Source organism: Oncorhynchus gorbuscha, linkage group LG02 (assembly GCF_021184085.1).
Source record: "Oncorhynchus gorbuscha isolate QuinsamMale2020 ecotype Even-year linkage group LG02, OgorEven_v1.0, whole genome shotgun sequence".
NCBI classification, from domain to species: Eukaryota; Metazoa; Chordata; class Actinopteri; order Salmoniformes; family Salmonidae; genus Oncorhynchus; species Oncorhynchus gorbuscha.
The window spans coordinates 18,436,008-18,504,967 of NC_060174.1; the positions used below are offsets into that span (position 1 = coordinate 18,436,008).

General features: G+C 43.0%; 3 protein-coding genes across 9 annotated transcripts; 2 read left to right on the forward strand and 1 right to left on the reverse strand.

The window, feature by feature from the left end:
- The first annotated feature begins 3,569 nt into the window (after window positions 1-3,569).
- On the forward strand, window positions 3,570-12,470 carry ndufs7 (NADH:ubiquinone oxidoreductase core subunit S7). Of its 4 annotated transcripts, none has more exons than XM_046303400.1 (8): window positions 3,570-3,689; window positions 4,423-4,462; window positions 4,826-4,894; window positions 4,980-5,100; window positions 7,505-7,684; window positions 7,792-7,838; window positions 8,102-8,190; window positions 12,230-12,470. In XM_046303400.1, the coding sequence occupies exons 1-8, from the start codon at window positions 3,674-3,676 to the stop codon at window positions 12,325-12,327; spliced, it is 660 nt and encodes a 219-aa protein (XP_046159356.1). In that variant the 5' UTR covers window positions 3,570-3,673; the 3' UTR covers window positions 12,328-12,470. The 4 variants fall into 4 exon arrangements, with proteins under 4 accessions (XP_046159356.1, XP_046159371.1, XP_046159363.1 ...); XM_046303407.1 differs by having other exon boundaries at window positions 3,584-3,689; window positions 4,426-4,462; XM_046303415.1 differs by lacking the exon at window positions 4,826-4,894.
- A 5,091-nt stretch (window positions 12,471-17,561) lies between these two features.
- Window positions 17,562-21,824, reverse strand: LOC123991489 (guanidinoacetate N-methyltransferase-like). The gene is made up of 6 exons (XM_046293109.1): window positions 21,546-21,824; window positions 20,007-20,152; window positions 19,853-19,916; window positions 19,670-19,737; window positions 19,034-19,144; window positions 17,562-17,839 (listed from the first exon to the last, which is right to left on the reverse strand). The coding sequence occupies exons 1-6, from the start codon at window positions 21,718-21,720 to the stop codon at window positions 17,699-17,701; spliced, it is 705 nt and encodes a 234-aa protein (XP_046149065.1). The 5' UTR covers window positions 21,721-21,824; the 3' UTR covers window positions 17,562-17,698.
- Window positions 21,825-39,094: 17,270 nt separating this feature from the next.
- On the forward strand, window positions 39,095-58,283 carry dazap1 (DAZ associated protein 1). 4 transcript variants are annotated; one of them, XM_046303447.1, is made up of 14 exons: window positions 39,095-39,250; window positions 40,541-40,581; window positions 41,164-41,330; window positions 41,831-41,896; window positions 42,371-42,475; window positions 42,779-42,827; window positions 47,640-47,722; window positions 51,660-51,807; window positions 52,076-52,105; window positions 52,680-52,832; window positions 53,432-53,599; window positions 55,898-55,990; window positions 57,039-57,104; window positions 57,446-58,283. In XM_046303447.1, the coding sequence occupies exons 1-14, from the start codon at window positions 39,219-39,221 to the stop codon at window positions 57,616-57,618; spliced, it is 1,374 nt and encodes a 457-aa protein (XP_046159403.1). In that variant the 5' UTR covers window positions 39,095-39,218; the 3' UTR covers window positions 57,619-58,283. The 4 variants fall into 4 exon arrangements, with proteins under 4 accessions (XP_046159403.1, XP_046159394.1, XP_046159409.1 ...); XM_046303438.1 differs by having other exon boundaries at window positions 39,096-39,250; window positions 42,368-42,475; XM_046303453.1 differs by lacking the exon at window positions 57,039-57,104 and having other exon boundaries at window positions 39,096-39,250; window positions 42,368-42,475.
- Window positions 58,284-68,960: the final 10,677 nt, after the last annotated feature.

Genomic DNA, 68,960 nt, shown 5'->3' on the forward strand with positions numbered 1-68,960 from the left:
GGTTGAGGTGCACCAATGACCAGCTCGGAAACCAGATTGCATAGCGGAGAAAGTACGGTGGGATTCGAAATGGTCGGTGATCTGTTTGCTAACTTGGCTTTCAAAGACCTTTGAAAGGCAGGGTAGGATAGATATAGGTCTGTAAACAGTTTGGGTCTAGAGTGTCTCCCCCTTTGAAGAGGAGGATGACCTCAGCAGCTTTCCAATCTTTGAGGATCTCAGACAATACGAAAGAGAGGTTGAACAGGCTAGTAATAGGGGTTGCAACAATTGAGGCGATCTTTTTAGAAAGAGAGGGCCCAGATTGTCTAGCCCAGCTGATTTGTAGGGGCTCAGATTTTGCAGCTCTTTCAGAACATCAGCTATCACGATTTGGGTGAAGGAGAAATGGGGAGGCTTGGGCAAGTTGCTGTGGGGGGTGCAGAGCTGTTGACCGGGGTAGGGGAAGCCAGGTAGATAGCAAGGCCAGCCGTAGAAAAATGCTTCTCGATAATCATAGATTTATCGGTAGTGACAGTGTTTCCTAGCAGTTGGCAGCTGGGAGGAGGTGCTCTTAATCTCAATGGACTTTACAGTGTCCCAGAACTTTTTGGAGTTTGTGCTACAGGATGCAAATGTTTGAAAAAGCTAGCCTTTGCTTTCCTAACTGCCTGTGTATATTGGTTCCTTACTTCCCTGAAAAGTTGCATATCATGGGGGCTATTCGATGCTAATGCAGTGCGCCACAGGATGTTTTGTGCTGGTCAAGGGGAGTCAGGTCTGGAGTGAATCAAGGGCTATATCTGTTCTTGGTTCTACATTTTTTGAATGGGGCATGCTTATTTAAGATGGTGAGGAAAGCATTTTTAAAGGATAACCAGGCATCCTCTACTGACGGAACAAGGTCAATATCTTTCCAGGTCGATTACAAAGGCCTGCTCGCTGAAGTGTTTTAGGGAGCGCTTGACTTTGATGAGGGGTGGTCGTTTGACCGCAGACCCATTACAGACGCAGGCAATGAGGCAGTGATCGCTGAGTTCCTGGTTGAAGACAGCAGAGGTGTATTTAGAAGACAGGTTGGTCAGGATGATATCTATGGGGGTGCCCATTTTACGGATTTGGGGTTGTACCTGGTAGGTTCCATGATAATTTGGGTAAGATTGAGGGCATCTAAATTGTAGGACGGCCGGGGTGTTAAGCATATCCCAGTTTAGGTCACCTAACAGTACAAACTCTGAAGATAAATGGGGGGCAATTAATTCACATATGGTGTTCAGGGCACAGCTGGGGAATGAGTGAGAGACTTATTTCTGGAAAGGTGGATTTTTAAAAGTAGAAGCTCAAACTGTTTGGGCACAACCTGGATAGCATGACAGATCTCTGCAGGCTGTCTCTGCAGTAGATTGCAACTCCACCCCCTTTGGCAGTTCTGTCTTGGTGGAAGTGTATACACATACATAGAGGCATTTTTCAGCTATGATTTTACCACTCAGAATCCAGAATGGATATGACAATGGAGCCAGTACAGGATGTAAATACACCCTTACAACAATCTACTTTTTGATCTTGACTTCTTATCTGGTAAACTGCTACTCTGTGTCAAGAAAAGAGCCCCAATTAGGGGTTAGTGTACTCCAGTAAAAAAAGGTCTGGTTTCGATTAAAAACTATTGCCCTGTGTCTCCGTTCATAGGGGCAAGAGAGACTAGTCAGTGGTAGAATTGAGTTGGCACTTTATTGGCCCAAACACCCATAGACCCACAAGGTTGAGGTTATATTTGTTGCCATAAATACAAAGGAGGATGTCTCTCCTCATACCTCTTGCACTTTAGTCATCTGCCAGACTGTGCACCACAGAGCCAATCAGGAGAGAATACATACAGGTCAACGGTGCCAATTGAAAGTCATGGGGTGTGTCTGTGCCTTTTGGATTACTCTCTCTTTGCAGAGATCCCCTGTGGTTCAAGTCTGCTCTGCGCATGTCTGAAAGTGGCAGAGCCAGCAGCCAAGAGTTTTTCACAGTATGTCATAAAAAACGATTACACTTATGAATGTATGTAAAATGCTAATGTGTATTAGGTCCAGTACAATGGAATAACTAAGACCTGAATTTGAATGCAGTGTGTTCCGATTCCTCCTTCTCTTTCTGTCCAGCAGGGTCAACCAAAAACACTTGGCCTGATGGTTCATGCAGATACTGGGGAAGCAATATAGAAATCTATTGATTCCTTAAATGATTTTAGTATTAAATGACCCATCTCACAAACCTCATACCGCTCCACAAAAATGAACCTAAATCATTTTTGAAAAAAGGATTTTACTCACAAAAGACATAGGAATTTATTTTCCCAGTTAGAAATAGTAGGTCATGCATCGAATAACTATTTTCATCAGAAAAACGAACCCTCAAATGCAATATTGCATTTTGTAAGTTGTCTGCAGGTGGCTTGTTGTGAATGCACTCAAATATCAAGTCATTATCAGATTATGTAAACTGCGTTCTAATACTCAACGTAGAAGGATTTGTCTTAATGTACAGTATATGAAAGTGATGCTATGAAAATAATAATTTCACGTTATCAAGCTCACTGTGACTGACAAATCATTGCCTATTACTGTGATTAAAAAGAGCACATGAAACATTGTTTTTCATGAGGCCTACCTGTGCACCTTCCCTTAAGCACCTCTGTTTGAACACCTCTCCTGTCCTTGATCCAAACCACATACAGCCATGTGAAAGATAGTTATTGCGAGGATGGAACATTTGTTTGACTTAAACATAAAAAAAATGTCACACCCATGTAAAATGAAGGCCTGCAAAGATTGCAGATTTACATCTAATAGCATGAGATTAAAGTAGACAAACATCAGTGATATGAAAGTATAGTTAGTGGACATTCTGAACCTTGTTTGAGGTCAGTAGGTCACATGACCAAGGAGCTATTGAAATGGTAAATTTTGAAAAATTCATGTAAAACCATGTGAGATGAAAATGGCCAAACTAAGGGGTGTGCAATGTGTAGGGCCACTGAGTGGACATTCTGAACCTTGTTTGAAGTCACTAGGTCACATGACCAAGGAGCTATTGAAATTTGAATGTAAAAAAGGTTTGTATTTTGTTTACACTCCCTAACTAATTCAACTTGGAATACAAAATGCTGCTCACATTTGCACATGTTTATTAGCTCTGGAAGGCCAATTAATGTCCAAATCGTGAAAATAAGACCTGTGCAATGTTGTGCGCAATTTTTTACAACATCATGACACTTATTTGGAGTCTGTGGCTCAAGTGGTTTGAAAGCGCGAATATCCAACTTGAAACTGTTTTTACCTCGGTTGATTAGGTTGTCTAAAGTGATCCCGGATCTGCTCTGAGCCACGTCATAACCCATGAACCACTTGCAAATGTGAAATTATTTCCCACATATTTGATATTTAAGTTCAGACCATCAATACGTTTAACTCTTACTTTAGACATTTTTCTCTCTGTGTCAACAAAAAAAATATATACTGGTAGGCCCCTATAATTAACTGCAAAATTTATTTGAATTAATCCTTGGGACGTCCCAAACCTGAACCTAACCATTTTAAATGTCAACTTCAAAGAAGTAGGGACGTCCCAAGGATCACAGATAGGACGGACCGTTCTATCACGTATCCACAGTCAGTGGAAGTCTTCTCATTTTTTGCGAAAGATGGCGGCGTTGGTGGGTGAGTGATGTTATGGCTAATATGTTCCCAAGTTACTGCGACATATCATTCTGCTAAATATCCGACTTATTTATCCCACGAACATTACTGTATTTCCTATGCCACCTGATTAATGTATTATCTAGGTTTTGCTGTCATATTATGCTTCCACCATCGGTTATAATCACTGACCTTGCTATCTAGCTAAAACTAGCTAGTTGCTATATCTGGCGTAAATCTGAACAGAAACGGCTCTGGCTAGGCTAACTAGCTAATGTTAGCTAGCTAGGGAGAACATGTTTGTTTGTAAATAGCTAACTAGCATGCGTGGAACGTTAAGTTCCTCAGTCAGACATGCAGTGTGATCAACCTCTTAGCTAATGGTCATCTAATGGCAAATACATGTTAATATTTATATAAGGAAATTCTTGATACAAGTCAGTTTGGCTAAGTGTACAACTAGCCATATCACAAACGTCTGTTTGTTATGCCACTCAAGAAATGCGCATTGACTGCCAGTCAGTGGGTTTCCACTAGTTACTACAGCCACACATGTCAATATAGCCTATTGTAATAATTCATTAAAACAAAAATTAGCTTTTTGGTCGTGATTTTGGGTTAGGCTGTGGTAACCAGTGACAACCTGTGCAGTAATGTTATCCCCCCAGTAAATTGTGTTAGCTAGAGAGTTTGGTGTGGCGTAATGATTTAATTGAATTTTAAATCTAGCTATGCTTTTTTTGTATTTTCTTAGCAGTCCCCCGCCTCGCCGCGTTTGGTAACTTTTCATCAAGGTAAGGTTGCTTTTTAAAGTTTAATCTGATATTATTTAGGAACGCTTATCTGCTGTCTCTGGCAGTCTGGTTTTAATTAATCACCTTATCAACTGTGTAATTTGTCCAAGACAGGTCTGGCATTTATTATAGTTAGCAACATGGAGGTTCTTTCTGTTATGGAATCACCAGTAGTCTACATTAAATATGTTTTCCCCATTTTGTTATAGTTTAGAGTATTGTATTTCTGTGCAGTGCCATTGTGCTTGTGTTGATGGCCAGTCAGTCAGTCAATCAATCAACTTTATTTTATAAACCTCTTTTACATCAGCAGTTATCACAGTTGTCAGTGCCAATCCAATCTTGGTATTTTTTACCACACAGACCCATTTCAGTATTTGTGATACAACAGAGGTTGCTACACCACATAGCTAAAAGCGACAATGCTACAAGGTAATGGAAATCCAGTGAACATCTGAATTTGTCAAGAACTATAAAGAAGATTTGCTCGAGTACTTAATATTCCCTTTTCCTCCAGTGTGGTTCCAGTCAGAGAGAAAAGCACAGCGGTGGCTGCTGCCAAGCCCGCTGCAGTAGCAAGCAGCAAGGGAGAATATGTCATCACTAAACTGGATGATCTGGTGAACTGGGCACGCAGAGTAAGTTACGCAGAGTAAGTTAGGGCTCCGATTGAATACCACACAATATCTCTGTTTTGCAGTGGCATATGGTACATTTTTGTATGTTTTGAGTGGCAATTTGGCTTTTATAAAACTCCAAAAGAGCACTCTCTCCATCCTTTATATTTTTGTAAATGTTTTTCTCCCCAATTTCGTGGTATCAAATTGGTAGTTATTCTTGTCTCATCGCTGCAACTCCTGTATGGACCGTTTGTCCTCCGAAAACCAGCCATGCCGCACTGCTTCTTGACACTGCCCACTTAACCCGGAAGCCAGTCGCAGAAATGTATTGGAGGAAATGCAGTATACCTGGCGACCATATCAGCGTGCACTGCCTGGCTCGCCACAGGAATCGCTAGTGCGTGATGGGACAAGGACATCCCTGCTGGCAAACCCTTCCCTGGATAACGCTGGGCTAATTGTGAGCTGCCCCATGGGTCTCCCGGTTGTGGCCGGCTGCGACGGAGCCTGGACAAACCCAGAATATTTAGTGGCACAGCTAGCACTGCTATGTAGTGCCTTAGACTACTGCGCCACTCGTGAGGCCCATCCCATCCTTCTTTACTTCTCTTTGTAATCTACTAAACATACAGTATGTGGCCAGCTGGTTGTCAGTCAAGGAACTGTCAAAATGATTAAACTAACTACAGAGGGAAGCGTAGTCTGGTCTCATTTTTCTATATTGAGTCTCCTTTGCTGGGGGAAAATTAAGAAGTTGTCTCTGACTCTCATAATTCGAGGGTAATACGTCAAATTCCAGCCAAAGCCTTCACAAATAATACTTTTTTTGGGGGGTGGTCATTCCTCTAAACCAGGTATTCCCAAACTGGGGCAATAATAAATAAAAAATCATAGTAATAATTCTTCACATTTTCCAAACAGTACATTTTATATTTTCTAACGGGGCTATATTTGGATTTTTTTCTCTTTTCTTGCCAGAGTAGATTTGTTTCATTGCCAAAAAATAAAATAAAACCAGTGAACTAGTGTTGTGAAATAACAACACAATGTCAAATACAGGTAGCCTAGTCAAATAATTAACATCCAATCACATTAACTGTTTCTCTCTCGCGGGAAACCTTCACTTGCGTAGACATTTAAACAAAACATGACAATTTGAAAAATAAGCCACAGGAGTTTTTTGAGCGAGAATAAAGACGAACTCGTGTATTTTCTTCATTATGCAATGATATGGGCAGTGGCCATGTAACGCTTTTACAACATGCGTGTAGGAGTATACTGGTTATGCATAATGATGAGTTTCTCACATGACTGGCCTAGCTGGGTGATGTTTATTCTCAGCTGAATGATCTGAATCTAGGATTACACTGACTCTCCGCAACTATATTCAATCAGCCGGACAAAATTGAGGCTATGATTAAGAAGTTGGAGCTCTTTTCTGTCTGCATTCACAAGGACAACACGCAGGTCTTTCCATCATTGTATGAATCTTTTTTTTTTGTGTGCAAATGAATTCAAGCTTATGGACAATGTCAAATGTGATATAGCGAAGCACCTGACTGAGTGAGCTGGGTGCGCAATTACACAGGTGCTTTCCCGAAACGGACGACACAAACGACTGGATTCGTTATCCCTTTTATGCCCTACCTCCAATCCACGTACCAATATCTGAACAAGAGAGCCTCACTGAAATTGCAACATGCGATTCTGTGAAAATGTAATCAGAAACCACTGCCAGATTTCTGGATTGGGCTGCGCTCAGTTTCTTGACTTGGAAAGTCGCGCTAAGACACTGATGCTCTTTGCAACCACGTACCTATGTGAGAGTGGATTCTCGTCCCTCACTGGCATGACAACTAAATACAGGCACAGACTGTGTGGAAAATGATTTAAGACTGAGAATCTCTCTCAATATAACCCAACATTGCAGAATTTTGAGCATCCCTTCAAGCACAACCTTCTCATTTACCTGTGGTGAGTTATTCTCAATTTTTGATGAACTAATAAGGTTTTATACATAAGATGGCTAAATAAAGCAACATTATTGATTTTATTATTATTTGTGCCCTGGTCCTATAAGAGCTCTTCGTCACTCCCCACGAGCCGGGTTGTGACTACAACTCTCACTCATTCTTATGTTTAACTGTATCATATAATGTGTGGCAGGCTTACAATGATGGCAAAAAAACAACATTTGAGTGTGCTGGAGATACGCAGCTAGAGGTTGAATGTTTGAAGGGGTACGGGACTATAACAAGTTTACTTTCTCTAAATATTATTCCTTGACCTTTTCACCTTTCTCAAGATGAGTTGAGGATTGTTAGGAAGAGTTAGGGAAAAACATTGACTGACTGAATGATCTTTGTTCAGTTAGGTCAACAAAACAATCGATCTAATCTGTTTTTGTGGATTTCTACATTAGAGCTCCCTGTGGCCCATGACCTTTGGCCTAGCATGCTGTGCGGTTGAGATGATGCACATGGCGGCTCCTCGATACGACATGGACCGGTTCGGAGTGGTGTTTAGAGCCAGCCCCAGACAGGCCGACGTCATGATTGTGGCAGGCACCTTGACCAACAAGATGGCCCCAGCTCTGCGCAAGGTATTTGACTGAAGAACATGTTTCTTTGGAGAAAAGAGTTCTGCATTTGCTTGAAATCAGCTTAGTCTTTTATTGACTATGAATTCAACATGCTTATTTTCCCATAGGTTTATGACCAGATGCCTGAGCCAAGATATGTCATTTCCATGGGCAGGTAAAGTTTTGTCCTAATATTAGGTTCAAGCAGAAAGATGTTAGTGGTTGTCTAGTTTGAAATGAATCACATAATGTCCTTGTAACTTTTTCATTTAAGAATGCCTGATTGTTTAATGTAAAGATTACTGCCAACTGATTGGGATTTAATTCTCCAAACTGTTTTAGCATTACACACAGTGCTTTTACAGTGTCTGTTGATGTTTTTCATATTACACTGTAACTCAACTAACAGCTGCATCTTATTACTCTGTCCTTATTAAGCTGTGCCAATGGGGGTGGCTACTACCACTACTCTTACGCCGTGGTCCGAGGGTGTGACCGCATCGTACCAGTGGACATATACGTTCCAGGTATGTATCATTCTGTTATTTGTATTTTATTTTTTTACTCTTATAAAACAATTTGTTTTGGCCCTAATATACAGTGCCTTCAGAAAGTATTCACACCGCTTGACTTAATTCCACTTTTTGTTGTTACAGCCTGAATTTAAAATGGATTACATTTAGATTTTGTCACTGATCTACACATAATACTCCGTCAGTGGAATTAGAAATGTTTACAAATGAATTCAAATGTGAAGTATTCAACCATTTTGTTATGGCAAGCTTAAATAATTTAAGGAGTAAAAATGTACTTAAGTCTCATAAGATGCATGAACTCACTTTGTGCAATAAGTGTTTAACAGGATTTTAAATTGGGTAGTCAATCTCTGTACCCCACACATACAATTATCTGCAAGGTCCCTCAGTCTAGCAGTGAATTTGAAACACAGATTCAACCACAAAGACCAGGGAGGTTTTCCAATGGTTTGGATAAAAGGGCCACCAATTGGTAGACGGGTTTAAAAAAGGGGGGGAGGGGCAGACATTGAATATCTCTTTGATCATGGTGCAGTTATTAATTGCAATTTGGATGGTGTCACACAAAGATACTGGCGCCCTTCCTAAATCAGTTGCCGGAGAGGAAGGAAACATCTCAGGCATTTCATCCTGAAAAAAATTGATTTTAGAACAGCTAGTTTAATGGCTGTGATGGGAGATGACTGAGGATGGATCAACATTGTAGTTTCTCCACAATACTAACATAAATGGCAGGGTGAAAGGAAGGATGCCTGTACAAAATACAAATATGCCAAAACATGTATCGTGTTTGCATTAAGGTACTAAAGTAATACTGCAAAATGTGACAAATAAATGAACTGTTTGTCCTGAATACAAAAGTGTTTTCGTTGGGCAAATCTAGCACAACACATCACTGAGTACCACTCTTCATATATTCAAGAATGGTGTTGGCTGCTTCATGTTATGGATATGCTTGTCATCTGCAAGGATTAGGGAGTTTTAGGAGAAAAATGAACAGAATAGAGCTAAGCACAGGCAAAATCCTGAACTTGGTTCAGTCTGCTTTCCAACAGACACTGGGAGATAAATGCAGGCAAACGTAAATCTGTTTTACCTCATTTCTACCAGCATGTCACATGCAACCAGAGGAAATATTACTCTAGACCAACTTTACTCCACACTCATACAAAGCTCTCCCTCGCCCTCCGTTTGGAAAATCTGACCATTATTCTATCCTCCTGATTCCTGCTTACAAGCAAAAACTAAAGCAGGCAGTACCAGTGACTCGCTCAATATGGAAGTGGTCAGATGAAGCGGATGCAACGCTACATGACTGTTTTGCTAGCACAGACCGGAATATTTTCTGGGATTCATGCAATTACATTGAAGAGTATACCATCTCAGTCACCGGCTTCATCAATAAATGCATCGACGATGTCGTCCCCACAGTGATCACACGTACATATCCCAACTAGGAGCCACAGATTACAGGCAACATCCTCACTGAGCTAAAGGCTGGAGCTGCCTATTTCAAGGAACTGGACACTAATCCAAACGCTTATAAAAAATCCCACTATGCCCTCATATCGAACCATCAAACAGACAAAGCATCAATACAGGACTGAGATTGAATCCTACTACCCCCGGCTCTGACGCTCGTCGGATGTGGCAGGGCTTGCACTACTATTATAAACTACAAAGGGAAGCACAGCCGCGAGCTGCCCAGTGACGCTAGCTTACCAGACGGGCTAAATGCCTCTTATGCTCGCTTCGAGGAAAGCAACATGGAAGCATGCATGAAAGGACCAGCTGTTCCGGACAACTGTGATCATGCTGTCCGTAGCCAATGTGAGCAAGACCTTTTAAACAGGTCAACATTCACAAGGTCGCGGGGCCTGACGGATTACCAGGATGTGTACCAAGAGCATGAGCGGTCCAACTGGCAAGTGTCTTCACTGATGTTTTCAACCTCTCCCTGACTGAGTCTGTAATACATTGGTGGTCTGCTTAAAATCTATGTCCCTGTGCCCAAGGAAGCGAAGGTAACCTGCCTAAATTACTACCGCCCCGTAGCACTCATGTCGGTAGCCATGAAGTGCTTTGGAAGGCTGGTCATGGCTCACATCAACACCGTTATTCCAGAAACCCTAGACCCACTCCAATTTGCATACCACACCAACAGATCCACCGATGATGCAATCGCACTCCACACTGCCCTTTCCCACCGGTACAAAAGGAACACCTATGTGAGAATTCTATTCATTGACTACAGCTCATCGTTCAACACCATAGTGCCAACAAACCTCATCACTAGGCTAAGGACCCTGGGACTAAACACCTCCCTCTGCAACTGGATCAGGACTTCTTGACAGGCTGCCCCCAGGTGGTAAGGATAGGCAACAACACATCTGCCACACTGATCCTCAACACCGGGGCTCCTCAGGGGTGTGTGCTTAATCCCATCCTGTACTTCCTGTTCACCCACGACTGTGTGGCCAAGCATGAATCCAACACCATTTTTAAGTTTGCCTGATCAACGATGAGGCGGCCTATAGGGAGGAGGTCCGATGCCTGGCAGTGTGATCCCAGGACAACAACTTCTCCCTCAACGTGAGCAAGACAAAGGAGCTGATTGTGGACTACAGGAAAAGATGGGCCGAACATGCCCCAATTCACATCTATATGGCTGTAGTGGAGCCGGTCGAGAGTTTCATGTTCCTTGGTGTCCCCATCACCAACAAACTATCATGGTCCAAACACACCAAGACAGTCGTGAAGAGGGCACGACAAAGCCTATTCCCCCTCAGGAGACAAAAGATTTGGCTTGGGTCCCCGGGTTCTCAAAGTTATACAGCTGCACCATCGGGAGCATCCTGACCGGTTGCTTCACCGCCTGGTATGGCAACTGTTCTACAGAAGGTAGTGCGTACAGTCCAGTACATAACTGGGGCCAAGCTTCCTGCCATCCAGGCCCTATATACTGGGCAGTGTCAGAGGATGGCCCAAAAAATTATCAGACTCCAGTCACCCAAGTCATAGACTGTTCTCTCTGCTACCGCACGGCAAGCGGTACCGGAGCGCCAAGTCAAGGTCCAAAAGGCTTCTTAACAGCTTCTACCCCTCCCAAGCCATAAGATTGAACAATTAATCAAATAGCCATCTGGATCATTTACATTGACCCCACCCCCCCTTTGTTTTTACACTCCTGCTACTCTCTGTTTATCTATTTATAGTCACTTTTCCCCTACCTACATGTACAAATGACCTTGACGAACCTGTACCCCCACATATTGACTCTGTACTGGTACCACCTGTATCTAGCCTTGTTATTTTATTGTTTTAGTTTTTATTCTTAAAAAAAACTTTTTCGTTTGTTTAAACTCTTTCTTGAACTGCATTGTTAAGGGCTTGTAAGTAAGCATTTAATGGTAAGGTCTAATTACACCTGTTGTAAATCAAATGTTAATTTGATTTGAAATTCAACTTTCAGCAGGGCAATTACCTAAAACACAAGGCCAAATATACACTGGAGTTTCTTAACAAGATGACATTGAATTTTCCTGCGTGGCCTAGTTACATTTTTTTTAACCTAAATCTGTCAGGACATGAAAATGGCTGTCTAGCATTGATCAGCAACCAACATGAGCGCTTGAAGAGTTTAAAAAAGAATAATGGGAAAAAAAATTACAATCCAGGTGTGCAAAGTTCTTAGACTTACCCAGAAAGACTCAAAGCTGTAATTGCTGCCGCAAGTGATTCTGACATACTTATCCAATCAAGATATGTTTTATTTTCCATAAAAATAAAAACATTGTTTTACTTCCACTTTGACATTGGTGTAGATCGTTGACAAAAAATTACAAATCAATCCAATTTTGTAACACAACAAAATGTGGAAAAAGTCCAGGGGTGTGAATAGTTTCTGAAGGGACTGCAATGTGGAAAAGAAACAAATTACAATAATACCTCTGAAGATCATCTTATTTACCATTTTATTTTTATAGAAAACATTTGACTCTAAGTGACTGTTTTACTTGTCCTCCCATAGGCTGCCCACCCACAGCAGAGGCCCTTCTCTACGGGACGCTACAGTTGCAAAAGAAAATAAAGAGAGAGAAGAAAATGAGGATTTGGTATCGGAAGTGAAATTACGTACGTCTGGATTTTTGTAGATGTTGTATTTATTGGTGGTCTGATCAGCCAGTAAACCGGTTGGCAATATCCTCAGGAATCACTCTGGGTTGAGCTCTGGCTCCTCTCTGTAGAAACAATAAAGGAATTTCTTGTCATTTGTATCACTGTTCTTAGCCTTGCACAGATTATGATACTTGCAGGGATATAAATACATTTAGCAATAATCATTTTAACTGAGCATTTTAAACATTTATGGTCATTACTATGTAGATGGAAGGTCACCTTAGGTTTCTTTAGTAGTCCATTAGTTTTTGTAATGTATGTTGGTGTACTTCTTTGTTTGAAGACTTTCTGTGTGTATATACTGAACCAGTAGATGGTGCATTTGGCACCCCAAACAATTCTGAGTTTAGACATTTACTTCTATTCGCTCTTGGTCTACCAAAGAGAGAGTAGTACCTTTTTGAAATATTCCTAAATGTTTCCTTTCTTCCTTGAAGTAATCACTGACCTGACATTGAATTGGTGTAAGCATGCTTTCCTTTTGCAGTGCTTTGACCAATTATGTCATCAGTGTTTACTTAGAGTAAATGAGGATGGATAGAATTTACAAGTATTGTCTCAGGGACAGTCTTTGGTTCTACTCACCAACACTCAATCCCAAATGGACCCCGGCCCTGTATTTCAATTGTGTACATTTTAGACAATTGGAAGGTAGCAATAGGGGTGCTATCCTATCAGGAAGCAGGGTGTAGCTGTTCATATTTTATAGGAAAGTTAAACGGTTTACACCTATAACATTTTATTTGCACAAAGATGCTCCCTTTGGATGTAATTTATAGTGACAAATCACACGATCTACATTTAAAAATATATATAAATCACCCTCTAATTCTGCAAGAAATGTAGCATGCATCATAAATACAATTTGTATTTTCTCAGTGTTTTCAGTAACTCCTCTCACCAGGCTTAAGGATTTGTGACCCAATAGTAAATGTGTATAGATTTGAGTTAAATTCTTGTGAGAGATATGCTATGATGGTTGGCCAATATTCAAAGGTCCTACTGTTCTCAATTTTCTGTTTAAAAAAAACTTCATAGTTTGGGGTAAGATATGACTAACACTTATCTACCAGCTGCAATGAGATCAGCACTGTGCCATGATGACAACTTCTCAATTAATGATTAACAAGTTCTAACTATTTTTTATTTAACCTTTTATTTAACCAGGCAGGCTAGTTGAGAACAAGTTCTCATTTGCAACTGCGACCTGGCCAAGATAAAGCATAGCAGTATGAACAGACAACACAGTTACACATGGAGTAAACGGTTAACAAGTCAATAACACAGTAGGGGAAAGAGTCTATATACATTGTGTGCAAAAGGCATGAGAAGGTAGGTGAATAATTACAATTTTGCAGATTAACACTGGAGTGATAAATGATCAGATGGTCATGTACAGGTAGAGATATTGGTGTGCAAAAGAGCAGAAAAGTAAATAAATAAAAACAGTATGGGGATGAGGTAGGTAAAAATGGGTGGGCTATTTACCAATAGATTATGTACAGCTGCAGCGATCGGTTAGCTGCTCAGATAGCAGATGTTTGAAGTTGGTGAGGGAGATAAAAGTCTCCAACTTCAGCGATTTTTGCAATTCGTTCCAGTCACAGGCAGCAGAGAGGTGGCCAAATGAGGTGTTGGCTTTAGGGATGATCAGTGAGATACACCTGCTTGAGCGCGTGCTACGGATGGGTGTTGCCATCGTGACCAGTGAACTGAGATAAGGCGGAGCTTTACCTAGCATGGACTTGTAGATGACCTGGAGCCAGTGGGTCTGGCGACGAATATGTAGCGAGGGCCAGCCGACTAGAGCATACAAGTCGCAGTGGTGGGTGGTATAAGGTGCTTTAGTGACAAAACGGATGGCACTGTGATAAACTGCATCCAGTTTGCTGAGTAGAGTGTTGGAAGCAATTTTGTAGATGACATCGCCGAAGTCGAGGATCGGTAGGATAGTCAGTTTTACTAGGGTAAGTTTGGCGGCATGAGTGAAGGAGGCTTTGTTGCGGAATAGAAAGCCGACTCTTGATTTGATTTTCGATTGGAGATGTTTGATATGAGTCTGGAAGGAGAGTTTACAGTCTAGCCAGACACCTAGGTACTTATAGATGTCCACATATTCAAGGTCGGAACCATCCAGGGTGGTGATGCTGGTCAGGCGTGCGGGTGCAGGCAGCGAACGGTTGAAAAGCATGCATTTGGTTTTACTAGCGTTTAAGAGCAGTTGGAGGCCACGGAAGGAGTGTTATATGGCATTGAAGCTCGCTTGGAGGTTAGATAGCAGTGTCCAAGGACGGGCCGGAAGTATATAGAATGGTGTCGTCTGCGTAGAGGTGGATCAGGGAATCGCCCGCAGCAAGAGCAACATCATTGATATATACAGAGAAAAGAGTCGGCCCGAGGATTGAACCCTGTGGCACCCCCATAGAGACTGCCAGAGGACCGGACAGCATGCCCTCCGATTTGACACACTGAACTCTGTCTGCAAAGTAATTGGTGAACCAGGCAAGGCAGTCATCCGAAAAACCGAGGCTACTGAGTCTGCCGATAAGAATATGGTGATTGACAGAGTCGAAAGCCTTGGCAAGGTCGATGAAGATGGCTGCACAGTACTTTTATCGATGGCGGTTATGATATCGTTTAGCACCTTGAGCGTGGCTGAGGTGCACCCGTGACCGGCTCGGAAACCAGATTGCACAGCGGAGAAGGTACGGTGGTATTCGAGTTGGTCAGTGACCTGTTTGTTGACTTGGCTTTCGAAGACCTTAGATAGACAGGGCAGGATGGATATAGGTCTGTGACAGTTTGGGTCCAGGGTGTCTCCCCCTTTGAAGAGGGGGATGACTGCGGCAGCTTTCCAATCCTTGGGGATCTCAGACGATATGAAAGAGAGGTTGAACAGGCTGGTAATAGGGGTTGCGACAATGGCGGCGGATAGTTTCAGAAATAGAGGGTCCAGATTGTCAAGCCCAGCTGATTTGTACGGGTCCAGGCTTTCAGAACATCTGCTATCTGGATTTGGGTAAAGGAGAACCTGGAGAGGCTTGGGCGAGTAGCTGCGGGGGGGGCGGAGCTGTTGGCCGAGGTTGGAGTAGCCAGGCGGAAGGCATAGCCAGCCGTTGAGAAATGCTTGTTGAAGTTTTTGATAATCATGGATTTATCGGTGGTGACCGTGTTACCTAGCCTCAGTGCAGTGGGCAGCTGGGAGGAGGTGCTCTTGTTCTCCATGGACTTCACAGTGTCCCAGAACTTTTTGGGGTTGGAGCTACAGGATGCAAACTTCTGCCTGAAGAAGCTGGCCTTAGCTTTCCTGACTGACTGCGTGTATTGGTTCCTGACTTCCCTGAACAGTTGCATATCGCGGGGACTATTCGATGCTATTGCAGTCCGCCACAGGATATTTTTTGTGCTGGTCGAGGGCAGTCAGGTCTGGAGTGAACCAAGGGCTATATCTGTTCTTAGTTCTGCATTTTTTGAACGGCGCATGCTTATCTAAAATGGTGAGGAAGTTACTTTTAAAGAATGACCAGGCATCCTCAACTGTGATAGGGACTTTTTCCATCAATTTTCCTAAAGCTTCCATGCAGTCTGTTTAAATCATCACTGTATGTCTAATATATTACTTTATTTAATGAAAATAATTGATTTTGCTGAGACTCCTTTTGCCATTGAAATGCTCAGTCTAATCATGTGGGCGTACATGCACAGCCCTGATTGTCAGATAGGACCGTCTCAACTCCAGAGCCCTCAAACTCAACTCTGGACCGCGAAGCCAGTTCCACTGCATTTTTTTCATTGTTCACCTCTAATCAGAGACTGATTTAAACCTTGGACACCAGGTGGGTGCAATTAATTGATTTAATAAGTAGGCAAGTCGGTTAAGAACAAATTCTTATTTTCAATGACGGCCTAGGAAGAGTGGGTTAACTGCCTTGTTCAGGGGCAGAACGACAGACTTTAACCTTGTCAACTCTGGGATTTGATCTAGCAACCTTTCAGTTACTGGCCCAACACTAACCACTAGGCTACCTGCCACCCCAATTAACAGGTAGAACAGAAAACCAGCAGGTTCCGGTCCTCGTAGGGTAAGGGTTGAATACCCCTGCTCTAGAGCCTACCCACTTACTTCCCAAAGTAGGAGGATACATATAATAAAAGATGACTGGTCATTGGTCAAAATAATCTGATCTCGGGCCTCCTGGGTTCGCGCCACCAGGCTCTGGGTTCGCAACCGGCCGCGACCGGGAGGTCCTTGGGGCAACACACAATTGGCCTAGTTAGGTCGTCCGGGTTAGGGAGCATTTGGCCGGTAGGGATATCCTTGTCTCATCGAGCACCAGCGACTCCTGTGGCGGGCGCAGTGCACGCTAACCAAGGTCGCCAGGTGCACTGTGTTTCCTCCGACACATTAGTGCGGCTGGCTTCCGAGTTGGATGCGCTGTGTTAAGAAACAGTGCGGCTTGGTTCGGTTGTGTATCGGAGAACGCATGACATTCGACCTTCGTATCTCCCATGCCCGTACGGGAGTTATAGCGATGAGACAAGATAGTAGCTATTAACAATTGGATACAACGAAATTGGGGAGAAAAGGGGGGTAAAAATACACACACAAAAAAATTATAATACAAAAAGAAAATCTGATCTCATTGTGCTGTGGGCCAAAACTCCATCCCAGGTGAACAGGCTGAAATTCCAGGCATGTTTTTCAAAAAGCTGACACCGAAAGGGCATTAGCATTTTCACAATTTGAGTGTTATTTCATGCTCCTAGTGTGGAAATATCATTAAAAACAGGAAAATCATGTTTTTTGACTTATTTTGCAGTCCCTCAGGAAATAATTGTACTCCTTTCAGAAGTGAAATATGTTAATGAAATTTTTATTCACATTTAGTCAAGTGGCCAATCGAAAGCGTTTCCACAGGTAGCCCAATTGTGATATGTTGCCCAATTATTGGCAAAAGATAGGATCTGATTGGTCTAAAGACCAATAACTAAATTGGATATAAGATCAGAATTGGGCTGCCTGTTTAAACGCAGACTTAGTATTATGTCAAATATAGTGCTCATTAACATTGCAATGAAGTTCAAATGTAATGCATTCTATAACGAATTGCAAGAGGTTCTATAGCAAGAGGTGCAAAATTGTTTGAGGTGATACCCAAACAAATTAATTTTCAGACTGGACATGTTATTTAAATTGGTTTATTGTAAGATGGACATCGCTGAGTGCTTATGGATTTTTGACAGTAAACCAATGTGGCTTTTAAAATGCAGGCACTTGAGAATTAAAGGAATAAAGACATTACGGTGGCATCAAACCACTTCACTCTTTCAGAATGGTGGGTGTAATCATCTTGTGGAAAGCATAGTATTTGCATTCACTTGGAGGAACAATATCCATGGTTGTGGTGCTAATCTTCTCCCTCTTGAAGCCAGCCTCGATCAGGTGAGGCATCTGGGTCTCCTGAAAAATCATCATAGGAGAAACTTGCATTTTACAACCAAATCTCTATTTTTTATGTATATGGCATGTTATAGAAGGGTCCAGATACTTTTTGTTGTTGTTGCGATGTCACTTGTTTTTGAGAAACTTACCCCAACCAGCGGGTCACTTACTCATTGTGCAGTACGGGGCTCTGAAAAAACATGAACAACGGCTCCAAAAACATCCAAATGCATCATTTTTAGAAACGGGAAAAGCTCTCAGTATAATGATGCAGGTATTCAGATGTACACATGAACTTGTGTCATTCCAAGCTTTATCCGCAACGTTATAATCCATTTTGTGAGACAAACGGTTTCCCCTATCCAGCTACTCTCTGTGTAGCCTGCTGCTAGAATGGACGTAGAGGAATTGCTCGAGTCGCAACAAAATGGAATGACACAATTTCACGTGTACAACATCTGAAGACCTGCATCATTATACTGAGAGCTGTTCCGTTTCTAAAAGGACATTTTGCATATTTTTGGAGCTGTTAATGTTTTTTTTAGGGCCCCATACAGCACAACAAGGATGAAAGTGTCTGGACCTGTTTATATATATATATATATATATATATATATATATATATATATATAAATTAATTCTCAGATCTTGTAGTACAAGTCAAATTTATTATTACCTTTGTTTAGTCAAGAAAGGTAATTGAGAACACATTCTAACAGTGCTACGACCAAGTGCAATAAATATGGTAATAGTAAATGGCAGACGCCGGTGATAGATAAACTAAACCAATTACTGTTGTACTGCAGTTAGTAAACTAAATCCAATGTACTATAAAGAAATGTTAGAAGTAGGTAGCAGGCAAATTAGTTAGTACTGAAGCTACAGACAGACCAAATAAGCAAAATACAACAGACAAATAGTCACTGCACGTGAATGAAACAAATGGGTTAATGATTTAATGAACATCAAACCAAACAAAATGGAGGGCCACACTTTAAATGACATGTTATACCACAGTAATGATTAGCAGTATAACATCACATATGCAATTACACTGTACCAGACTTGTACTGTAAGTGCAGTACTATCTGAGACAAGGACAGAATACGTGCAAGAAATTAAATGTGTCGTGCCCGAGAGGACACGTGTACACAAGCACCTCACAGAGAGATTAGGTGTTGTTGATCATTGATTGGCTGAGAGCCGGCTCACCTGGAACATGTTGTCGATGTTGTCATATTTGGACTTGAGAAGTTCACCCCAAGAGGTTAGGTTGCAGTAGGTGAGGACACCACGGGGCTTCAACAGCCTATGGGCATGGCCCTATAGAGACACAATTCAAGAATTGTATTATAATGGAAACATCAATGTGGCACGATAGCCAATGTTTGTAATGAGTGATAGGAATCAGATACCATTAAGAAATATTTCATTCCATTTGGTTTAATAATTCATTAATTTGGTGGGTGCTTATATTTGTCCTATTTTGGATGTACAAATGTGTATTAATACGTATGTGTGAATTGGAAAAGTGCGTTTTGCAAATCCCAACTCTCCCTCGAAAAGTGGGCAATGGCAACTCTGGAGCAATTAGAATTAAGTGCCTTACTCAAGGGCACATCAGCAGTTTATTTTCTCCTTGATGGCTCAACACTAAGCGACCTACCACCCTAGACATCTGCCATATGTTTGCGTTGGATTCAGCTACAATATCATGTGTAATACCAAACATTTTTGTGTTTTATAAAGTCTTTAATACAGGAGAAATCCCTATTCCGCTGTTGGTTCTGGTGCTTTTGCTAATATATTTGTAATGTGCAGTCTTTGTCATAGAAGTGTTGTACTTACCTTGATGAAGTCAAACTGGTGAGTGTGCCATGTGTCTTCAGACAGAGGGTATGTGTCGTACAGAATGCCTTTGATAGAAGAGGCATTATTAGAATTACTTAGTTATGTGTCTGAAGCAATTTTCCCCGCTTAAGAATACAAAGATACAATGGATACACTAATAGAATGCCTTTTGAAACGTACCATCGAAGTGGTTGTCAGGCAGGCCGCCTACTACCTGTTCCCACAGTCCTTTGAGGGGCACAATCTATGAGGAGAATAATTTAGATACATTTTATTCACATTAAATGAGGGAAAAGTCTAAATAGAACCTAATGTGAAGTTGAAGATGTCTCACTCTATGTGGCTGAGCCTTGGCCCACTCCTGCAATCTCGCAAACACTCCATCATTGCACTCAATGATCCAGTGCTCCTCAATGGGGAAGGACTCGACTTTAGTTGCGGCGATGGCCATGCCAAATCCAATCTCCAGAACCCGTCCACCTGTGGGGGAAAGCAGAACAAGCATCTCAATTGGTGCTTAAGTATCTACCTGAATTAAGACTTGGTTTCAAATACGTGTATTTGGGTATTTGTTATTAAATATTTGTTCTTGGTATTTGAGCATTTTCAAATACATAGCCCAAAACAAGTACTTTTATTTGAGTATTTGAATGGTTATTTGTAAAAAAATATATATAAAAATAGGTGATCAAATTCCTAGGTTAAATGCATAGCGCATTTGATTCAGTGTATTTGAACATTTCCAAATACATTCCAATATTCAACTACTTACTTTTTCCAAATAAAGGTTATCTGAGTACTTGCTTTGAAATGCATTGAAAAGTAATTGAAATACGTGAAATGGTATTTGAACCCAGGTCTGACCTGTATTGAAGTATTTCCAATGCTGTGGCACCTTTCATGAAGAGCAAAACAAAAATAATGGACTGTTTTTGTTTATTTGAGAGACCTCTCTGATAAACACAGTATAGAAATATAAGAAATATATGGGGAAAAGAAGGAGGTGGTGGCACGTGATAGAAAGTCCACTTCAAGGATTTCCACAGAAAAGTCTTTCATTGATGTGTAAAAATAGATTAGAGAAAAAGACAGTTGGTTTTGCATCGACCTATACTATTATCAGGCTTATACTCTGCTAATACTCTGTTGTAAAATTTCCACCAAATATGATCATTTTCCAATATTAAGCAATATAAAGAAAGTATAATACCCTATTTAATAAACTCGATGGACTGCATTCCTACTACATGCAGCAACATGTGTGCTATGGTGACATGAGCGCGGAAACAACTCCAAAACACAACTTTTACGTGCAAAACGTTGAATTCTAAACATAAAAGTTCAAGTCTGTGCACGTATTGTGTGCAATAAAAGTGAAATCAGTGATCAACAGTTGTAGTTATAAAACGTATTGAATAGCATGTCGTCATAAATTATTGGCACTCCCAAGTCCTCACTTGGCGCGATTCCATGGGTAGAGTAACACCTGCTGCAAGCGCAAGCATTATGTCCAACATATGTCTAACTCCACCATGCTTTTAAACTCCACTCGCATGTGCATTGGGTGAAACAACTCAGAAGTAATATAAAAAGTCAATGCATTTGTTTCATAAACTTTTCCCAATAGCATAATTGCTGATTTATTGATAATCTGATGTGACTATATTGCAGCTCTGAATTAAGTGTAGGCCTAGCCAATGATTACGCTATAGGCTGTCCTTTACGCCTTATTTATTTCACAATTTGTAAAAAAAAAATATTACAATAATGCAAAAGGTTATTATAGAACTATAAATGATCATAGAATACCGGAATTCATTACTATCTAGTGGTCCCGGTGCGTTCATAGGGACCACCAGCTTGTGCGTTGTACCTTTTGAGGAGGCTACAGTTGCCAGCGAGTGCATGTACGGAGTTTCCCAACGTTCCATCACAGGCTTGCCCAAAATCTCGAGATGAGTGTCGGTCTCATTGTAACCAGCACTAGCGTCGTGCCAACCAGCTTTGCAGTCTTCTCCCTTGGAAAATATGGCATGTGCCGTGGTCATTTTGGTGATTGTTTTTCTCTAATCGCTGGGGAATAGACAGTTGCTGTTTCCACGTCGTGCCAGAGGAAAGTGAGATTTTGCAGCGGTGGGGATTTATATGGGTCAGAAATGCTGACTCTGCAAGACGTGTTTGCAATGTCAAAGAGGCGTACTACTGCTGGTCAATAGGTGGCATTCCAAGGAGTGTTGGGGTCACTGACGTCCTTAGTATGGAAAGCTGAGAGAAAAAAACATGATGTATTGTATTTTCATAATCGTGGCATATTACAGTCTGTTTTACAGCATTGCACTGCACCCTAGTTTCGTCTAGATTATTTGATCAGCTTTATTATCCCACAGGGGGAGATTTATTTGGTAAAGACAGCTACTTAAAACATAAAATCATAGAATAATAAAAAATACAATTAATTTGAAAGTGTGATGGGCTACATATTTAAAACTATAACTAATTAATTAACAACTTTATACTGACCAGAACTAATTTAGCCTTTTAGTGGAGCAGGCAGAGAGAGGTCTGCAATTATCAAATTGTATCTACCAGCAGTTTCCACAGCGAACCCCATCGCCATCACTTTTTTCTTCTAACTTTCACATACGTTTCAAGTTTTATTAGACTTATGTACAGGACACACATGGAATACGCCGTCCAACAAAATGCTTACTTGAAGGTTCCTTCTTGACAATGCAACAACAATAAGAAATAATATAAGATAAAAATACAAACTGTAAAATCAAATTTTATTGGTCACATTCACATGGTTAGAAGATGTTATTGTAAGTGTAGCGAAATGGCTCAGTAGAATAGAATATAAAACATATTTTAGCATAAGTATAATACAGGAAGACACAATTTATAGTCCAATATTTACCCGTATTTTGGGGAAGAGGGGATTGGTTCACTATTTAGCTATTATAACAAGAGTGGTAAGCAGCAGTTATGATGTGTGTGTAACATTATAGCTTCCGTCCCTCTCCTCGCCCTAACCTGGGCTCCTCTGCACACATCAACCACAGTCACTCACGAAGCATCGTTACCCAAAAGCCGCAGCCCTTGCAGAGAAATTGGAACCACTACTTCTTTTTTATTTATTTTTTATTTTTACCCCTTTTTCGTGGTATCCAATTGTTTTTGTTTAGTAGCTACTATCTTGTCTCATTGCTACAATTCCCTTACGGGCTCGGGAGAGATGAAGGTTGAAAGTCATGCGTCCTCTGATACACAACCCAACCAAGCCGCACTGCTTCTTAACACAGCACGCATCCAACCCGGAAGCTAGCCACACAAATGTGTCGGAGGAAACACCGTGCACCTGGCAACCTTGGTTAGCGTGCACTGCGCCCGGCCCGCCACAGGAGTCGCTGGTGCGCGATGAGACAAGGACATCCCGACCGGCCAAGCCCTCCCTAACCCGGACGACGCTAGGCCAATTGTGCGTCGCCCCACGGACCTCCCGGTCGCGGCCGGTTACGACAGAGCCTGGGCGCGAACCCAGAGTCTCTGATGGCACAGCTGGCATCCTTAACCACTGGGGAACCACTACTTCAAGGTCTCAAAGCGAGTGACATCACAGATCGAACCGCTAGCACACCACCGCTAGCTAGCTAGACATTTCACATCACCCCCCGTTTGACCTCCTTTTCCGCTGCAACCAAGTGATCCTGGTCAACAGCATCAATGTAACAGGATAACTTAAGTCCATCCCCTCGCCCCCGAACCAGGGACCCTCTGCACACAGACAACAGTCACCCACGAAGCATCGTTACCCATCGCTCCACAAAAGTCGCGGCTAGCCATTTCACATGTGTGTATGGATGGATTTGTGTACTGAATGTCTGAAACTTTGCGGGAAATTTCAGGAAATGTTCTCATGGTAAATTGAGCCCAGGAATTTGGGGAATTTAGCTTAAATTCATTTTAAAAAGTTAGCTTATAAAAGTGAACCTGTTTTTGTGGGATACATAAGGCAATTCTAGGTATTGTGGCATATTTTGGTTGAACAATCCCCAATTCAATGGAATTGCAACCCTCTGCATGCACAGTGTATTCTTCAATCACATGTGCAGTGCATTCTTCCATCACATGTACAGCTGATTCTCAAGCTCTTGCACATTAATGAGATGCTATTTGAGCCCACACTACTACACTGTCTGATCTTTCAGGAAAATGTCACAGGCACTATCTGATGTGTAGAGACATTTCACTGCAGCTAATGTAGAAGGAAAAGCTGTGTACAATTGCAAATACTGTGCCAAATCATATGTGAAGACTGCAACAAGGATGCAGAATCATCTTGTTATGCAGGTGAATGAGGACCCAAAAGCGACTTGGCGAAAACAGAGTCTTTAATCCAGTAAAGTAAAAATACAATCATAAAGCACAATTTCCACTCGTAATGACGAGAACAGACTGGAGACTCGATCTTGAACTGCAGGTTGCCTCGGGAAGGCACTTGAACGTAGCAGACTCAGACACCTGCTCACCACGCAGCATCTGAGGGAAACACGACACGACAGGGCGATACACAGACACAGCACGGTGAACAATAGACAAGGATCCGACAGGGCAGAAACGGAAAACAAGGGGAGAAATAGGGACTCTAATCAGGGGAAAAGATAGGGAACAGGTGTGGGAAGACTAAATGATTGATTAGGGGAATAGGAACAGCTGGGAGCAGGAACGGAGCGATAGAGAGAAGAGAGAGAGGGAGGAAGAGAGAAAGAGGGGAACGAACCTAAAAAGACCAGCAGGGGAAAACGAACAGAGGGAAAAGCAAAATGACAAGACAAAATAAGACAAAACATGACAGTACCCCCCCATCACCGAGCGCCTCCTGGCGCACTCGAGGAGGAATCCTGGCGGCAACGGAGGAAATCATCAATAAGTGAACGGTCCAGCACGTCCCGAGACGGAACCCAACTCCTCTCCTCAGGACCGTAACCCTCCCAATCCACTAAGTATTGGTGACCCCGTCCCCGAGAACGCATGTCCATGATCCTACGTACCTTGTAAATAGGTGCGCTCTCGACAAGGACGGGAGGGGGGGAGGGAAGACGAACGGGGGTGTGAAGAAAGGGCTTGACACAGGAGACATGGAAGACAGGATGGACGCGACGAAGATGTCGCGGAAGAAGCAGTCGCACAGCGACAGGATTGACGACCTGGGAGACACGGAACGGACCAATGAACCGCAGAGTCAACTTACGAGAAGCTGTCGTAAGAGGAAGGTTGCGAGTGGAAAGCCACACTCTCTGGCCGCAACAATACCTAGGACTCTTAATCCTACGTTTATTGGCGGCTCTAACAGTCTGTGCCCTGTAACGGTAAAGTGCAGACCTCACCCTCCTCCAGGTGCGCTCACAACGTTGGACAAACGCTTGAGCGGAGGGAACGCTGGACTCGGCAAGCTGGGATGAGAACAGAGGAGGCTGGTAACCCAGACTACTCTGAAACGGAGATAACCCGGTAGCAGACGAAGGAAGCGAGTTGTGAGCGTATTCTGCCCAGGGGAGCTGTTCTGCCCAAGACGCAGGGTTTCTGAAAGAAAGGCTGCGTAGTATGCGACCAATCGTCTGATTGGCCCTCTCTGCTTGACCGTTAGACTGGGGATGAAACCCGGAAGAGAGACTGACGGACGCACCAATCAAACGACAGAACTCCCTCCAAAACTGTGACGTGAATTGCGGGCCTCTGTCTGAAACGGCGTCTAACGGGAGGCCATGAATTCTGAACACATTCTCGATGATGATTTGTGCCGTCTCCTTAGCGGAAGGAAGTTTAGCGAGGGAATGAAATGTGCCGCCTTAGAGAACCTATCGACAACCGTAAGAATCACAGTCTTCCCCGCAGACAAAGGCAGACCGGTAATGAAGTCTAGGGCGATGTGAGACCATGGTCGAGAAGGAATGGGGAGCGGTCTGAGACGACCGGCAGGAGGAGAGTTACCTGACTTAGTCTGCGCGCAGTCCGAACAAGCAGCCACGAAACGGCGCGTGTCACGCTCCTGAGTCGGCCACCAAAAGCGCTGGCGAATAGACGCAAGAGTGCCTCGAACACCGGGATGACCAGCTAACTTGGCAGAGTGAGCCCACTGAAGAACAGCCAGACGAGTGGAAACAGGAACGAAAAGAAGGTTACTAGGACAAGCGCGCGGCGACGCAGTGTGCGTGAGTGCTTGCTTAACCTGTCTTTCAATTCCCCAGACTGTCAACCCGACAACACGCCCATAAGGAAGAATCCCTCGGGATCAGTAGGAGCCACAGAAGAACTAAAAAGACGGGATAAGGCATCGGGCTTGGTGTTCTTGCTACCCGGACGGTAAGAAATCACAAACTCGAAACGAGCGAAAAACAACGCCCAACGAGCTTGACGGGCATTAAGTCGTTTGGCAGAACGGATGTACTCAAGGTTCTTATGGTCTGTCCAAACGACAAAAGGAACGGTCGCCCCCTCCAACCACTGTCGCCATTCGCCTAGGGCTAAGCGGATGGCGAGCAGTTCATGTTACCCACATCATAGTTGCGTTCAGATGGCGACAGGCGATGAGAAAAATAAGCGCAAGGATGAACCTTATCGTCAGACTGGAAGCGCTGGGATAGAATGGCTCCCACGCCTACCTCTGAAGCGTCAACCTCGACAATGAATTGTCTAGTGACGTCAGGAGTAATGAGGATAGGAGCGGACGTAAAACGTTCTTTTAGAAGATCAAAAGCTCCCTGGGCGGAACCGGACCACTTAAAACACGTCTTGACAGAAGTAAGAGCTGTGAGAGGGGCAGCAACTTGACCGAAATTACGAATGAAACGCCGATAGAAATTAGCGAAACCTAGAAAGCGCTGCAACTCGACACGTGACCTTGGAACGTGTTATGCAGGTGAATGAGGACCCAAAAGCGACTTGGCGAAAACAGAGTTTTTAATCCAGTAAAGTTACTTTACAAACAAAAGGCATAATACTACTCGTAATGACGAGAACAGACTGGAGACTTGATCAAGAACTGCAGGTTGCCTCGGGAAGGCACTTGAACGTAGCAGACTCAGACACCTGCTCACCACGCAGCATCTGAGGGAAACACGACACGACAGGGCAATACATAGACACAGCACGGTGAATAATAGACAAGGATCCGACAGGGCAGGAACGGAAAACAAGGAGAGAAATAGGGACTCTAATCAGGGGAAAGGATAGGGAACAGGTGTGGGAAGACTAAATGATTGATTAGGGGAATAGGAACAGCTGGGAGCAGGAACGGAACGATAGAGAGAAGAGAGAGCGAGAGAGTGAGAGAGGGAGGGGGAGAGAGAGGGATAGAAAGAGGGAAAGAACCTAATAAGACCAGCAGAGGGAAACGAATAGAAGGGGAAGCACAGGGACAAGACATGATAATCAATGACAAAACATGACAGTACCCCCCCACTCACCGAGCGCCTCCTGGCGCACTCGAGGAGGAATCCTGGCGGCAACGGAGGAAATCATCAATAAGTGAACGGTCCAGCACGTCCCGAGACGGAACCCAACTCCTCTCCTCAGGACCGTAACCCTCCCAATCCACTAAGTATTGGTGACCCCGTCCCCGAGAACGCATGTCCATGATCTTACGTACCTTGTAAATAGGTGCGCTCTCGACAAGGACGGGAGGGGGAGGGAAGACGAACGGGGTGCGAAGAAAGGGCTTGACACAGGAGACATGGAAGACAGGATGGACGCGACGAAGATGTCCCGGAAGAAGCAGTCGCACAGCAACAGGATTGACGACCTGGGAGACACGGAACGGACCAATGAACCGCGGAGTCAACTTACGAGAAGCTGTCGTAAGAGGAAGGTTGCGAGTGGAAAGCAACACTCTCTGGCCGCAACAATACCTTGGACTCTTAATCCTGCGTTTATTGGCGGCTCTCACAGTCTGTGCCCTGTAACGGCAAAGTGCAGACCTCACCCTCCTCCAGGTGCGCTCACAACGTTGGACAAACGCTTGAGCGGAGGGAACGCTGGACTCGGCAAGCTGGGATGAGAACAGAGGAGGCTGGTAACCCAGACTACTCTGAAACGGAGATAACCCGGTAGCAGACGAAGGAAGCGAGTTGTGAGCGTATTCTGCCCAGGGGAGCTGTTCTGCCCAAGACGCAGGGTTTCTGAAAGAAAGGCTGCGTAGTATGCGACCAATCGTCTGATTGGCCCTCTCTGCTTGACCGTTAGACTGGGGATGAAACCCGGAAGAGAGACTGACGGACGCACCAATCAAACGACAGAACTCCCTCCAAAACTGTGACGTGAATTGCGGGCCTCTGTCTGAAACGGCGTCTAACGGGAGGCCATGAATTCTGAACACATTCTCGATGATGATTTGTGCCGTCTCCTTAGCGGAAGGAAGTTTAGCGAGGGGAATGAAATGTGCCGCCTTAGAGAACCTATCGACAACCGTAAGAATCACAGTCTTCCCCGCAGACAAAGGCAGACCGGTAATGAAGTCTAGGGCGATGTGAGACCATGGTCGAGAAGGAATGGGGAGCGGTCTGAGACGACCGGCAGGAGGAGAGTTACCCGACTTAGTCTGCGCGCAGTCCGAACAAGCAGCCACGAAACGGCGCGTGTCACGCTCCTGAGTCGGCCACCAAAAGCGCTGGCGAATAGACGCAAGAGTGCCTCGAACACCGGGATGACCAGCTAACTTGGCAGAGTGAGCCCACTGAAGAACAGCCAGACGAGTGGAAACAGGAACGAAAAGGAGGTTACTAGGACAAGCGCGCGGCGACGCAGTGTGCGTGAGTGCTTGCTTAACCTGTCTTTCAATTCCCCAGACTGTCAACCCGACAACACGCCCATAAGGAAGAATCCCCTCGGGATCAGTAGAAGCCACAGAAGAACTAAACAGACGGGATAAGGCATCAGGCTTGGTGTTTTTGCTACCCGGACGGTAAGAAATCACAAACTCGAAACGAGCGAAAAACAACGCCCAACGAGCTTGACGGGCATTAAGTCGTTTGGCAGAACGGATGTACTCAAGGTTCTTATGGTCTGTCCAAACGACAAAAGGAACGGTCGCCCCCTCCAACCACTGTCGCCATTCGCCTAGGGCTAAGCGGATGGCGAGCAGTTCACGGTTACCCACATCATAGTTGCGCTCAGATGGCGACAGGCGATGAGAAAAATAAGCGCAAGGATGAACCTTATCGTCAGACTGGAAGCGCTGGGATAGAATGGCTCCCACGCCTACCTCTGAAGCGTCAACCTCGACAATGAATTGTCTAGTGACGTCAGGAGTAACGAGGATAGGAGCGGACGTAAACGTTCTTTTAGAAGATCAAAAGCTCCCTGGGCGGAACCGGACCACTTAAAACACGTCTTGACAGAAGTAAGAGCTGTGAGAGGGGCAGCAACTTGACCGAAATTACGAATGAAACGCCGATAGAAATTAGCGAAACCTAAAAAGCGCTGCAACTCGACACGTGACCTTGGAACGGGCCAATCACTGACAGCTTGGACCTTAGCGGAATCCATCTGAATGCCTTCAGCGGAAATAACGGAACCGAGAAAAGTAACGGAGGAGACATGAAAAGAGCACTTCTCAGCCTTTACGTAGAGACAATTCTCTAAAGGCGCTGTAGAACACGTCGAACGTGCTGAACATGAATCTCGAGTGACGGTGAAAAAATCAGGATATCGTCAAGATAGACAAAAACAAAGATGTTCAGCATGTCTCTCAGAACATCATTAACTAATGCCTGAAAAACAGCTGGCGCATTGGCGAGACCAAACGGCAGAACCCGGTACTCAAAATGCCCTAACGGAGTGTTAAACGCCGTTTTCCACTCGTCCCCCTCTCTGATGCGCACGAGATGGTAAGCGTTACGAAGGTCCAACTTAGTAAAGCACCTGGCTCCCTGCAGAATCTCGAAGGCTGATGACATAAGGGGAAGCGGATAACGATTCTTAACCGTTATGTCATTCAGCCCTCGATAATCCACGCAGGGCGCAGAGTACCGTCCTTCTTCTTAACAAAAAGAACCCCGCCCCGGCCGGAGAGGAAGAAGGCACTATGGTACCGGCGTCAAGAGACACAGACAAATAATCCTCGAGAGCCTTACGTTCGGGAGCCGACAGAGAGTATAGTCTACCCCGAGGAGGAGTGGTCCCCGGAAGGAGATCAATACTACAATCATACGACCGGTGAGGAGGAAGGGAGTTGGCTCGGGACCGACTGAAGACCGTGCGCAGATCATGATATTCCTCCGGCACTCCTGTCAAATCGCCAGGTTCCTCCTGAGAAGTGGGGACAGAAGAAATGGGAGGGATGGCAGACATTAAACACTTCACATGACAAGAAACGTTCCAGGATAGGATAGAATTACTAGACCAATTAATAGAAGGATTATGACATACTAGCCAGGGATGACCCAAAACAACAGGTGTAAAAGGTGAACGAAAAATCAAAAAAGAAATAGTCTCACTGTGGTTACCAGATACTGTGAGAGTTAAAGGTAGTGTCTCAAATCTGATACTGGGAAGATGACTACCATCTAAGGCAAACATGGGCGTAGGCTTGTCTAACTGTCTGAAAGGAATGTCATGTTTCCGAGCCCATGCTTCGTCCATGAAACAACCCTCAGCCCCAGAGTCAATCAAGGCACTGCATGTAGCACCCGAACCGGTCCAGCGTAGATGGACCGACATAGTAGTACAGGATCTAGATGAAGAGACCTGAGTAGTAGCGCTCACCAGTAGCCCTCCGCTTACTGATGAGCTCTGGCCTTTTACTGGACATGAATTGACAAAATGTCCATCAAATCCGCAATAGAGGCACAGGCGGTTGGTGATCCTCCGTTCCCTCTCCTTGGTCGAGATGCGAATACCTCCCAGCTGCATGGGCTCAGTCTCTGAGCCAGAGGAGGGAGATGGTTGCGATGCGGAGCAGGGAAACACCGTTGACGCGAGCTCTCTTCCACGAGCTTGGTGACGAAGATCTACCCGTCGTTCTATGCGGATGGCGAGAGCAATCAAAGAGTCCACACTGGAAGGAACCTCCCGAGAGAGAATCTCATCTTTGACCACTGCGTGGAGTCCCTCCAGAAAACGAGCGAGCAGCGCCGGCTCGTTCCAGTCACTAGAGGCAGCAAGAGTGCGAAACTCTATAGAGTAATCCGTTATGGATCGATCACCTTGGCATAGGGAAGCCAGGGCCCTAGAAGCCTCCCTACCAAAAACTGAACGGTCAAAAACCCGAATCATCTCCTCTTTAAAGTTCTGGTAATTGTTAGAACAATCAGCCCTTGCCTCCCAGATAGCTGTGCCCCACTCTCGAGCCCGGCCAGTAAGGAGTGAAATGACGTAAGCAACCCGAGCTCTCTCGCTAGAGTATGTGTTGGGTTGGAGAGAGAACACAATATCACACTGGGTGAGAAAGGAGCGGCACTCCGTGGGCTGCCCGGAGTAGCAAGGTGGGTTATTAACCCTAGGTTCCGGAGGCTCGGCAGGCCAGGAAGTAACAGGTGGCACGAGACGAAGACTCTGGAACTGTCCAGAGAGGTCGGAAACCTGAGCGGCCAGGTTCTCCACGGCATGGCGAGCAGCAGACAATTCCTGCTCGTGTCTGCCGAGCATGGCTCCTTGGATCTCGACGGCAGTGTTACGAGCATCTGTAGTCGCTGGGTCCATTCCTTGGTCGGATCCTTCTGTTATGCAGGTGAATGAGGACCCAAAAGCGACTTGGCGAAAACAGAGTTTTTAATCCAGTAAAGTTACTTTACAAACAAAAGGCATAATACTACTCGTAATGACGAGAACAGACTGGAGACTTGATCAAGAACTGCAGGTTGCCTCGGGAAGGCACTTGAACGTAGCAGACTCAGACACCTGCTCACCACGCAGCATCTGAGGGAAACACGACACGACAGGGCAATACATAGACACAGCACGGTGAATAATAGACAAGGATCCGACAGGGCAGGAACGGAAAACAAGGAGAGAAATAGGGACTCTAATCAGGGGAAAGGATAGGGAACAGGTGTGGGAAGACTAAATGATTGATTAGGGGAATAGGAACAGCTGGGAGCAGGAACGGAACGATAGAGAGAAGAGAGAGCGAGAGAGTGAGAGAGGGATAGAAAGAGGGAAAGAACCTAATAAGACCAGCAGAGGGAAACGAATAGAAGGGGAAGCACAGGGACAAGTCATGATAATCAATGACAAAACATGACAGAACGGGCCAATCACTGACAGCTTGGACCTTAGCGGAATCCATCTGAATGCCTTCAGCGGAAATAACGGAACCGAGAAAAGTAACGGAGGAGACATGAAAAGAGCACTTCTCAGCCTTCACGTAGAGACAATTCTCTAAAAGGCGCTGTAGAACACGTCGAACGTGCTGAACATGAATCTCGAGTGACGGTGAAAAAATCAGGATATCGTCAAGATAGACAAAAACAAAGATGTTCAGCATGTCTCTCAGAACATCATTAACTAATGCCTGAAAAACAGCTGGCGCATTGGCGAGACCAAACGGCAGAACCCGGTACTCAAAATGCCCTAACGGAGTGTTAAACGCCGTTTTCCACTCGTCCCCCTCTCTGATGCGCACGAGATGGTAAGCGTTACGAAGGTCCAACTTAGTAAAGCACCTGGCTCCCTGCAGAATCTCGAAGGCTGATGACATAAGGGGAAGCGGATAACGATTCTTAACCGTTATGTCATTCAGCCCTCGATAATCCACGCAGGGGCGCAGAGTACCGTCCTTCTTAACAAAAAAAACCCCCGCCCCGGCCGGAGAGGAAGAAGGCACTATGGTACCGGCGTCAAGAGACACAGACAAATAATCCTCGAGAGCCTTACGTTCGGGAGCCGACAGAGAGTATAGTCTACCCCGAGGAGGAGTGGTCCCCGGAAGGAGATCAATACTACAATCATACGACCGGTGAGGAGGAAGGGAGTTGGCTCGGGACCGACTGAAGACCGTGCGCAGATCATGATATTCCTCCGGCACTCCTGTCAAATCGCCAGGTTCCTCCTGAGAAGTAGGGACAGAAGAAACGGGAGGGATGGCAGACATTAAACACTTCACATGACAAGAAACGTTCCAGGATAGGATAGAATTACTAGACCAATTAATAGAAGGATTATGACATACTAGCCAGGGATGACCCAAAACAACAGGTGTAAAAGGTGAACGAAAAATCAAAAAAGAAATAGTCTCACTGTGGTTACCAGATACTGTGAGGGTTAAAGGTAGTGTCTCAAATCTGATACTGGGAAGATGACTACCATCTAAGGCGAACATGGGCGTAGGCTTGTCTAACTCTCTGAAAGGAATGTCATGTTTCCGAGCCCATGCTTCGTCCATGAAACAACCCTCAGCCCCAGAGTCTATCAAGGCACTGCATGTAGCACCCAAACCGGTCCAGCGTAGATGGACCGACAAAGTAGTACAGGATCTAGATGGAGAGACCTGAGTAGTAGCGCTCACCAGTAGCCCTCCGCTTACTGATGAGCTCTGGCTTTTACTGGACATGAATTAACAAAATGTCCAGCAAGTCCGCAATAGAGGCACAGGCGGTTGGTGATCCTCCGTTCTCTCTCCTTAGTCGAGATGCGAATACCTCCCAGCTGCATGGGCTCAGTCTCTGAGCCAGAGGAGGGAGATGGTTGCGATGCGGAGCAGGGAAACACCGTTGACGCGAGCTCTCTTCCACGAGCCTGGTGACGAAGATCTACCCGTCGTTCTATGCGGATGGCGAGAGCAATCAAAGAGTCCACATTTGAAGGAACCTCCCGGGAGAGAATCTCATCTTTAACCACTGCGTGGAGTCCCTCCAGAAAACGAGCGAGCAGCGCCGGCTCGTTCCACTCACTAGAGGCAGCAAGAGTGCGAAACTCAATAGAGTAATCCGTTATGGATCGATCACCTTGGCATAGGGAAGCCAGGGCCCTAGAAGCCTCCCTACCAAAAACTGAACGGTCAAAAACCCGAATCATCTCCTCTTTAAAGTTCTGGTAATTGTTAGAGCAATCAGCCCTTGCCTCCCAGATAGCTGTGCCCCACTCTCGAGCCCGGCCAGTAAGGAGTGAAATGACGTAAGCAACCCGAGCTCTCTCTCTAGAGTATGTGTTGGGTTGGAGAGAGAACACAATATCACACTGGGTGAGAAAGGAGCGGCACTCCGTGGGCTGCCCGGAGTAGCAAGGTGGGTTATTAACCCTAGGTTCCGGAGGCTCGGCAGGCCAGGAAGTAACAGGTGGCACGAGACGAAGACTCTGGAACTGTCCAGAGAGGTCGGAAACCTGAGCGGCCAGGTTCTCCACGGCATGGCGAGCAGCAGACAATTCCTGCTCGTGTCTGCCGAGCATGGCTCCTTGGATCTCGACGGCAGTGTTACGAGCGTCTGTAGTCGCTGGGTCCATTCCTTGGTCGGATCCTTCTGTTATGCAGGTGAATGAGGACCCAAAAGCGACTTGGCGAAAACAGAGTCTTTAATCCAGTAAAGTAAAAATACAATCATAAAGCACAATTTCCACTCGTAATGACGAGAACAGACTGGAGACTCGATCTTGAACTGCAGGTTGCCTCGGGAAGGCACTTGAACGTAGCAGACTCAGACACCTGCTCACCACGCAGCATCTGAGGGAAACACGACACGACAGGGCGATACACAGACACAGCACGGTGAACAATAGACAAGGATCCGACAGGGCAGAAACGGAAAACAAGGGGAGAAATAGGGACTCTAATCAGGGGAAAAGATAGGGAACAGGTGTGGGAAGACTAAATGATTGATTAGGGGAATAGGAACAGCTGGGAGCAGGAACGGAGCGATAGAGAGAAGAGAGAGAGGGAGGAAGAGAGAAAGAGGGGAACGAACCTAAAAAGACCAGCAGGGGGAAAACGAACAGAGAAGGTCAAGCAAATCATAGAGAAAGCAGACTGTATTGCAATAATCTCTGATGGGTGGTCGAATGTTCGTGGGCAAGGAATAATTAACTACATCATCTCCACCCCTCAACCAGTATTCTACAAGAGCACAGACACAAGGGCCAACAGACACACCGGTCTCTACATTGCAGATGAGCTGAAAGCAGTCATCAATGACCTTGGACCACAGAAGGTATTTTCACTGGTGACAGACAATGCTGTGAACATGAAGGCTGCTTGGTCTAAAGTGGAGGAGTCCTAGCCTCACATCACACCCATTGCCTGTGCTTCTCATGCATTGAATCTGCTCCTAAAGGGCATTATGGCACTGAAAACAATGGATACACTCTACAAGAGAGCCAAGGAAATGGTTAGGTATGTGAAGGGTCATCAAGTTATAGCAGCAATCTACCTCACCAAGCAAAGTGAGAAGAATAAGAGCACCACATTTAAGCTGCCCACCAACACCCTTTGGGGTGGTGTTATCATAGTGTTTGGCAGTCTCCTGGAGGGGAACGAGTCTCTCCAAGAAATGGCCATATCACAGTCTGCCGACATGGACAGCACCATCAAGAGGATCCTCCTGGATTATGTATTTTGGGAGAGAGTGGTAAGCAGCCTGAAACTCCTAAAACCTATAGCAGTAGCCATTGCACGGATTGAGGGAGACAATGCCATCCTGTCTGATGTCCAGACTGCTTGCAGATGTAAGAGAGCAAATCTGTACCGCCCTGCCCACTTCACTTGCTCCAAGCAGAGGAAACTGCAGTTCTAAAATACATCAAAGAGGGTGAAGACTTCTGCCTGAAGCCCATACACGCCGCTACAGTACGTACATGTTGGGGAACACATACACCAAAGCACGCAATAGGCTGACCAATACAATAGTTGAGGAATTGGTGGCCATCCGGGCAAATTTTAGGCTTTTTGAGCCTGACAACGAGCCATCGTCAACAAGGATGGAAAGTGACAGTGAAGATGAGACCTCAGAGTCTGATGAGAGTTAATTCCCATATATTCCTGTTAATTCCCACAGAAAATGTCCACCTCTGAATATTCCCCAAAATGTGCAACCCTATTCAGCAGTCTTATGGCTTGTAGATAGAAACTGTCTCTGAGGCTGTTGGTATCAGACCTCATGCTCCTATACCGTCTGTCCGACTGTAATGGAGTAAACAAATCATAGGAAGTGAATAAATCATTGGTGGGAGTCTTTAGGCTGGCATTGACTAACACTGAGAAAAACCTATTGTTAACACCTAATCATTTACATTTACATTTACATTTAAGTCATTTAGCAGACGCTCTTATCCAGAGCGACTTACAAATTGGTGCATTCACCTTATGACATCCAGTAGAACAGTCACTTTACAATAGTGCATCTAAATCTTAAAGGGGGGGGTGAGAAGGATTACTTATCCTATCCTAGGTATTCCTTAAAGAGGTGGGGTTTCAGGTGTCTCCGAAAGGTGGTGATTGACTCTGCTGTCCTGGCGTCGTGAGGGAGTTTGTTCCACCATTGGGGGGCCAGAGCAGCGAACAGTTTTGACTGGGCTGAGCGGGAACTGTACTTCCTCAGTGGTAGGGAGGCGAGCAGGCCAGAGGTGGATGAACGCAGTGCCCTTGTTTGGGTGTAGGGCCTGATCAGAGCCTGGAGGTACTGAGGTGCCGTTCCCCTCACAGCTCCGTAGGCAAGCACCATGGTCTTGTAGCGGATGCGAGCTTCAACTGGAAGCCAGTGGAGAGAGCGGAGGAGCGGGGTGACGTGAGAGAACTTGGGAAGGTTGAACACCAGACGGGCTGCGGAGTTCTGGATGAGTTGTAGGGGTTTAATGGCACAGGCAGGGAGCCCAGCCAACAGCGAGTTGCAGTAATCCAGATGGGAGATGACAAGTGCCTGGATTAGGACCTGCGCCGATTCCTGTGTGAGGCAGGGTCGTACTCTGTGGATGTTGTAGAGCATTAACCTACAGGAACGGGCCACCGCCTTGATGTTAGTTGAGAACGACAGGGTGTTGTCCAGGATCACGCCAAGGTTCTTAGCGCTCTGGGAGGAGGACACAATGGAGTTGTCAACCGTGATGGCGAGATCATGGAACGGGCAGTCCTTCCCCGGGAGGAAGAGCAGCTCCGTCTTGCCGAGGTTCAGCTTGAGGTGGTGATCCGTCATCCACACTGATATGTCTGCCAGACATGCAGAGATGTGAATCATAAACCAGTCCCCTGAAGTCCACACCAGAGATAATATTTATTTTAAATACAGTAATTAGGCCTACATAGACTTGTATGCAGGTAATTACAGTGAAGGTTTACATTATTATTATTATTGTTTGACTACCTAATCCTTAAAGGCCTGTTTGCGGTGTGTTTGAGTGTGTCAATTACTACTAAATTAATTCAAAACACCGATCACTGTCTGAAATGGAACACAAGTAATGTGAAAATCATTGAGTGGTGCAGCGGTCTAAGGCACTGCATCGCAGTGCTTGAGGCTTCACTACAGACCTGGGTTTGATCCCAGGCTGTATCACAGACCCATGAGGTGGCACACAATTGGCCCAGTGTCGTCTGGGTTAGGGGAGGGTTTTACCGGCCGAGATGTCCTTGTCCCATCACGCTCTAGTGACTCCTTGTGCGGGGACATGCTTCCATTCAGCCACAAGAGCATTAGTGAGGTCAGGCACTGACATTGTGCGATTAGGCCTGGCTCACAGTCTGTGTCCCAATTCATCCCAAAGGTGTTTGATGGGGTTGTGCAGGCCAGCCATTTTCTTCCACACTGATCTTGACAAACCATTTCTGTATGGACCTCATGCTGAAACAGGAAAGGGCCTTCCCCAAACTGTTGCCACATAGTTGGAAGCATAGAATCGTCTAGAATGTCATTGTATGCTTTACCGTTAAGATTTCCCTTCACTGGAACTAAGGAACCTAGCCCGAACTATGAAAAACAGCCCAATACCATTATTCCTCCTCCACCAAACTTTAGAGTTGGCACTATGCATTCGGGCAGGTAGCGTTCTCCTGGCATCCACCAAACCCTGATTTGTCTGTCGGACTGCTGGATGGTGAAGCCTATTTCCTCACTCCAGAGGACACGTTTCCCCTACTCCAGAGTTCAATGACGCCTATTTTTATGCACTACGCACTTCAGCACTCAGTGGTCATGTTCTGTGAGCTTGTGTGGCCTACCACTTCAGAGGCTGAGCCATTGTTCCTTCTAGTTTTATTCTATTCTAGACATTTCCACTTCGCAATAACAGCAGGGCAGAAATTTGACGAACTAACTTGTTGGAAAGGTGGCATCCTATGACGGTGCCACGCTTAGTTAAATAATGTTTAAATACAAAAGATAAAATAAAAACACCATGCTGTAGTACGGGCCATTATACTGCCAATGTTGGTCTATGGAGATTGCATGGCGGTGTGCTCGATTTTATACACCTGTCAGCAATGAGTGTGGCTGAAATAGCCGAATCCACTATTGTGTCCATATACTTTTGACCATGTAGTGTATCTGTGACCAACAAATATTTTTTAAATTTAATTTTACCTTTATTTAACCAGGCAAGTCAGTTAAGAACATATTCTTATTTTCAATGACGGCCTGGGAACAGTGGGTTGTCAGCTCAGGGGTTTGAACTCGCAACCTTCCGGTTACTAGTCCAACCCTCTAACCACTAGGCTACGCTGCCGCCCCAATTTGTATTCCCAATCATGTTAAATCCATAGACTAGGGCCGAATGAATTTATTTAAATTAACTTATTTCCTTATATGAAATTTAACTCAGTCAAATCTTAGAAATTGTTGTGTGTTGCATTTATATTTTTGTTCAATGTATATCATTATGTCAACCCTTCAGAGCCAAGTCACTGCATGGCCTCCATAAATCCATGAATGCCGTCAAAGTGCAAGACCATGTTGACCACTGTAATATGTCAGAGGTATAATCAGTAACCTGCGTAGCAATGGTTGCAAGTGGCAGTGAACTCTTTGATGATAATGCTGTCATTGTCAATCAGATCAAAGAGCAATGAAAGCATACTAAGTGTGATACAAGATGGTCATCTTGGAGAGTCAAGATCAACTAAATCTGCACTCCTGATTGATGTAGATCTAGGCCTACTATACAATAATCTACACTCATAGAAAACAAACTATAAACTATTGTAAAAGGGGTCCTTGTGAAAAATGTAGCTCCTGACCTACTGGAACAAAATAACCAGGCTGCTTATTTTGTGCAGGCTAGTTGGCTTACAAAGGCACCCATCCTATCTCCTTGGTCAAGGGCATGCACTCAGTCTATGTGCCTGTGCGGGGCAGTATTATTTTATTTTCTGATCGAATTTGTCAATAAAGAGACTACATCTTGAATTTCAACTACATATCCCAGAACTGTTCGTTACTCTTCTTTTTTTTTACCCCTTTCAGGTGGCCCCGTGGCAAACATGTCGTCATTGCGCAGATTCAGTTTGAACCAAAAGCAGAGTGACCTTCCTCTGGTATCAGTACAGTAGCTACAGTAGAGGGGCGGTAGTAGCTACTGAAGTAATACACCGAACCGGTGACAGCACACCAGTTCCCTGCACACTAGTCTAGAAATGAACAGCAACTTAGCCGGAGATGAAGTTGGGTAAGATGTGATCTCCATATAATTAATGACAATTAGTTAAATAGCTATATACATTTTTTAACTTGAATTAATTATTACTGTGGTAGATCTCACCCGCATCACCACTTTTACTCAGCTAGCTACATTAGTTAGCATTTTGTTAAGTATATGTACTGGTAGCCATCTAGATAGTAAGCGAACGTTAGTTGACTTTAGCTTAGCTACTACTAGATAATCATTTGGAAACGCATGACATTGGTTTAGATACCATTTAAACATTACTTTTCATGTTGTCATTGAATAATTCATTGAAAAACTCAACTATTTAGCTAACAAACCACCTAGCTAAATAGAAACTGAAACGAGTCAGCAGCTACAATGTTAGCGGCTAACTAGCAAGCTACTGTATTTAGCTAACGTTAGCTATTGTGTGGTAAAAATGTGGGCACCGCACCATCAGGGGTCGAAGCTTTGCTATCTTCATGTTTACGTTAGTTGTTGCCAATTTTATTTTGAGTGTGATGGTAGAAGTTTGATTGAAGTTGACAGATTAACAGATTTCCCCCCAAAAAATATTAGAGCCAACTAGCTAACGTTAGCTAGCCAACGTCTTCAATTGTAGCTGGCGCGAGTTTTATTGCGCTGTTACTCACTTGATGAACTTGATAGAGGACTCTTTCAGGACATTTAGCGGGCATTGGATTGAGAGGATTTGGATAATGTTGGTTTGATCTATCTAAATTATCCATACGAAATTATAGTTGAGGCTATGATATCTTGCCTAGTTTTGAATGTCGGCATACAGCTGATAAGAGTATAATGTCAAATATGTAGCTAGCCTAGATCGATGTGCAGTTAACGCTATTTTCAATATCCAGCAAGGATCATGTATTTTAGCTAGCTAACGTCTCTCATGTCTGGCTTATTTTAGCCTGCACTGGATACGTCGCAGTAGGAATAAAACAAAAAAAGACCCGAAGTGTTGTCGGGGCTAAACAAGTCATCCTCTATATTCCAGCCTTTTAATAGAACGTACCTAGGGTTCATAGCTATGCATAATGAGCCACGTGTAGGACTAACGTTAGGACGTTTTGTGTTGATACGAAACATCAGCTACCTATAGAAACACCCGCTGAAATACAACTCAAGCTATTGTAAGGTTGCATAAAAAATATAGTTATGTGGCACAGTCGCATAACTAATAGTCACACATTAACGCCACAAAACCATTTGAGACTGGTTTATTGTGTCCAAGGAATGATGGACCATCTCAAGTGTCCTCAAAGGACGGCTTTTTTCTTAATTTTATAGGAAACTGTTTGTGGGTGGCTTGGACTGGAGTACAACACAGGGTGAGTCAGCTGTCTAATTACCAACCTGTCAATATTAGGTGTATTGCAATGCAGAGATAGTGTTGTGCTTGAACATGAAAGTGTCTGCATGGAAATGTTGTTCTGGAGTACCCAAAGGGTAGCATGTTATCATGTATTGCAGTTAAACCACACATGCAGGCTTTTCTCATAATTGCTCAGACCTAGTAGCTTTACATTCGTTTTTTCTTTAGCCACAGGCATTCAGAGCCCTTCTCTGTATCATGCTTGATTAGACAGTGTGTGTCTTTGCACCACACTCTTCACTCTGACAGTGTTTTCTGAAGTTATGAGCAGTAGCCACAGTACTATGTATTTCTGTTTGTCCTTCCATGGGATTACCTTGTGTGGGGGGGGGGGGCTTTCAATGTGAATGATATGACTCTTACTTGTTGCTGCCTCCAAAGATACATGCCTGTAATGTAAATGTATTGTCCATGCCTTGCATCCAGTGAACTTTTAAACACATTACCCATAATGTCAGGACACTAGGCTTTGTATATATCCCTAAAGGATTCTGTAATGGTGTCGTCCGACTCATGTCAATGTCCTCTTTTCTATCAGAAACTTTGAGAAACTATTTCTCGCAGTATGGGGAAGTAGTTGATTGTGTCATCATGAAGGACAAAACCACAAATCAGTCCCGGGGCTTTGGTTTTGTCAAATTCAAAGACCCCAACTGTGTCCGGACTGTACTGGAGACCAAACCCCATAATCTCGATGGCAGAAATGTGAGTGTGAAATACGTGTCTTTCCAATGATTCCCTTTGTGAAGTGTTAGATAAGGATTAAGCACTGCATGGGAATGGGGACTTTTTTCAGTAAAGTATTACACAGAGCTAATGAAGTAATAGTGAACCCATAGCGCACACTGGCATCTTCAGAAAACAAAAGGCTGGCTTTCTGAAGGACATCCCTGGACTGTTCTGATGAGCTATATGCAAAGCAGGCTGAATGTTGCCTGTTCAGATGCTTAACAACATTTAACAGATAATTAACTGCAGACAGTGCGTTTTATATGCAGCAATATGAACATGACCATTTTGCTATAATAAAGGTTATTGTCTTGCAATTAAATTGTGATTTATTGTAAAGTTAATTGTATTGCACATATTTAATTTATTCCATTTGTATGTGGCCTTTTTGAGTAGTCTAATTCACCTGATAAATTGGAGGGAACATTTGAAGGTGCTTTTTCATTGAAGGGTGAGATTTCATCCTTTGCCTTTAGATTGACCCGAAGCCATGTACTCCCAGAGGAATGCAACCTGAAAAAGTACGAACTAAGGACGGCTGGGTAAGGAGCGTATTTCGTTTCGTGGAGGCTAAGTACTGTATGTCCTCTACAGAAATAGGGCACCAAGCCTGGGTAGAATGGATTGAATTGGATCCTTTTTGTCCTTTGATAAGCTGGGTCCTATCTGCCTCTAGAAATCGTGTCTGTCACACTGAGGCTTATTGCTGTTAACATGACTTCTGCTAAGGAGCTTAAAATGTAATTATTTCCAAGTAATTGTTAGACTAAGTGATTCTGTAAAAATGAATTACGCTGCAATCCTGAAATAGCTTGTCTCAGTAACGCTGAAGCGAAGGCACTAGTGCACCCTGATCTGTGTGGACTAGTGTTTGCATTGACGTGACATTTATACCCCAGGGCAAAAGGAGAGAGAAGCTAATTTCTTCTCGACTGTCTAGCTAGATGATGGTGAATTGCCTCGTCTTCAGTGTGATTCTCGATCTGGCTTTGAGACCCCATTCTTTGTTTCAGAAGGGCAGCAAAGCTGACAGCAATAAATCAAAGAAGATCTTTGTCGGCGGAATCCCCCATAACTGTGGTGAACCAGAACTCCGGGAATATTTCAATAGATTTGGAGTGGTGAGTCCTGTTAAGATGGTGTATACTGTATTGTATAGCTTTATACATTTGTTTTATATCTAAAACAGTTACCAGGATCCAATACAGGAACTGCTTATTGGAAGAACACAGGAAAAACATACTTTTCTGTTAAAATGCTATCAATTTGAGGATATAGAACGTGTCAGTGTTCAAACCATAGAGAGCCAATTAAATTCATATCCTAATTCCTACTTCTATGGTTCCAACTGAGTGATGCATACTATGGCAATACTAGTGGTCTGAATCCTAATGCAGCCCATTTTCTCCTTTGTGTAATCCAAGGTCACAGAGGTGGTAATGATCTATGACGCGGAGAAACAGAGGCCCCGAGGTAAAAGCTGATCTCGTTTTTCTCTTCCATACCTCCCATCTCTAAATCTCATGACAAACTATTCTGACCCAAATAGGATAAGCGCATTCATTTCCCCTCACCCCCACCCACCCTCAATTATAACTATACCCCCTGTGTCTTGTGGCGGAACATTTTTTTCATCCTTAACCATTGAACTTTCCCCATGCAGACCTGTTTACATGGTGAGGAAGTTGAATGACGTTGGCATTCATTTAAGACATCTTCCCTTGACTTTGTGTGACAGAATCAGCTTCTGATGCATATAGACTGCATTTACACACGTAGCCTAATTCTGATCTTTTGCCCTATTATTGGCTAAAGAGCCCATCTGATTGGTCAAAAGACCAATTTGGTGGAAAGAATCTCAAAATTGAGCTGCCTGTGTAGACGTTTTAGTTCTATTAGGAACATGTTAACATGCTATGGTAATACATGTAGTTTGAAATAAGCTTATTGAGATGAGGGTTTTTTGTTATTCAGGATGTGTGAATAGATTTTGGGTCTCATTTCAAACTTTATTTTTTGACATACAGTGGGGCAAAAAAGTATTTAGTCAGCCACCAATTGTGCAAGTTCTCCCACTTAAAAAGATGAGAGGCCTGTAATTTATCATAGGTACACTTCAACTATGACAGACAATGAGGAAATCAAATCCAGAAAATCACATTGTAGGATTTTTAATGAATTTATTTGCAAATTATGGTGGAAAATAAGCATTTGGTCAATAACAAAAGTTTGTCTCAATACTGTTATATACCCTTTTGTTGGCAATGACATAGGTCAAACATTTTCTGTAGGTCTTCACAGGGTTTTCACACACTGTTGCTGGTATTTTGGCCCATTCCTCCATGCAGATCTCCTCTAGAGCAGTGATGTTTTGGGGCTGTTTCTGGGCAACACGGACTTTCAACTCCCTCCAAAGATTTTCAATTGGGTTGAGATCTGGAGACTGGCTAGGCCACTCCAGGACCTTGAAATGCTTCTTACGAAGCCACTCCATCGTTGCCCGGGCGGTGTGTTTGGGATCATTGCCATGCTGATTGCCATGCTGACGTTTCATCTTCAATGCCCTTGCTGATGGAAGGAGGTTTTCACTCAAAATCTCACGATACATGGCCCCATTCATTCTTTCCTTTCATTCTGTCCTGGTCCCTTTGCAGAAAAACAGCCCCAAAGCATGATGTTTCCACCCCCATGCTTCACAGTAGGTATGGTGTTCTTTGGATGCAACTCAGCATTCTTTGTCCTCCAAACACGACGAGTTGAGTTTTTACCAAAAAGTTATATTTGGGTTTCATCTGACCATATGACATTCTCCCAATCTTCTTCTGGATCATCCAAGTGCTCTCTAGCAAACTCCAGACGGGCCTGGACATGTACTGGCTTAAGCAGGGGGACACATCTGGCACTGCAGGATTTGAGTCCCTGGTGGCGTAGTGTGTTACTGATGGTAGGCTTTGTTACTTTGGTCCCAGCTCTCTGCAGGTCATTCACTAGGTCCCCCCGTGTGGTTCTGGGATTTTTGCTGACCGTTCTTGTGATCATTTTGACCCCACGGGGTGAGATCTTGCGTGGAGCCCCAGATCGAGGGAGATTATCAGTGGTCTTGTATGTCTTCCATTTCCTAATGATTGCTCCCACAGTTGATTTCTTCAAACCAAGATGCTTACCTATTGGAGATTGTCTTCCCAGCCTGGTGCAGGTCTACAATTTTATTTCTGGTGTCCTTTGACAGCTCTTTGGTCTTGGCCATAGTGGAGATTGGAGTGTGACTGTTTGAGGTTGGGGACAGGTGTCTTTTATACTGATAACAAATTCAAACAGGTGCCATTAATACAGGTAACGAGTGGAGGATAGAGGAGCCTCTTAAAGAAGAAGTTACAGGTCTGTGAGAGCCAGAAATCTTGCTTGTTTGTAGTTGACCAAATACTTATTTTCCACCATAATTTGCAAATAAATTCATTTAGAAAGCCTACAATGTGATTTTCTGGATTTTTATTCTCATTTTGTCTGTCATAGTTGAAGTGTCCCTATGATGAAAATTACAAGCCTCATCTTTTTAAGTGGGAGAACTTGCACAATTGCTGGCTGACTAAATACTTTTTTGCCCCACTGTAAGTGCTAACTTTCCTCGTTTAGTTTGACTTAAATGTTGAAATAGCAGAGCTTCACCAGTGTATTGATAGTAAACAAGCACAATTATGCAGATGATTCTGCAAAACTACCTCTAACTTCCTTCATACCGGACACAGAGACATACAAATGGTATCCACAAGTTAATCTGACTCTGGGAAGTAGATAAAAGGGTTCATTGCCAAAATCCCAAAGTATCCCTTTAAGTCAGGGGTGTTCAACTCATTCCTCGGTGGGCCGAGTGTCTACAGGGTTTTAGTTTTTCCTGTCAATTAAGATAGACAACCAGGTGAGGGGGGTTCTTTACTAATTAGTGACCTTGATTGATGAATTGAGTACAAGGCTATTGCGAAAACCCACAGCCACCCAGCCGTCCGGGGAACAATGAGTTTGACACATGCTTTAAGTGGAAGTCCTTACTCAGTCTGTTTAAATTAATTGACAGTTAGAATGACAAGACAAGCATGATGTTGATGTTTTGATGCATTGATGCATTGATGTTGTTTAGTCTGGTCAGTTTTCTCAGAACAGTTTAAATATACATTAGTTTGGTCTGTTTGCTCAGAGCTGTTTCTTTTGCACTTGTCTTACATAGCAATGATGCAGTGGTCATGAATGACTTCCATAATTTATTCCCCCTCTTCTCCTTCAGAATCCATTGATCTCTTTGGGGAGACCAACAGAATAGTTTGTCATCTGAATTTACACGATGATACACAGCAATAACCTTAAAGATAATCAAGGATAATATCCAGACTTTTCATTTAATAAAATACTTTTAAAGTCCGGCATTGAACTAAGTTTTCTTTTGTTTAATTTAGACATGTCTGCTATATCTAAAAAAATATATATATATTACGTGTTTTCCCATATGTAGAAAGTTAAGTATTTTTGTAAGTAAGCCCTTTCTATTTTTCTTTCTCTCTTCTCCTTCTTGTGAATGGTTTGAATGTGATTAATGGTGTCTCTTAAGATTTGTCTTTTCTCCTTTAGGTTATTGTGTACTGAGTGGTATCACAGAGGTACAGGCCAGATGTAAAATCCCCAAATGGAATGTGCAGGCTGTCAATTTGGGGTGTATACAAAGTTTAGATTCATCATATGAACTGAGTTTTGTTGCACTAAGAAGGACCTAGGATGTTTTGACACTTGTATTATTTAAAAATATATATTTTCTAGGAATGTTTGCGGCTTTCAGTTTGCAGCAAATGTTCGACTTGAATTTTACCAATATGTCTTTAAATGCTTAAACTAAGTTTTGAATCTAGATTAAGGACAGGTCATCGATGGATGGTATTTTTAGTTGTAGATCAGGCGGCTTGGGAAGGCTTGACATGTAATTAGAGGTTTCAAAATCTATTTTGTCTCAAAGGACATTGAATTGGAATCAGGTTAGGCCCCTCAGTGGAGATGTTCTCACAACCCAATTCTGCCACTGGTATACATTTATCAAAATGAAACTGGTTCAGTGTTGTGTGCTTTTGCTACTGCAAACTCTGAAAAGTTTTTTAGAGCCTTAGATGTGTAATCCCCTTAGACCTTATCAGAACCAGGACATTTGCCAATGTTTGCCTTCTAAATGTACAGTTGAATCAAAGATGGTATGGCTATGCTAAATTACAGTGCTGTATACCCATAAGTTCAGCTAGAGCTCTTTTTCATATCATGAAAAGACTGTAGTCATTGTGCTTAAAGGGTGTGAGAATAACCTGGGGTCTATGTTAGACTTTGTCTATTTCAATGTAAAGCTACCAGAGGATTCACCATCAATCCTTTATCAAGTCTTTGTTGGTTTGCTACTTAATTTCACTGTTTTTGTTTTATATAGTAAGTGTTGAATCCTCACACAGTGGGGGTTTTTCTCCTTGTTTTGAAGAGAACTTTGTTTATCCCCCATGTAAACTCTTGACAGCATCAATAGTTGTTACTTACACATTCGGAAGACAAAATGGCCTATATCTTTGTGTTGCTGTTGTAAGTAATATTGTAATTTTCCATTTAGGCTTATCCTGGCTGACTCAAAACATAAAACCAAATTTGGGAAAGCTTGGAGAAATCTTTAGACATTGTACAGTTTCTGTTTCTCCATTTTTTGTTATGCATTAACATTGGATGCTGCCAGTTTGTGCTGCACAGAAATATACCAAGGGGCAGATCAAGGTGGGGTTTGGATGAAACTGCATGAAGTCACATCAATAGCACAGGTCAAATTGGAATCCAATATAGAAATTAATGCTTTGGGACCACTCAAATGTGTCATAAAATCTATAGTTTTTATATTCCTCGGTTGTTCCACTGACTGCACTGCATGTAAATATATTAAAGTTGTATATAAATTACATTTTCAATCCCCTATATAATGCACGAATGCAGTACAAGCAAATGTTACTTAAATGTACTTTGCTATGTTAGAAGTATTTAAAAAATATTTTTAAGAGTTAGCATGGAGAGGATTGGTGCAAAGTTTATTGGATGATAAAAGTGCCTCAGCCCCCAAACTTCAACTTGTGTATTGCTGCAAGTCAGCGACATCATCCAAGCCCCAGGAGCCTCCAGCTCAATCTTGATGGATCCCTGTCTTGCTGACCCCAATACTGTTCTTCATCTTGTGTTGTCACAACACCCTGCTACCTTGATTCACTCTTGGTCGTTGGCTAGGTTTTGGATTTATTACTTTCGAGGCCGAACAATCAGTGGACCAGGCTGTCAACATGCATTTTCACGACATCATGGGCAAAAAAGTGTGTAGTTGTAGTTTTATTTTACCCTCAAGATCAAACAGAGGCTTGGGCGACGGGAAGCATTGTTTGGCGCTGTTACCTTTGGAGTTACAGCTCTTATTTCCAGGGGCCACCAATGAGGTTGGTTACTCTTTCATGAAGGCCTAAAGCTCCTGTAAACTTCATGTGATAATGACACGGCTGAAGATTACGGAAATGTGGTACTCCAAATATTTTCCTAAAGATCAGGGCACAATTTTTTTATTTTCTTGGCTGCAACCTTTCAATGGCCTGATTGGCCTTGTACTTGTTGCAAAAAAGACTTGGTCTCCCCTCTGAAATATTATGTACAACTCCTGTAGTCGCCCAAGGCTTTGTTTATTTTGACCTCTCCTTTAGGTTGTTAAAGATATTCCATATCTTACTTCAAATAAAATACTTACTCTGGCATTTGAGATTCAAGTTGCCAGTTTTGGAGCATATAATGGTAGATAAGCAGGGGTGAAAGTAGATTTTTATTTCTTCCCGGTACGGGATCTCATGTGTTTGCAGGCGATTACGAGGGCCTGATCATAGAATTATGTATAGAATCCCTATTCATTTAATAGGATCTCTAATTTTACTAAATTAATGTATAACCTTTTCATGTAGCATAAACACAACCAGTCATGATGTTTTCAATCTGATTGTCAAACATATAGAAATGACTATAAAATAAATAATTAAAATACTGAGTTATTGTATAGAAAACAATTGGGAAATTATATTATTTTATGGTAATTGTTGCTCAGAGAGAGATTTTGTTTGACAATCGTACAAAAAAAAAAATTAAGTGTAAAAATTGACAGCCCTGTTTTCAATACCTTTCAATAATTCACCTTGTAGTTTTACTTCCACTGGTCCTGGGGCCCTAGTTAAGGTCATCGGCTTCATGAACTTTACCCAGTACCAGGACATTTTATCGAAAAACTTGGTTGCCTCTTCCAGGAGACTGAAACTTGTCCGCAAGTGGATCTTCTGGCAAGACATTAACCCCAAGCGCACATGAAGAAATTGTTAATTGGCTCTGTGCTGTTATCCTCGCAAGGTGAGGTATTGAGAGAAAAAAGGGGTGTCATATATTTTGACCTCTACCTTTTTGTGAGGAAAAAAAGTATGACTTGTTCAACTATATCTATTTCTCTGGGCAATTGTATTAGTATAAACAAATGGTTTAAAAAAAATACAAAATAGCTCAGTATTATAATTGCTAATCTGTATCAAGGGTGTCAATCAAATCGAACCCCACTGTACATAAAAAATGATATCCACAAGTTCATCAGACTCGGGAAGAAAATGATAAAGGGCCACATAGCCAAAAGGAAGGATGATAAAGGGCCACATAGCCAAAAGGAAGGATGATAAAGGGCCACATAGCCAAAAGGAAGGATGATAAAGGGCCACATAGCCAAAAGGAAGGATGATAAAGGGCCACATAGCCAAAAGGAAGGATGATAAAGGGCCACATAGCCAAAAGGAAGGATGATAAAGGGCCACATAGCCAAAAGGAAGGATGATAAAGGGCCACATAGCCAAAAGGAAGGATGATAAAGGGCCACATAGCCAAAAGGAAGGATGATAAAGGGCCACATAGCCAAAAGGAAGGATGATGATAATAAAGGGCCACTGCCAAACTATCCCTTTAAAACACCAAAAATGTAATGACATTAAGCTATCATTATGCCTACACTTGTAGCGTGAATTGATGTCTACTGCTTTCTGCGAGTGTCAGTCTCAGCCAGTCATCTGCCGTATAAAAATGTCAGTGTTGTCGTTGAACCACCGCATTTGCATCGTAGGCCTGTATACCACCCATTTTCAAGTCCGTTCGCTAATTTTTCATCCGGCTGACATGCGGTTATGATAAATGTTGTAAAAGCCTACAGTTTTCTTGACATTTTGTTTTAATTATTGTGATAGGCTCATGTTTTACCGGTACGGTGTAAATCCACTTTCTTTTGCCGGGAAGATGTACTGGCTTACTTTCACCCCTGGAGATAAGTGTGTATTTTACCACAAAGAAATCACCTAAAGGATTGGTCTTGTTCAGTTATTTTTTTTCTTATTTTGTTGGCAGGTCACTTACTTTTTGAGCTATTTGATATATTTCCTATTCAACTTGTTAAAAAGTGAAACAACCTCAATTAAGTGACCTCAGTTTAAGAATCTCCATACTGTGTTGATCAATTCTGACAACCAAAATGGGTGGGTCTTTTTCAAGGGCGAGTTGAAGCCCCTATTCATTCACTACTTTCTCCCAATGGAGATTTCTTAGCAAATTGGGTGCCTAAAGCCACAGTTCTGTGATACCAGCAGAGTTTTTAAATTTGTATTTATTTATGTCCAGTCATTCATCATTTATAGTTTTAACAAAACACTTTAGCTTAACTACTTCTGAGACATCCTCTCTTACAGAAGTAATTATCTTGACAAAATACATTTTAAACATTTGGAAAAAATTTAGTTCAGCGCTCCGATTTCCCCCCCCCCCCCCCCCCCAAACGAGGATACATAACGTCTTTTATTGAAAGAGAACATTAAATGTCCACACGGACATTTTTCACTTATTTACAAATGTTTCATAGTTTAACCCATTCTGACCTCGTTAAATGTACAAACTAAAGCCATGTCTGTTCATGATTGATGTATGAGACCCTACCTACATTGTGCTGTACTCATACCGACTCTCCTTGACTTTGTCTTGATTTCCAGCAGGAATTGGGGCTCGGCTTGAGATATTTTTCTTGAGTTGACATTACCTTAGGCTGGGACTTAGGGGAATAAAAGTGATAAAATTAGAAAGTGGAGCACATCAAACTGTGGCACAAATCCCAGGTCTGCTGTTGGGGAGTGTACCGAAGTCGTGGTATCCATCACTCCAGCCGCGATGCCCGAGGGAGAGGACCCAGGTATCTGCGCTATAGGCTAGGCGGGGGGCACTCATGGAAACGTGCCTGTAATTAGGTCAACAGAGAAGAAAGGAGAGCCAAAGAAAGTAGCACCACCTTAAAGCAGGGGAAGAATTGCGATTCGTTTTTCTCATGCAAGGTGACCTCAATAACTCAACCTCTATAGAGCCTAGTCTATTTCTATCTAGTCTCCCCCTTAGTTTTAAACCCATTTTTCGCTCTGGTAAACTGCTGGTATCTGTTGCTGGCTAGCTACAGCAAGTGACGCTACAATTATTTTGGGGGGGGCAGATAATGGCTGGTAGCCTCACAAACCATCTGGCATGTTAAAAGAACAGGTTTTCAACCTCATTGAACGTTAGACTAGTCCAATACCAGGTACTTCTATTATTTCTGAGATGAGCAAATCAGATGGGTATTAGTCAATTAAGCAACATTGCAATTTTCTCCATTATCTGACACAGTATGAAGATTCATTTCTATATTGACTTATGACTATCCATTTCTATTGTCTGCATGTTGTACCTCTTATTCTGATAGATATGATACACATTTCTTTCTACATCCATTTCCCTCTGAAATTCTACTCCAAGTTAAACATAATTGAGATTATTTAAGCGTTAGCCCGGGAAAGGTAAGTCTTGACCTTCCATTAGATGTTTTTATAAAAATGAAAGGGCATATAAAAACAGTAAATAGGAATTCTATGTTTCTCAGGTAGACCAGTTGTACTGTAGTTTTCTTGACGTTTTTAGCACCATTTTAAATCAATTGCATAAAAATGATGTATCAAAACCTTATTGTGACTGAAATACCTGAGAAACATATTGTTAAGCAACTTTTTATCTGTATTAGGCAGCAGTGTTGGCTCAGATAAGATGTAAAACTGAAACCCTCTCAAGCTGATATGTTAAAGATAAATATTAGTAATGGGTGGGTTTAGATAAGGAAGGGATTTTGAAGATAAATTACTGGTCTTGCAATGTGTGCCCTCCTTGTCCTTTGTCCAGGTGGAAGTGAAAAAGGCTGAACCTCGGGACAGCAACGCTCCTGGCCAGCTTGGACCTAACCAATGGGGACCCAGAGGCATCCTGAGTGCAGCCAATGGTTGGTCGGCACAGCCTGCCCAGGGCTGGCAGCAGAGTTATGGGCCTCCGGGTGAGTGGGAGACCAGCCAGGCACGGCTCGATCTCTCAGACCAGGAACATGACATTATTTTATAACTAGAAGAAAGATAGCATTGGAAACTGTTACAATGTCCGATGCCTTATGTTATAACAATAACATTGTATTTCTGGGTCAGCACTGAAATGTAACTTTTAGGAATGGTCAACTTACTGACAACAGTACCACAGTTACCAATTACATATTGCGAGATTGGTTTTGTGCCAGCATAAATAAACTGTCAACTATTTTCTCTTTGAAGGAGTTTGGGTGTCTACAGGCCAGCCCTTGGGTATGTTTTGTCCTTGAATCACATGAACATTTCAGATATCTCACTAACTTGCTTCTTTAAATAGTAAATAGTCTTGTGTGACAGTTAACTTATCAAGAAAGTATTGTGACATAGACATTGCCTTGCACTTTGTATTTTCCATATTGACCAATTAGTTATTGTCCGTTAAGAACCAGTGTTATCACGGTGTCAGCTGTAATGGCTGAGGTCACTCTGCTCATTTCCCTCTCAAGACAGATAATGGGCTTAATGATTCTTACCTCCCTTCACCCTTGCTTGTCATGTATCATACAACCAACCCCCAAACAATCTCAGCGGTGTTCCTGTATCTTAGGTCAAGCAAGTGCTATTGTAGCTTTAATTCTCGAGTTCTAGAATGCACCACATTCATAAACAAGTTTTATTTTTGTTATTTTTGACACGGTTCTCCCCATGTTGAAAATATTGTCTAATATGCAGTGTCTGCTGACAGTGGGTTTCATCTAGGGTATATCTGGGACTGAACATGTAGCAATAGACACCTGTCATCATGTGTGTATGTATATACGTAACTATACGTTGTGTTCTGTCTCAGGTGGGTACGGGCCCCCTTTATCTGCGGGTCGTGGAGCTCCCGCACAGCCCCCCTCGCCATTCAACGCATTCCTCGTCACAGCGGCCCCGGCGGGGGGGTTTGGGGCACCTCAGGCCTACGCTCAACAGGGATACAGTACACCACCTCAGTTTGGTCAGTAGCTGTGCTGTATTGTATTGTCTTTTTTTTGTTGTGTGTTTCCATCTACGTACATTATTTTGTTTTCATATCGTAAATATTGTGATTAACAATATTATGGGCCAAAATACAATTGCAGTGTTTTGCTTTGTTAAAAACGTATACACACATTTACAAATACCTCTTAAGTAACTCTGAAAGGTCAGTGTGAGTTTCATATGCAGGCATTGATGAAAGTCAGCTAAATCAGAAAATGAAGGAGGAAAATCATTGTACTTTCACTGCCAGCTTTGTCTTGAATAAATTGATAGCAGGTCTGCAACACCAACAGTAACACACACGTTTATGGTTCTGAAATATATTTTAATGTCGTCTTCACAAGAACGTTAATATAGTCTTCACAATATATTATTTTATATTGGCAATATATTATAATATCCTAATATCGCTCAACCCTAATGCCTAGGGTTAATGACTAGGGTTGCAGCTCCTACTACAATAATCATGTTATGTTTCTTTTGATTATGATAACCTGTATGAGACATTAACATTTTATCATTGATAGTTCAGAATGTACAACATTATAATGATTCTTCCATCTGGCACTGGTTTAGGGTACAGTTTTGGCACGCCTCATGGTGACCAGTATGCACCACAAGGAGTGCCGCCCCCGCCCACGACTCCAGGAACAGGGCCGCTAGGGTTTGCTCCAGCCACCACACCTACTCAGGACATGAGCAAAGCACCCACGGGACAGCCGGACTTCCCTTACAGCCAGTATGGTAAGTAGAGCCTCCATGAAGTCCTCAGCCCCGCCCTCAACCCTACTGTTATTATGGCCTGTACTGGATGGATCCATTATATTTTGGATGCTTTATTGGGTCAACAACCGCTCCCTTGCCAAAGCTCATTACTGCAACCCTCAAACAAGCAGGAGCTTGCCTTTTGGTACAATTTAGCTTTAATGGCATCACATGCATACACACGCTTGCATACATACCCTCCAGGCCATGGAGATCCTATAGAAGTCCCACCCATACACAGGACTCTTCAGTGCCACCCGTTTCAGCATTTTTCCAGGTGGGGCTGGGGAATAATGGGGATGGCTAACCCATGGTAGGTTTGAATTAGATCATCCTGCCTCTCAATGTTTTTGAGAGGAGTTTGAATGCCCACCAAACTGCAGATAAACCAGGTAGATATTTTACTGGCAAAAGTGACAGGCAGTTAGGCCAACTGTTCCCTTTTTGTCACTGACTTGGTTGGCTTTTCTCTCCTGGCATGAGCTCGGGTGTCGATGGATCCTGCATGTTATTTTTCTCTTGAGCGTAATTGGCCTGAAACCAATATTTTCCTACTAACAGATTACAGCTGTTATGGGAAGACTCAATGCAATACATCATTATGAAATGTATCAGGATTTTTTCAGTTACTCTCCAATTATACTTATTGTACCAATAAATCCAGCATTGTCATCAATTGCGGGGCTTTTGCACAAGGTCTCTCCCTCTTTAATCAAAATACATTGGTAAATCCTTGCTGTTTGGAAGGTTAATTTATGTAGCCTAGTTAGTTAATTCTGTGTTCCCCCTCATTTCCTACTGGCATTTATCCTTCGTAAACAAAATACAATGGGGAGACAGACTTGGATATATTGCTTTGTTAATATCTCTTAGTGTATAGCTCTTCAAGACTGTGTACACTCAGTGGCCAGTTTATTAGGTACATCCATCTAGTACTGGGTCTGTCCCCTCTTTGCCTCCAGAACAGCCATATTCTTTGGGGCATGGATTCTACAAGGTGTGGCGTTCAAATGTGGTTCAATTGGTAACAAGGGACCTAACGTGTGTCAGGAAACATTCCCCACAACATTACACCACCACCAGCTGTACTGTTGACACCAGGCATTATGGGGCCATGGACTCATGCTGCTTACGCCAAATCCTGACCGCCATCAGCATGGCGCAACGGGAACCGGGATTCGTCGGACCAGGCAACGTTTTTCCACTCCTCAATTGTCCGATGTTGGTGATCACGTGCCCACTGTAGCCGCTTCTTCTTGTTTTTAGCTGATAGGATTGGAACCCGATGTGGTCGTCTGCTGCAACAGCCCATCCATGACAAGGACTAACAAGTTGTGTGTTCCGAGATGCTCTTCTGCACTTGTACTGTTCCATTATTTGTCTGTTTGTGGCCCGCCTGTTAGCTTGCATGATTCTTGCCATTCTCCTTCGACCTCTCTTATCAAGGAGCTGTTTTTGTCCACAGGACTGACGCTGACTGGATGTTTTCTTGTTTGTCGCACTATTATTGGTAAACCTTAGACACTGTGGTGCGTGAAAAGCCATAGGGGGCGGCCGCTTCTGAGATACTGGCACCAATGATCATGCCACGCCCAAAGTCGCTTAGGTCACTCATTTTGCTCAATCGAACAGTAACTGAATGCCTCGATGCCTGTCTGCCTGCTTTATATAGCAAGCCACAGCCACGTGACTCACTGTCTGTAGGAGCAAACCATTTTTGTGAACAGGGTGGTGTACCTAATAAACTGGTCACTGTGTGTGTATATCTATATTCTACCATAATTTATATTTGACTATATAAATTGTATATTTCCCTGTAACTGTCAGGTGTGAGATTTCCATCTTGTTCGGTGTTTCATGCTTGTGCTTTGCATACCCATCCTGCTCTTAACCATTAGCGTCAGCCGCCTGATTTTAGAATAATTTAGTACAGTAACCATAGCCACAGGCAGCAAAGGGCATTAGCAAGTAGCCCATCCACCCCATGTGTTTCTAATTCAAGGTGTATGTGATTTAGCAGGAGTCTCACAGCAGTCAGAGAGAGTGTAATAAGGATGTGTGCACTGATTTTTAGCAGGAGTCTCACAGCAGTCAGAGAGAGTGTAATAAGGATGTGTGCACTGATTTTAGCAGGAGTCTCACAGCAGTCAGAGAGAGTGTAATAAGTGTTAATTTAAGCCAAGCCCCAGGTGGCAGGTCTAAGAAGGGGACAATTTTAAAGTAAAGTAGACTCTTTATCTGGGTTCAGTCAACGTAGTCTCCTCGTCTCCCTGATAGGCCTGGGTAACTACCCTCAGGAGCCCTCTTCCTACGGACCAACGCGTCCTTCTCACAGTAATGGTCAGGATGTGCAGGGAGGAAGTAGTGCAGGTAGGTGTGAGCATTGTCTTTTCCAACCACCAAAAGTACAGTTCGGTACATAGACATATAACTGCAACTTTAATGTTCCCTTGCATACTTTTCCCCTGCATGTACTTTGGTATGTTTGTGCATACAAAGTACATACTCCTAGACCAGTGGTAGTCACACTTTTTCAGCGGGCACCTCATTTTTTTCCACCAGAATTTCTGGGGACGCAATGTTTTCCCCAAGAATTTCTCACGACCACACCCCAAATAACGACACAGCCTTAAAATGGTTAACGTTAAAATTTTACATCAACAAATAATCTTACATTCGTTTTCATATCTTATCAAAATGAAAATAAACCAATAAATACATTTTCTAATTCCTTCTCAAAAACATTTGTATATTGTCCCATACAATAATCTCTACACCTGACCTTTTGTTCCCCCACGACCCGACTTCGAATACCACTGTTCTAGAGTATACTAAAATACAGCTACAGTATTCATTGACTTGAGGTTGAGTTCTTTTTGTCCATATCTCAAGGTATGAATATTCCATCTAACAGTGTTACACATCTCATTTCCTGTAGTAGCTGTAGTTTGTTATACTAACAACACCTGCGTCCTCACTTTGTCCACTCTCTCTGCATAGCTTTGCTGTTAAAAAGGGGATGATCTAATTGGCAAAATGCGTTCGTGGTGTACTATGTTCAACATGGTTTACTTTTTCTCTTGCTCTCTGTTATTTTGCTCTGTTATTCAATGTGATGGCAGTCAATTCACTTGTTGTTTTTCATATGCCATCTCCTTATGACAGCTAAAAGAATGATGATAATCTAAGGGACTTTTGTATGAAGAAAAAATAACTTCTGGCTGGTGAACGAATACCCAATTTATATTTGATTTCTTTGGTTATATTAGCCCCTCTGCTATTAGCTTTTCTTAATTCTTTCTTCCAGCCTTGTATTATACCATTTATATTGTTTCATTTCATAAATGTTTTTGTTATTCTGTACTGTCCGACATGAGTTGGAACTGTTCAGACCTGTCTTCACTGAATGTCTATGCAGTTCCCTGCTTCTCTGACTACAGTGGATTGCAGGGAGATGGTGCCATCCAGTGTCTGGAAAAAGAACGTGTGTGCTTGTGTGACTGAAAACTGATTAAGTATTTGTTATACTGTTTTCCTTTTGTTTATGCCTTTCACAAGAGTTCAGATTACATCTTTGAATCCTCAATTATAAGTCAATTGATTTACACTGGAAGCGCTCATTCCTAATTGGCTAACCAAACTCTGAATGTAGGTTCATGGAGGCTCACGATGGAAGGAATACAATATTTAACATGAACATTAGAAGGCCCTGAAACTATGATCAATGTATTTATTATAGGTCAAATAAGGGACTTTCACTTAATACCATTTACGATCCTGATAATGAACCTCTCTTCCCTGTTCTCCACCTACCCACCCTCACAGGTTATGGTCAGGACCTGAGTGGGTTTGGCCATACTTTCGCAGACCCCAGCCAGCAGACTGCCTCTTACGGGGCACCAACAGCACAACCGGCAGTGGGACCCCAGGCTGCCGCAGCCGTTTTTGCTCGTGTACAGAATCACAACGTAACGGGCTTCCATCCATACCGGCGCTGAGCGTCTCCAACCGCCACAGCTCTCAGTTCTAAAGTCAGGGAAATGTGTTCTGGTGATAAGCAAAACTGGATTTCTGGATTGATGTTTTTTGGGACACAAATACACACAATTTGAGAAAAAGTGAACTCATAAAACCAGGGATTCCAATTACTTCTGTTACAATGTCACTTGATGTAAAAGTTGATGTAAGACTTTTGCATAACCTGTTGAAATGAAATAACCTTTGTTTCTCCCCCCATGTTTTATAGTAGGACTTAACTACTTTGCAATAGGTTTTGATTTTCTGGTCAAACAATAGCACAGAGATTGGAAAAATTATATATATATATATGGATATGTATATTTATGCTGGATACAGAAATGAAAACAGGGTCTCAAGTTTCCTCAGCTTTAAATTCTAGGGAAAATGTTTTTATTTTTCATTTGGTGGATTTTGTTTACTTTCTGAGCCTTTATTTTAAAGTTTGTTTAAAATGGAAAAAATGAATATATATATATTATACACAATCTGTGCAATTTTTTAAAGACAATTTTGTACTAAAAATGTACACTTTGCTTGTTTTTTATTTAAAGATGTAGACTTCCCTCAGGTGGCTGTTTGAGTGCATTTTTCACTTATGCAAAAAGAAAGGAACTTATTTCAAATAAAAGATATCCTGCCGCTGGTTGCTGTCCTGCATCTTGGCCATCAATGCTTCAACTTAAATGTTACTAAATATGTTTGAGTATAACTACTAGGGATTGGTTAAGACTACCGGATTCTTCCATCAACTCATTGGCCTTGTGGTTAGTGTTGCCACCCTGAGATTGGAAGTTTGTGAATTTGATCCCCGGCCAAGTCATACCGAAGACTGTAAAAATGGGACCGTTTCTTCTCTGCTTGGCACTTAGCTTCTTGCCCTATGAGCTGTTCCGGCTTGGACAAGCCAAGGCTACTTACTCATGCTCTACCGTACCTGTACTACACTAAAATGACTAAAACCATTTAAAAGAAAATTAGATTAACACCACGCTATGTGGTCTTTTAAGTTGTACAAATTACTTACTAGGCCAGATAATAGCCTCGTTTCCCCAAAACCTGACAATATCATGCATTTAAACTGCTGAGTCCTCTGGAAGTGAATGATTTGGATAGACAATCATCAGTAGATGGCATACTAGTGCTAAAAATAATTATCTAGTATCACCATGTACTGTATGTTTAGTATCAGCTTGGATTGAATACCAAGTTGCTTACACCTATCAAATTATTTTGTATTTACATGAATCATGAAGGTGTAGGAGCTGTGTTGTTTCTGGACAGGGCCACATTCTGGGCAAAAAACATCCATGGAAATGTTCAAGGGTTAAATACAGTGGAATTATAATGTACCAGGTTTCACTTACTATATCAACTAAAACCTGAATGTTCTGTCACACCCAATCAGGTTGGCCCCCCTACTTTATCAAAAATATATGTCAATGGTTCTCTCCCAAGGTAATGCCAATAGGCTTTAGCTCAGTGGGCTAACAATTCTTTGTTGTGCAGATGACACATTTTCAAACCCAGTTGGTCTCATGCTTAGACCATGGAATAGCCATCATGAAATATTATTTTACCTATTTATTTATTTTACCTTTATTTAGCTAGGCAAGTCAGTTAAGAACAAATTCTTATTTTCAATGACGGCCTAGGAACAGTGGGTTAACTGCCTGTTCAGGGGCAGAACGACATATTTGTACCTTGTAAGCTAGGGGGTTTGAACTTACAACCTTCCGGATTACTAGTCCAACGCTCTAACCACTAGGCCCCACCTATCATTAGCCTAACTACATTATCATGGCACAGAACCTTTGGGTGACTTTTTTTTCTCTTAAGAAATTCAAAGGGCAGTTTTCCCACGGGTGCTCTAGTTCCAGCTTTGTAATTTTTGGTTTGGTTGTAAAATCTATACTGAAAAATATACATGCAACAATTTCAAAGATTCTACTGAGTTACTGTTCATACAGTAAGGAAATCAGTACATTTGAAAAAATTCATTAGGCCCTAATCTATGGATTTCACATGACTGGGGATACAAATATGCATCTGTTGGTCACAGCTTCCTTTAAAAAAAAGTAGGGGTGTGGATCAGAAAACCAGTGAGTATCTGGTGACCACCATTTGCCTCATGCAGCAGTACATCTTCACATATAGTTAATCAGGGTGTTGATTGTGGCCTGTGGAATGTTGTCGCACTCTTCAATGGCTGTGTGAAGTTGCTGGATATTGGCGGGAACTGGAACATGCTGTTGTACACATCGATCCAGCACACACCAAACATGCTCAATTGATGGCAGTCTTGTGAGTATGCAGGTCATGGAAGAACTGGGACAGTTTTAGCTTCTAGAAATTGTGTACAGATCCTTGTGACGTGCATTATCATGCTGAAACACGAGGTGATGGCGGAGGATAAATGGCACAGCAATAGGTCTCAGGATATTGTCACGGTATTTCTGCATTCAAATTACCATTGTTCATTGTCGGTAACTTATGCCTGCCCATACCATAACCCCACCACTACTATGGGGCACTCTGTTCACAACGCAAACTGCTCGCCCACACAACGCCGTTCACATCTGCAGTTGTGAGGCCAGTTGCACTTACTGCCAAATTCTCTTAAATGACTTTGGGAGGCAGCTTATGGTTGAGAAATGAATGAACATTTCCTGCAGTCAGCATGCCAATTGCAGTCCCTCAAAACTTGAGACATCTGTGGCATTGTGTGACAAAACTGCACATTTTAGAGTGGCCTTTTATTATCTCCAGCACAAGGTGCACCTGTAATGATCATGCTGTTTAATCAGCTTCTCGATATGCCACAGCTGTCAGGTGTCACGCCTTGGTCATTGTATCTTGTGTTTTTGTTATATGTTTGGGTAGGCCAGGGTGTGACATGGGTTTATATGTTGTATTTCGTATTGGGGTTTGTATTAATTGGGATTGTGTATGATTAGGGGTGTGTCTAGTTAGGCTTGGCTGCCTGAGGCGATTCCCAATTGGAGTCAGGTGATTCTCGTCTCGGATTGGGAACCGTATTTAGGTAGCCTGAGTGCGCGTTGTATTTTGTGGGTGATTGTACCTGTCTCTGTGTTAGTCACCAGATAGGCTGTAATTAGGTCACGTTCCGTTTGTTGTTTTCGTCTTCAGTTATTTCATGTACCGCATTTATCTTCATTAAAGTCATGAGTAACCTACGCGCTGCATTTTGGTCTGACTCTCTTCATACAACAGACGAACGACGTTACATCGGGTGGTTGGATTATCTTGGCAAAGGAGTAATGCTCACAAACAGGGATGTAACAAATTTGTGCACACAATTTGAGATAAGAATATGCTTTTTGTTCATGTGGAAAATTTCTGGGATCTTTTATTTCAGGTCATGAGACAAACACTTTTACGTGTTGTGTTTATATTTTTGTTCATTGACTATATTATCAAAGATGGTGGATAAATTAAAATGCGCATGCTTCAAGGGGTCAAAAGTCTGGGTCTTGTGATTATGTGTGGCCAGATAGTTCGTAACAATAGCTAGGTTTCCATCCAATTGGCAAAAGATTTTCATGCGAATATTCAAAAATCTGCTGGTGGAAAAATTTGAATTTTCCCACCAGTGGTGTTTCCAACAAACGGATTTGTTGCTTTTAGAAATTATTGCTTGATGACATGGTGTAACCAAAATGTACTTTTTCGTGTTCATGTACCGAATAAAAATCTAAAGTTAATTGTTTGCATCTGATTTTCACCTCTACGGATAGTTTTGCCACAAACGGTTGCGTTAAATAGCAAATGTGCCTACTCTGGTTTTACGTTCGCTCTAGCCAACGGCTCGCAGATACGGTGCAGGGAGGCTAGTTTACATGATGACATTATTATGGATAAGAGCGAGAATATTTTTATTTGTCAAGCAGTCAAGCATCCATCACGTCACCAGAATAAGAACCTCAATATTTATTGGAAATTGTATCAAGCTCATCATCGTGCACGTTCACCACCCCAATGTATTTAATCTGCAGCCTAATAAACGGCATGGTTTCAAGAGTCGCAGTGGGAGGCCACACACCATACCATCACGTGACTACAAGTTTACTTCAATATGATGGTTATATTATGCCAATATTTGCGCATAAAGGCAGAATTCTCATATAATTAATTACCGACACAAAAAGATCCCACCATGTCAAACGAACAAATTGTGTCGGCATTTATACAATTTTACCGAAACTTCCTATTTCCATCACAGCTGTCATGACAGTGTTATTTTAGCGTTATTTAACTAGGCAAGTCAGTTAATAACAAATTCTTATTTACAATGACGGCCTACACAGACCAAACCCTAACGCTGGACCAATTGTGTGCCACCATATTGGACTCCCAATCATGGCCGGTTGTGATACAGCCTGGAATCGAACCAGGGACTGTAGTGACACCTCTAGCACAGAGATGCAGTGCCTTAGACCGCTTCGCCACTCGGATGCCCGGTATGACTTTTCTTGCATAACAATTGAGTGGAAACGTGGTTAATGACAAAAAGATGCCATATAGGGTATCATTGGTGGATCGTTTAAGCTAGTTAGGGGTTCAAGCAGCGAAGCTGGTGAAACCCTATTGTTTTTGTTCCGGTTCATTCTTCTTTTTAATCTTCTTCTGTAAAGCCGAAATTCACATGCACATTTTCGTGAGAAGGTAAGTCCCAGGAGGGTGCAACCTGGCATGATGGTAAAGGGCCAAAAGCCACACCCTCCCATGCAATACCATGACAATTGACAACATGGTAGGCCAAAAACAAGCGATTGAAAATGCAAACTTTGAAAGGCCATGCCCCTAACCCTGTGTGACCTAGTCATAAAATGTGGTACGTACTGTGGGTCCATCTCCTCACAAGGAACAAATTTGCCTCAAGAACCCACAAGGTTCACCATGAAGCATTTTCCACCATTTAGAATTTTCAGAAAAACAGTTCAAATGCTACTCCTCTTCCACCAAATGACCGATCTTCACGAAACTTGATATATGGTATCTATGGACCAAGGTCTGTAAACACATCCCGGATAGTATGTCAAACAACATGACCAATAAACATTCACGTGGGTGCGGTCTGTCACATAAATGCATACACTGTAAATCAGCCACAGATATTCGTATGTTTAATGAAATGTGGTACATATGCAAGCACATTCATATCTGCCACACACACGTTGGGCACATTTTTATATCTCTTGATCTGATGAAATTTGGCACAAATGTCTAGCTAACCTGTAAAATAGGGTTGCGTTTGGTCACATTGTGACGCTGTTGGACAGGAAAAAACATTCACTCAAGCATGTTGCCTCATAGCAGCCATATTGTTTCAACTAGAATCTTGGACAATAGTGTGTTTAAAGATGTTCATCCATAGATGCTATGTACCAAATGTGTTGCCAATCGGTCGAGCGATTCTGGAGGTGAAAACGTTTAAAGTAGTTAACAGCATTGAAAATAGTCCAAAATACATCAAAAGCATATTATTTTGCAGGGTCAGTATGATTTTGAGTTCTGATGTATCGTTTGTATGTTGAGTTCTGAAATTTGGCAAGTGTGGTAAACAGTACAGAAGTAGCTCATCCGAAGGCAATATGTCTAATTTTACACTGTTTGAGCTAGAATCATGAAAATCAGTACATAGGTCATTCTCACAAGGAACACATTTGTCTGTAGGACCCATTAAGTCGACCATGATGGATTTTTACGCCACTTAAAATGGCACTCCTCTGGCATCGAATGACCGATCTGCACAAAACTTGATACGTGGCATCTATGGACCAAGATCTCTCAACGCAATATTTTCCAGATTTATACCAAAAACAAAATGGCCGTTATTGACTAATAAACATTAATGTGGGTGTGGTCTCGCACATAAATGCCTATAAATCACTCACGTTTGGTACACATGTTGCAAACAGTGTCAACACTCAACACATGCAAGCACCTTTAGATCGACCACACGGTGGTGCTATAACGGGTACAAATTTGATGTCTTGATCTGTTTGACTCAATGATATGACTCTAACTAACCTGTAAAGTGTGGCTGAGTTTGGCCACATTGTGGCGCTGTCGGAAAGGGAAAACCATTCATACAAACTCATTGGCTCATAGCGACCAAATTGTTTTAGCTAGATTATTGGAAAATGTGTTTGAAGGTGTTCATCCATACATACTATAGACCAAATTTGGTGGCAATCGGTCAAGTGGTTCTGTAGAAGACGTTTAAAGTAATCAACGTCATGATTTCAACTGCTGATAATTGTCAAATCAACTCAAATAATGTTATTTGTCAAATACGCCGTGAAATGCTTACTTACAAGCCCTTAACCAACAATGCAGTTTTTAGAAAAATAAGAATTATGAAGAATACTTACTAAATAAACTAAAGTAAAAAATAAAAGAGCAACAATAAAATAACAATAACAAGGCAATATACAGGGGGTACCGGTACCGAGTCAAGGTGCGGGGGCACAGGTTAGTTGAGGGAATTGAGGTAATATTTACAGTACGTATAGGTAGGGGTAAAGTGACTATGCGTAGATAATAGATAATAAGCAGTGAGTAGCAGCATTGTAAAAAAGGGGGTGGTGTCAATGCAAATAGTCCGGGTAGCCATTTGATTAGCTGTTCAGCAGTCTTATGGCTGGGGGTAGAAAGCCTTATGGACCTAGACTTGGCGCTCCGGGACCACTTGCCGTATGGTAGCAGAGAGAACAGTCTATTACTAGGGTGGCTGGAGTCTTTGGCAATTTTTAGGGCCTTCCTCTGATACTGCCTGGTAAAGAGGTCCTGGATGGCAGGAAGCTTGGCCCCAGTTATGTACTGGGCCGTACAGACTACCCTCTGTAGTACCTTGCGGTCGGAGGCCAAGCAGTTTCCATACTATTCAGGATGCTCTCGATGGTGCAGCTGTATAACTTTTTGAGAATCTGAAGATCCATGTCAAACCTTTTCATTCTCCTCAGACGGTATAGGCATTGTCGTGCCATCTTCACGACTGTCTTGGTGTGTTTGGACCATGATAGTTTATTGGTGATCTGGACACCAAGAAATTTGAAGCTCTCAACCTGCTCCACTACAGCACTGTTGATGAGAATGGGGGTGTGCTCGGTCCTCCTTTTCCTGTGGTCCACAATCATCTCCTTTGTCTTGCTCACGTCGAGGGAGAGGTTGTTGTCCTGGCACCACACTTCCAGGTCTCTGACCTCATCCCTATAGGCTGTATCATCGTTGCCGGTACTTCCTGCTTTAGTTTTTGCTTGTAAGCAGGAATCAGGAGGATAGAATTATGGTCAGATTTGCCAACTGGAGGGCGAGGGAGAGCTTTGTATGCATCTCTGTGTGTCGAATAAAGGTGGTCTAGAGTGTTTTTTCCCTCTTTTTGCACATGTAACATACTGGTTGGTAGAAATGAGGTCAAACAGATTTAATTTTCCCTGTATTAAGGTCCCCGGCCACTAGGAGTGCCGCCTGGCTTTATACAGCTTCTTGGGTGTGGTCTTAGTACCAGCATTGGTTTGTGGTGGTAAATACACAGCTTCGAAATCTCTCTTGGTAAATAGTGTGGTCTACAGCTTATCATGAGATACCCTTCCTCAGCTGAGCAAAACCTCGAGACCGCCACCCATTGTCTTACCAGAGGCAGCTGTTCTGTCTTGTCGATGCACGGAGAAAACAGCCAAATGTATATTATCCATGTTGTCGTTCAGCCACGACTCGGTGAAACACAAGATATTTCCGTTTTTAATGTCCTGTTGGTAGGATAGTCTTGAACGGTACTCATCCAGTTTATTCTCCAATGCTTGCACGTTGGCCAATAGGACAGATGGTAGAGGCGGGTTACCCACTCGCAAACTAATTCTCTTCTTTTTAAAATGTATTTTAAATTTATTTTAAATTGTACCCCTTTTTCTTCCCAATTTCGTGGTATCCAATTGTTGTAGTAGCTACTATCTTGTCTCATCGCTACAACTCCCGTACGGGCTCGGGAGAGACGAAGGTTGAAAGTCATGCGTCCTCTGATACACAACCCAACCAGCCGTACTGCTTCTTAACACAGCGCGCATCCAACCCGGAAGCCAGCCGCACCAATGTGTCAGACGGTACACCGTGCACCTAGCAAACCTGGCTAGGGCGCACTGCGCCCGGCCCGCCACAGGAGTCGCTGGTGCACGATGAGATAAGGACATGGTGGGCCCACAGCTTGAACCCTGGCTACTCTGCTTGCAGCTGTAATTTTGATCTTGTTCTTGATAGCATATCTTGTTTTGAGGTGTTTTGACTTTCGTCACCTCTATGCTAATATGGAAAATTGAAAAAATTTGTGCTAGCTAGCTAACCAACCAATAACTGTAACTATGTATTTGAGAGACAACAAGTGCTCATTGTGCAAATGTATTTGTTTTCAACAAACATTGGAGACAAAATATAGTTTATATGTTGTCAGCAATCCAAGCCAACCCTGTCTGTTTTGCCACATAACTGACGCGTGCGTAACTTTCTTTCAAGTATTTCACTAATGGGATATGCCCCCAGCGTATTCATCAGAAGCCTTTATTACACTTCGCCGGCTTTGATTGGATGGACGTCGAGACATGTGCGTCGGCGAAGAGTGTCCCTCCTACCCTATAAAAGGTCCAATGCAGCATCTCTGAGTCATTCAAACACCTCTTCTTGCTTTTCATCATAAAACTTACCTCGACACGACTGCATTTTCCAGAACTCGCTCACCGGGCGCTATTCTCGGGACTGTGTGGTGGTCACAATTTTCCTTTTCCTTCACCATAGTTAGAGGAAATTATTTGAGGGAGGAATGGGTACAGCTGTGACACTAGGGTAGCCTAGTGGTTAGAGCGTTGGACTAGTAACCGAAAGGTTGCAAGTTTGAATCCCCGAGCTGACAAGGTAAGAATCTGTCGTTCTGCCCCTGAACAGGCAGTTAACCCACTGTTCCTAGGCTGTCATTGAAAATAAGAATTTGTTCTTAACTGACTTGCCTAGTAAAATAAAGGTAAAATAAAAAATAAAAAGTTAGCTGTCTCAATGTCAAATGAGATATAGCGAAGCACCTGAGTGAGTTGGGTGCGCAATTACACAGGTACTTTCCCGAAACAGATGACACAAACAACTGGATTTGTTATCCCTTTCTTTTTTTTTCTTTAAAAATGTTACCCCCTTTTTCTCCCCAATTTCATGGTATCCAATTGTTAGTAGCTACTATCTTGTCTCATCGCTACAACTCCCGTACGGGCTCGGGAGAGACGAAGGTCGAAAGTCATGCGTCCTCCGATACACAACCCAACCAAGCCGTACTGCTTCTTAACACAGCGTGCATCCAACCCGGAAGGAAACGGAGGAAACACCGTGCACCTGGCAACCTTGGTAAGCGCACACTGCGCCCGGCCCGCCACAGGAGCCACTGGTGCGCAATGAGACAAGGATATCCCTACCGGCCAAACCCTCCCTAACCCGGACGACGCTAGGCCAATTGTGCGTCACCCCACGGACCTCCCGGTCGCGGCCGGTTACGACAGAGCCCGGGCACGAACCCAGAGTCTCTGGTGGACCTTAACCACTGCGCCAACCGGGCGGCCTGATTTGTTATCACTTTCATGCCCTGCCTCCAGTCCACTTACCGATATCTCAACAAGAGAGCCTCATCGAAATTGCAACATGCGGTACTGGGAAAATTTAATTTAATCAGAAGCCACAGCCAGATTTCTGGATTGGGCTGCGCTTAGAGTGTCCTGCCTTGGCAAATTGTGCTGTTAAGACACTGATGCCCTTTGCAATCATGTACCTACAGTGGCTTGCGAAAGTATTCACCCCCGATGGCATTTTTTTCTATTATGTTGCCTTACAACCTGCAATTAAAATAGAGTTTTGTGGGGTTTGTGTCATTTGATTTACACATCATGCCTACCACTTTGAAGATGCAAAATATGTTTTTGGGGTGAAACAAACAAGAAGACTTGAATGTGCTTAATTATTCACCCGCAAAGTCAATAATTTGTAGAGATACCGTTTGCAGCAATAACAAGTGCAAGTCTCTTGGGGTATGTCTCTATAAACTTGGCACACCTAGCCACTGGGATTTTTGCCCAATCTTCAAGGCAAAACTGCTCCAGCTTCTTCAAGTTGGATGGGTTCTGCTGGTGTACAGCAATCTTTAAGTCATACCACAGATTCTCAATTGGATTGAGGTCTGGGCTTTGACTAGGCCATTCCAAGCCATTAAGTGTTTCCCCTTAAACCACTCAAGTGTTGCTTTAGCAGTATGCTTAGGGTCATTGTCCTGCTGGTAGTTGAACCTCTGTCCCAGTCTCAAATGTCTTGAACAGTGGTCCTATAAACAGATACTCCAATCTCCGCTGTGGAGCTTTGCAGCTCTTTTAGGGTTATCTTTGGTCTTTTTTGTTGCCTCTGATTAATGCCCTCCTTGTCTGGTCCGTGAGTTTTGGTGGGCGGCCCTCTCTTGGCCAGTTTGTTGTGGTGCCATATTCTTTCCATTTTTTAAATAATGGATTTAATGGTACTCCCTGGGATGTTCAACGTTTCGGATATTTTTTTATAACCCAACTCTGACCTGTACTTCTTCACAACTTTGTCCCTGACCTGTTTGGAGAGGTCCTTGGTCTTCATGGTGCCCCTTGCTTAGTGGTGTTGCAGACTCTGGGGCCTTTCAGAACAGGTGTATATCTACTGAGATCATGTGACACTTAGATTGCACACAGGTGGACTTTATTTAACTAATTATATGACTTCTGAAGGTAATTGGTTGCACCAGATATTGTTTAGGGACGTCATAGCAAAGGGGGTGAATGCATACGCATGCACCACTTTTCTGTTGTTTCTTTTTTTAAACAAGTAATTTCTTTCCTTTCACTTAACCAATTTAGACTATTTTGTGTATGTCCAAGACATGAAATCCAAATAAAAATCAATTTAAATTACAGGTTGTAATGCAACAAAATAGGAAAAATGCCAAGGGGGGTGAATAATTTTAGCAAGGCACTGTATGTGAGAGTGGATTCTCGGCACTCTCTTGCATGAAAACGAAATACAGGCACAGACTGTGTGTGGGAAATGATTTAAGACTGAGAATCTCTCCAATACAACCCAACATTGCAGAGTTATGAGCATCCCTTCAAGCACACCCTTCTCATTAACCTGTGGTGAGTTATTCACATTTTTTTAATTAACAAATAAGGTTTCATATGTAAGATGGTTAAATAAAGAACTAAATTATTTATTATATTATTTTTGCCCTGGTCCTATATGAGCTCTTTGTCACTTTCCA

Coding starts and splice junctions, on each gene's coding strand:
- LOC123991489 (XM_046293109.1), bottom strand. CDS start 21,720: ATGACCACGGCACATGCCATATTTTCCAAGGGAGAAGACTGCAAAGCT. Junction 20,153..21,545: donor AACTGTAGCCTCCTCAAAAG/GTACAACGCACA, acceptor TTTCCCCCACAG/GTGGACGGGTTCTGGAGATT. Junction 17,840..19,033: donor ACATCGACAACATGTTCCAG/GTGAGCCGGCTC, acceptor ATGATTTTTCAG/GAGACCCAGATGCCTCACCT.
- dazap1 (XM_046303438.1), top strand. CDS start 39,219: ATGAACAGCAACTTAGCCGGAGATGAAGTTGG. Junction 41,331..41,830: donor ATAATCTCGATGGCAGAAAT/GTGAGTGTGAAA, acceptor CTTTGCCTTTAG/ATTGACCCGAAGCCATGTAC. Junction 53,600..55,897: donor CTTCCCTTACAGCCAGTATG/GTAAGTAGAGCC, acceptor TCTCCCTGATAG/GCCTGGGTAACTACCCTCAG.
- ndufs7 (XM_046303400.1), top strand. Junction 4,895..4,979: donor AAAAGCGACAATGCTACAAG/GTAATGGAAATC, acceptor CTTTTCCTCCAG/TGTGGTTCCAGTCAGAGAGA. Junction 7,685..7,791: donor TGGCCCCAGCTCTGCGCAAG/GTATTTGACTGA, acceptor ATTTTCCCATAG/GTTTATGACCAGATGCCTGA.